The 72,089-nt window shown below is 31.7% G+C and overlaps 6 protein-coding genes across 6 annotated transcripts in view; 5 read left to right on the top strand and 1 right to left on the bottom strand.

Moving 5' to 3' along the window:
- The window catches only part of LOTGIDRAFT_231209 (hypothetical protein), a gene marked incomplete at its 5' end in the record, with an annotated part of 50,937 nt that extends 42,692 nt beyond the window's left edge, over nt 1-8,245 (top strand). Inside the window, 16 exons of the mRNA XM_009052228.1 lie at nt 1,192-1,505; nt 2,070-2,227; nt 2,755-3,001; nt 3,240-3,345; nt 3,540-3,636; nt 3,809-3,904; nt 4,181-4,231; nt 4,333-4,417; nt 4,837-4,896; nt 5,362-5,538; nt 5,772-5,910; nt 6,080-6,188; nt 6,533-6,605; nt 6,894-7,043; nt 7,387-7,526; nt 7,931-8,245. Of these exons, the coding sequence (XP_009050476.1) occupies nt 1,192-1,505; nt 2,070-2,227; nt 2,755-3,001; nt 3,240-3,345; nt 3,540-3,636; nt 3,809-3,904; nt 4,181-4,231; nt 4,333-4,417; nt 4,837-4,896; nt 5,362-5,538; nt 5,772-5,910; nt 6,080-6,188; nt 6,533-6,605; nt 6,894-7,043; nt 7,387-7,526; nt 7,931-8,168 (2,240 nt within the window). The 3' untranslated portion in view covers nt 8,169-8,245. The remainder of the gene's footprint in view (nt 1-1,191; nt 1,506-2,069; nt 2,228-2,754; nt 3,002-3,239; nt 3,346-3,539; nt 3,637-3,808; nt 3,905-4,180; nt 4,232-4,332; nt 4,418-4,836; nt 4,897-5,361; nt 5,539-5,771; nt 5,911-6,079; nt 6,189-6,532; nt 6,606-6,893; nt 7,044-7,386; nt 7,527-7,930) is intronic.
- A 1,228-nt stretch (nt 8,246-9,473) lies between these two features.
- LOTGIDRAFT_231208 (hypothetical protein) lies at nt 9,474-17,952 on the top strand. Its single transcript, XM_009052227.1, has 16 exons — nt 9,474-9,551; nt 9,863-10,164; nt 10,444-10,592; nt 10,787-11,039; nt 11,412-11,514; nt 11,719-11,812; nt 12,052-12,144; nt 12,350-12,391; nt 12,602-12,680; nt 12,896-12,955; nt 13,116-13,292; nt 13,417-13,555; nt 13,806-13,990; nt 14,844-14,984; nt 17,102-17,247; nt 17,584-17,952. Exons 1-16 carry the CDS (start codon nt 9,512-9,514, stop codon nt 17,945-17,947), a joined length of 2,367 nt encoding a protein of 788 aa, XP_009050475.1. The 5' UTR covers nt 9,474-9,511; the 3' UTR covers nt 17,948-17,952.
- Nucleotides 17,953-21,774: 3,822 nt separating this feature from the next.
- Nucleotides 21,775-22,992, top strand: LOTGIDRAFT_158793 (hypothetical protein; the record flags this gene model as incomplete). The annotated part of the gene is made up of 1 exon (XM_009052226.1): nt 21,775-22,992. The coding sequence occupies one exon, from the start codon at nt 21,775-21,777 to the stop codon at nt 22,990-22,992; it is 1,218 nt and encodes a 405-aa protein (XP_009050474.1).
- Nucleotides 22,993-33,480: 10,488 nt separating this feature from the next.
- Nucleotides 33,481-35,874, top strand: LOTGIDRAFT_231207 (hypothetical protein). The gene is made up of 4 exons (XM_009052225.1): nt 33,481-33,673; nt 34,122-34,230; nt 34,592-34,726; nt 35,175-35,874. Exons 1-4 carry the CDS (start codon nt 33,605-33,607, stop codon nt 35,213-35,215), a joined length of 354 nt encoding a protein of 117 aa, XP_009050473.1. The 5' UTR covers nt 33,481-33,604; the 3' UTR covers nt 35,216-35,874.
- Nucleotides 35,875-36,539: 665 nt separating this feature from the next.
- Nucleotides 36,540-42,505, bottom strand: LOTGIDRAFT_92511 (hypothetical protein; the record flags this gene model as incomplete). The annotated part of the gene is made up of 8 exons (XM_009052094.1): nt 36,540-36,705; nt 37,942-38,154; nt 38,557-39,036; nt 39,256-39,383; nt 40,112-40,251; nt 40,771-40,945; nt 41,143-41,328; nt 42,362-42,505. Coding segments are annotated over 8 exons (1,632 nt in total), but the record flags the coding sequence as incomplete, so codon positions are not given.
- Nucleotides 42,506-49,623: 7,118 nt separating this feature from the next.
- Nucleotides 49,624-51,346, top strand: LOTGIDRAFT_113895 (hypothetical protein; the record flags this gene model as incomplete). Its single annotated transcript, XM_009052224.1, has 5 exons — nt 49,624-49,819; nt 49,997-50,141; nt 50,308-50,462; nt 50,622-50,746; nt 51,083-51,346. The coding sequence occupies 5 exons, from the start codon at nt 49,624-49,626 to the stop codon at nt 51,344-51,346; spliced, it is 885 nt and encodes a 294-aa protein (XP_009050472.1).
- Nucleotides 51,347-72,089: the final 20,743 nt, after the last annotated feature.

Raw genomic sequence — 72,089 nt, 5'->3', positions numbered from 1 at the left:
AATGCGATCTTACCCTGACCGCTATTGAGTGCAAAGAAACTGCTTTGCTAGAATATGAACCTCGCCAATATAGAAAAGCCAACTGCCAGCTGAATTGAGACACTAAATACAGCAAGACTCACATGACGTAATATTGAACATAATCCAGGAGTAGCCCATCTAGTATCCCATGCAATACCACCAGCAATCGAGCAATCAAGATAGTCTGTCCCAATTATAATTGTTTACAAGAAAAATTCGTGTAAAGTGTTTGTAAAGATGATAGTCGCATATCAAGAAAGGCAGAAATAAAATTCACAGCATACTTAAACAAATCAGTTCATGACCAAATAACCGCTCGCAAACGTCTAACCTTAACCAGATTCTGTGAAAGCTAACAAAATAAAAACTGTCCAGTAGATGGAGACCACCATGGAGATAAGAATATCTACATGCATTTGTATTTTGGAAAAACATTTGAGATTCTGTAACCCATGGTTTACAGTTCTTATGTCAGTCGACGCTTGAAAGTCCAATGATTTTCAATAAATCGCTCATGATACCCTCCGATAATCTGGTAAAGATCATTGCCAAGGACCGGTTCTCCTTTCTCGAAATCTAACTAGGCCTATAACCTTTTTTTTCAAAGTACTTCAAGGTCTTAATAAAAAAAACGAGTGGAATTACGATTTGTTATAATTGTATTGTTATCTTAAGTTGATTATTATATTGATAAGAACTATATCAAACTGATGTTATGATAAAACTAGCTTTATCACAGGACTATATGTAAGATATAAGATATGTTAATAAAACAGTGATCAAGGAAAGAGTCATCGTTCAGAACTCAAAGATGGAACTGAGGATGGTTCTGGTATTCTTAAGCTTATTTTCAACAGTCCAATTAGGTAAAGTGAAAGTATTTATTTATACCATAAAGGACCTTTGCTTCCTGGATATATATAGACATATATTATTTCAATCCAAATTACTTGAATAATGGCACATACAAATTTCTTTATCTTCCGGTGGCCTATTAACCAAAGTTTCATTTCTAATATATTTTACATATTCTATATTTCAACACTGCTGAGAATCTTCTATTAAGATCATGGTATAATGTAGGATTTTATGCCAGTGTGAAATGGCGGCTTTGTGGGTAGAGATGGCTTCTCGTCTGACTGTAGTGGCATTATATCGTTTATCTTGTAGCACCATGTGAAAAGCCCAAATGGTATGACTCGACTGATGGATTCAATATCAAAATTGTTACTGATGGTAGTTATTCAATCAGTATCAATAATATAACATGGTTTAACAGTGCTCCTACATTCTTCTTTACTGATGGTCATAAATTTGTTAGTGGTAAAGATCTGAAACTAACAACAACTACATCTGATTCTGGTAGCGATAAAATAGGACTATGGACGAGAATTAATTTTTATTATCAAGCTGGTAGTAGTAATATTACAGCTTATATTAAAACTTACAATGACCATCAAATACCGTTTGTTATATTTGGTCAGGTAAGTTACTAAAGATTATGCTTGCTATGCAGATGTAAATAATGCTATTGATTACGTTCTTTCAAGATACTATTGGCTGTTTTTTACGTACCCGTTGGTTCAATAGTAGATTCTTCAAATGAGCAAATTATAGATTAAATCCTTGTTTATTTTGGTCCATATTGTTGATTGGTTTAAATGTAAACTGAACAGTTATTTTATGAACGTCTGCAAATAATCGTTTGGCAAGCTATCATGAAAGTTTTTTTCTTTTTCCCTGCTTTAGCTTTATATCAATGGTGCTAGTAAGACAAGTGTAGGATATACAGATCATACAATATCATCTTTCCCGGGCTTTAAATTTGATGTAGACATGCAGTCGCTGGGCTTTTTATCCTATGGTGGCATGATGTTTGGAAACACGCGAAAGAAAATGGGCAAGTACGTGACACAATCTGGATTTGATTGCACCATACGATTGGATTTTGATTTTATTTACTCACCCCATGGCATGCTATAATCAATATATAGACAAATAAAATTGGTTAAAATCAAATCCAGATTTTGGTATATTGTATATTGTAGAATTATATTAACGGTGCCTCTAAAACATCGACTGGTAACACTGACTATACCATTTCATCTTTTCCCGGGTTTACAGTCTTTGATTATATACCACCTAATCTTGGTTATTTATCATACGGTGGTATCATGTTTGGAGATACTTCAAAGAAAGTTGGAAAGTATGTTACTTTCTTCATTTCTATTTAAATAATGTATATAAATTAACTTGTATATGTTTCTTTTCGTTTGTTTCGGATCTTTGAATTGTTACCTTTTGATGATGAGTATATAGAACAAACATTCTAAGAAATCTGTTAATATTTCTAGAGTTATAATATAACTAGTACAATCCAAGCGATTTGTTGTAATAATTTAAAACCTTAGTGTTACTGACACATTTTGCAGATCCAAATTACAGGGGAAACTCTATTAAAATATTATAAAATTTAAAAGTTTGATAGACCCGTGTCAAGAATTATGAAAAGACTGGAAGAAACACGAAATATTTGTAACGCAGACCTTAATTTCTCTCACCGATCAAAAATTACTTACAAAAGTACCAAGTTTCAGTTCTAAGTAGACATGAATGTACCTTAACAAACTATTGTAATTTCAAGAACAACTTGCTATTGTTATTGCTTAACATAAAATGTTGTCTACGATTTTATAATTTTCTACAATAATGTCATATTTTCTTCTTTTGCAGTTGGACATTTTCAGGAACTAATATCAACTATGGTATCGAAGGAGGTCCATTAGCTGTGTTTGATGAGTCTGGTAATACAGTAATAATATCATCAGCTAATAACTTTATGTCTACATCAGTCTATCATGAATCTGTATTAGATGTTGGTGGGGAAGTTCACTGGGGTACCATGGGTTTAGTGGATGAAGTACCAGCAGGACATATTGTAGAAACAGTCGTATATTATAGTAATAAAGGCATCAATAAGGTAGCATTTCTTTACGATTAATTTTGAAATCAGGAAGTCTTTTATGCCATGAGGAAGAAACAAGTTGGGCATTCCAAGTGTCCTGAACCTATATTTGGTTTCAGATTTCATTAAAGTTCTATTTGACATGTTATTGTTGTGGCCAGCATGGTAAGACATCTGATGGTAATGGAAACATTCCAGATTAATATGTGGCTGAAACTAAAAATGTCAATTTCATGGGATTGTTTCATTATAGGCATTTGAAGGCTGGGGTGAATATTTAAGATACAGATATAATAGACATGACCAATATGTTAAATCTGATTTAACAATAAATTATCTTGGTTATTGGACAGATAATGGTAAGTCTAATTATCTTTGGTAAAACATAAAAGTTGAATAAAACTCGATGTAAAATGTGCACAGTACTTTCAACAGGTTTTAAAATGTGTACAATATTTTATGTTACGAACAGTGCAGTGAAACACAATAAAGAAAATGTACAAAGCAAAGTACATCAATTATTGGTTGATACTTGTTGTAAATCTGTATTTAGGTGCCTATTATTATTATAAAACGGAAGATAATAAGAACTACGAAGATACTATTTTAGATGTGAAAGCATATGCTGATCAGCTTAAAATTCCCTACAGGTAGGAAGTGCTTTTGAAAAGAAGTTTCTTAGTGCTGGATTTGTGGTACTGTAAACGACGTTAGATATTATATTGGTGGCGTTTATTTCGTATACCTATAAACAATTTTCAAATCCTTGTTAAATATGCGCTTTTATTAATCAAAGCTGTTTTGTTCAATCCTTTTCCGTAGATATGTACAATATGATTCCTGGTGGTACTATAAAGGATTATTGAATGGGGTTAAAGAATGGGTTTCTCGACCTGATATCTTTCCTAATGGCATGCAGTAAGTTTCTTGAATATTTCAGAACTTTTTGGTTATATTTGAATATCTATATCAATCTTGTAATCATAATCTGATTGATAAAACCCCTGAAAAATTACATCCGGTAAACGATGTATGCTTAATGTCAGAATAAGTCTGGGTTTTCCATCAAGTATTCATTGCACCAGATGTAATTTAATGCACTTTAAACATTTCAACAACTTTAATTAGCAAGGTCTTCCTGAATTTACGCTTCAAATATACGACATTATAATGTAATTGTTTTCTTCATTTCAGATATGTTTATAATAAAACAGGCCTCCTGGTCAATGCTCACAACAGATTTTGGTAAGAAATATTCGATAATATTTATATTATTATCAATGCTGATATCTATGTCTGTTCATTAAGTTTTATAATCCTTTTTAACCTTTTATTTTTCATACAAGGTCCCCAGATACTGTGTATGCCAAACAGAATGGTGGTAAATATGATTTTGTGAAGGGGCCATTGAGAGCTTTACCAATCGAACAGGTATGGACATAAAAAAATATTAAATATAACGCGGGTCATGCTCAATATATTAAAGTCTTGTTTAAATCTATTACCAATCTGTATATATCACATATAAAATACTGGGTGTTTCGAAATTGGAGTCACCACTTCCACAATATTAACTAAAATACATTCGCTAAAAGTGATTCAGAATATTTATTTATTAAATATTCTCCTTGAGCATTTTTGTGACCTCCATCTGCCTTTACCACAGTCTATATTCTTGACGGGTATGATTTCAGCAAATCACAAAATAATTCAACCCCAATTCCCTGAGCGTAGTTCAATCTATTTCAAGGTATTTTAAGACACCTTGCATATGTTGCAGTGGTGTTTATATCCAATGTGTTCTATTTAACCGCAGAATAAAATTGCGTTAAATTACAATATTGTTTCAGAAATTTTGGGATGATCTGTTTGTTGAAGCTAAGAAATGGGGATTGGTTACATATGAACAGGTACATTTTATTATTTTCTTAATTTGATAGTACAAAAAGTCATAAATCAATTTCTGGTGGCTATCAAAAGTAAAGGCTGTTTTTGACGAGAGGTGTGGTTGTGGATAATTTGTTACCATACTTTAAAGCGCATGACAACAATGTTAATTCCTCATTCGTACGGTTGAAGGGGTATTAAGTGATTTGTATACATGTTGATATATCATAACATAAATCCATATATTTATTAAATTACGAGTAATGGATCAGATACTTAATAATTGGAACATAACATTACTGCGTCTAGACATAATTGCTATTTAAAAAGGTTTCAAGAATTTAATAACTTAGGGTAGTAGAAGGTTCTTTGCTCTGAAAGATTGACCTCTAAATTTTAATATTTCCTGGATCATAGATTACGTTTTCAGAAAGAAAAAGGGGAAACACTTTGGAATATCAATGTCCATGTATATTTTCTTTGTCCAGGACTGGCTGAATGATGAATTTTTAAGATTGAAAGAATTACAAACAGACATAGATTTGGGTACAACATGGTTAAAACAGATGGGTTCAGCAGCAGAGAAGAATGGTATTACTATACAGTATTGTATGTCATTAACACGCGAAGCCATGATCAGTTTAGAAATTCCCGTAGTTACCCAGGTAAATGTAAAAGCTGTGTGGAAATGTTACAAATGTTGTCAATGTGTGTCATGTGCGATACATTGCCCAAAATTGTTGAATGTAATGTTGCAATGTAAACACCAAGTTAGGATAACTATCATTCAGAGCAGTTTTCTGAAATTATATATCAATATAATGTTCTTTACAAGGACCCTTCTATGATATACCTATGGTCTGCAAAAAGTGTATTTATTACTATATAATAATTCCAGGCTCGAGTAAGTACAGATTATTCTCCAGGACAAGAGCAATGGCGTATTGGTATCTCATCAATGTTTGCTTACGCAATGGGAGTTGCCCCTTTCAAAGATAATTTTTGGACGACCACAAACCAAACTGGAAATCCTTATGGTATGTATCGTGAAACATTTGAGATCTTACGTAATGTTGTTATTCAAAGCTACTTACAGTACTTCACTTTTTTCATTTATATCTTTTTAATATCTTATGTTTCTTAGATCCTAGAGCAACCCTTGCTTGGGTAGAGCTATAGTAATTATTACTGTACGTTGTTTTACAGGCAGATCTGAACCATATTACGCCTTGAATGCAGCCGTAGCAACTCTCAGTACTGGACCAGTTGGACCTAGTGATAAAATTGGTCGCAGTAATGCTACATTAATCATGAGGTATGTAAAAATTCCGAGTCAATTGAAATTTTTATGATCAGATTGTCAAAATGTTCAAAAGATCAAACAACACCACATTTAATTTGTTGAAAGTTACAATTGTGTTACCAGTTACTTCCCTTGAAACATGAAATTCGTTCAGATTATAATGCTTGCTTTCACGAATCTTGATCTTTGTTTTACGTGTTGTAATGATATAGCTATTGATGATCAGAATATTCTATAAATAGTTTATGATATATTTTAGATGTTGTAATACTGATGGTTTAATATTAAAACCTTCTAAACCTGCTACAGCTATTGATGATCAGATTATTCTATAAATAGTTTATGATATATTTTAGATGTTGTAATACTGATGGTTTAATATTAAAACCTTCTAAACCTGCTACAGCTATTGATGATCAAATTCTTCAGGTGAGTTACAATGAAATTTCATAGCGATAATCTTACAACTCTAAGACAAACAGAACAAGAAAATATGCCAAGTAACATTATACTGAACAATTGAAGAGACTAGCGATACCCCATGGTTAACACATTCAAACTGATCTATTGTTTGGTTGGTTGTTAGCTGATGAGGTACTCGATGACATTGGGACTGTTGATTTTAGTATAGTTGAGAAATTCTTTTGATCAGACCTAAATTTAACGATATCCACTTTCTTTTGTACGAGACTTATCTAATAGTATTTGTGATTTCAGTCTGCTTTAGGTCAAGGTGGACCTATGGGTGAAGTGTGGACAACCTATACTAAAATTGGTGCTTCATGGAATTTATACTTCGGTATTATATTAGCAGCAGATATTGGTAATATGTACGATTTAACGCCTGCTAAAGCTGGTTTTGTTGCGGTAATTTTTTTATGTATTAAAATCTACAATGAAATATCAGAAAATAGGATCCATCTACCTAGCATCTTTATTGATAAAGATCAAAGGGGAATGCGTTTAGCAGTAGGATAGATTTAACATCTGGAAAATGAGCAATGTAGAAATTAAATGGCGCCTGATTTGGTGAATGCGATAGAGATTTTTTCAAACTGGTTTGATCTTGCCTCTGACTTGGATACAAAGCACAAAAATGTCCTTTTCTTACAAAAGATACGAATTTTTTTTTTATGTATTTTTAACACTTATACACAAACAAGGATGATCTGATTTTACTTCGTTTATTATTGAACCTGTTTTCTTCTAGTACACTAACCTAATGGTATTTTCTGTGAAAAATCTTGATGGTATAACCGAGTTCTCTGAAGAAGCTCCTCTACGCCTTACACCATCTTGTACCAAGGTCGATTTTTGTTTATTTTACATTACACCAATCTTTCATATCAAGTGAGTTAGAAATGTGTTACCTCAATTATTGAGTATATTTCATACATGGAAGTGGAATTATAGATTATAGTTACTTAGGATGTTATTGATAAAGGCAGTCATTGTAACCTGCTGCTAGCCTGGAAGATGTATTGTACATGGCTAAAAGCTTTATAAAAGCTTTATTAATCCATGAAACTTCATTGTAGACGATTATATTCCTTCAATTCTGTATGAAAAAAAACACGATGTTTATGTTATTGTTACTCAAGGCGTTACAGATGAACAAAATTCCATTGCCCCTGGATTCAAACTTTTAACGAACATTATGTGTAGAAAAGATTTGGTCAACGAATCAACAGTAAAATTTAGATACAGGATTTAGTCACTATACGAATAAAATGAAATTTATTTGTCTATTTCAGTAACCACAAGATAGTAATATTAGGAGAGATTTCTAAATGGGTACCAGTATCCCCACAACGAGTAACTCAAATAAATCAAGATTCTAATGAGTTAACAATAGATATAACTGGTCAACCAGGAGAATCAGTTCCATTCTATTTTAATATTGATGGTCAAACCAATACTATTAATTGTGTATTAGGTACCAGTGGTTCAGCCCGAATTATCGTGCTGGGTTCAAAATGTCTTGCGAGTTAAGATGTATGTTTATGTTTATAAATGATATTGGTGTATCTTCTGTAATACTTTTTGAAACTAAACATATCTTATTCTTTATATGGTTGTTGAATTATTTTCTTATTTCAAAGCATTCAATAGCTAGACGAAGCTTGTCTGATATAAGCTGGTGGAAAAAGGTTTGGAGAGGGGGGCGGAGGGAAAAGAGGTTACTAACCGACGGCTTCGACATTTACCGATTTTTACCAAACGATCCCGCGTTTTACCCACAGCCTCAATAAAATCAAGATCTTTTTAGTCATTCGCGGGAAATGTTGCACTCAACTTGTCGACTTCCTGCTTGTTACAACTGAAGCAGTTTTACCGAAAATCATTTTTAATGTAGACGCAAAGTTTATCGGGGACATCATAACCTACACAAGGTACACGATTTTCATGGTTTCGGTTAACCAGGCCAGCCATTACTTTTATCACTCTCCGGATATCATTTCCCATCATTTCGATACCTGCCACAAACTATCGGGATCTTTGAAGGCATTGAGAAATGCTGCACACAACTTGTCGACTGGCTGACACCTTAATTCGAGGATACAGCAAGAATTTCAATGCCAATGTATCATTTTCTACTGTTAAAATGGATAAGTACAAGATTTCTGCCTAGCAATTGGCATGAACATATCACAGCTAATGTTGAATTTGACCAATTTTCTCGTCTGTGCTGATGATCTAAAAGAGGTACATTTGGGTGGTTGTGTGAAAATGTCTTCGAAATTGTTATCTTTTATTGAGACATATAATTAATATCGAAAACAATTTACTTTCTCTTATTCCAACCACTTATTTTCTATGTCTTGTGGTCCATTTGTTTAGGATTGTCTTTCTCTGATATAAAAAGTTCAAATTTCAGATAAATGTTGTCTAAAGATAGCTTTATCTAAAACACACGTGACATGACCAGTGAATTTCAATGACCCAGATACAAAAAAAACCTATTATTTGATATTTATTTGATTTATTACCAATTATTATTGTTGGTGATTGAAATGTCTTTGTGGTGTTCAAGGGGTGTTGTTCCTGACATGCCAAATAAATTGTCCCAAAATTATAATGATCTTTCATCATGATTCATGTAAAATTGACTATGTGAATTGATAATTCCAGATGGTCATATGATTAAATCAATCAATTAATAGACTATGACTATGTACTAATAACGAATGTTATCTTGTATAACTAACCTATAATATCTTAAAATATTTAGATTATGGAGGGAGTACTGAATTGTTATCAGCTACTATTTCAACATTCAATATCTATTTTTCTTTAAATATTAGCTTTCGACACATTCTTAACCATTTATCACAATGGCCTGGCATGTATTTCTTGCTGTTTACTATTTCATTGGTATGTATTGTGTTTATGATGTTTTTAATACTCTTTACCATTCAAGACAACGCTAGTTTCGTATAGAATACAATCTGATCTTTAAGAATCGCGTATTATGTGTATATTTTTCATAGGAATCCCCCTCAATTAAATCAACCGTTTGTTGTCTGAATTAATATTTATAACACCGGCTACCACTATTCAATCGAAAATAAGAAGTACACATAATGCTAATGAATTACTCAGCAACTTATTAATATAATTCTGGACGTTTCGCCTAATATTTTGTTTTACACGAATGATGTATTACTGAGACATTATTATTCCAGGTCTAGCAACAGCAACATTTGAGGTCCGAACATCTCAATCCGGATATTATGATGTTCAGATAAATAATAAGGAAGTACTGAACAGTGCACAAGCCTACCTGTATGTTGGTGATAAATACTACAGCTCAGATGATTTCAACCATCGAAATAATACTTTTATCATCACAGACACCAAACGTGATACTCTAACAGATCATATGGGAACCTGGGATGTTACCAAGTATGTTTATTTCGCTGAAAACACGCCCATTGAATTCAGTATCAGGAAACATCCGTCACTTCCGGTTGCTATATTTTCCCAGGTAAATGGTTTTACTGTTTGCAATGAATGCAGTTCTCTGGTTATGTACGTAAATAGCTGATAGAACTCTCCTTTAAAGGGTATTGTAGTTTAAAGAGAACGGCCGTACAACCACAAGACCTTTTATGTCGTTATTGAGATACACACGATAACCCGAACGTTTGTAATCGTTGCCATCTTTATGGACTTATTGATACATCTAAACGATCAAAATAAAGCATCGCTGTGATTGGTTAAACTTTCAAATGTTAGTCATATGAGGCAGCTATATTTTTTGCAGAAATTTGTCGTTGATATGACTGTAACAGCTGATATAGTTAACAGAACCATCAGTGGATTTCCCAATTTCGATGTTTCATTTTTTTCTAAAAATGGGTATCTTTCGTTTGGAGGTGATTGGAGTGGACACGTTCTCGGTAGAGCTGGAAAGTAAGTTAAGTTTTATTTGAAGTTTAAAGATTTTGATATAAGGTGTCTATGTTTACGATCTTCAACTTGGCAGTAAACCTCACCTTGTTGTACAGATTGAATGTACAAAATTGATATTTTCGTAGATATTCTGTTTAAAATACATTTTGTCCAGAATGAAGGGTTTTATTGTATGAATTATATTTATGTTTCAGATTCGTGGCGAACTCAGCTAATATATTCGATGGATTGACAGGAACTGGTCCAATATCAGTTTTTGATGATTCTGGAAATGCTATAGTTTTTTCACCTTTAAATAACTTCATGACCGCTTCCTCGTATTTCTGGCAACAACGTTATTATATGCAGGGTGCTCTTCATTTTGGTGTTAGCAATGATATTAAGTTTATTCCTGCTGGTTATGAACAACATTTTGTAATGTACTACAGTCCAGATGGCGTGAACCAGGTCAGATCGTAAATTTGTTATATATATACCACCTCACTACCTTAATTTGCTATACCTTTAAAATAATTGCGGTGAATTCAATACCTACTTGATTCCTTCAGAACAGTTAGTTTTATAATCATATTAACAATTTTTGGTGTTCTCTAATTCATAATATGGCTTGAATTGTTATATTTCCGTCTTCATTAGCCCACATGGTGCAGAAAAGTAGGACGTAAAACTCCATTCATTTCAATCATTTGAATTGTTATAGTTGAGTGAGAATAATTGATATATTCCACAGGAGATACAAACTAACAGATGCTCTTGGCTGAGTATTTCTTTATCATTTTCTCGTAAACAATAAGCGGTAACATAAAAAAAATATTTCAGGCGTTTATTGAATGGGGTGAATTTATGAGAAACTGGTATCAGAAACCATTACCAACAACACCGGATATCACCCTGTCATCACTTGGATACTGGACCGATTATGGTAAATATATTTTCGTCGTGTATTGTTTGTTATATTGGGAATGAAGCTATACATCACCAAGATCAGTCGTCAAAGTAAAACATTATGTTACGTGACGTTACATATCTGCAAGTGTTGTTAGTAGGTACAGATTCATTATAAAAACTTAATCCAAACATTTCTGAGTTGTTTTCTATTCCATATTCATATTGATGTAAATTACAGGTTCATATTATTATGATAATATGATGTCAAATCACACTTATGAAGATGTGATATCGGACGTGGTGAAGACTGTTTATCCCGAGATACCTGTTCAGTAAGTAACCTGATTATAGACTACTATAAAGAATACATGTATCTTAGAATTGCTTTGGTGAAAAAATACATATAAGTTTAATGAAAGTTACAAATCTACAGTACCGGTTTGGTTCTGAGTGATAGTCTATGCAAAGCTATGTATACTTGGCTAGGGACTATTACAGAGCATTCTTGCCACAAAACTGTAAAATGTCTAAATCTGAAAGAGGTTGTATCAGTTTTATTTGTATTATTTAGATATATAGAGATAGATGATTGGTGGTATGAAAGAGATGAAAATGGTATGGTTTCTTTTGCTCCAAACTCTACAGCATTACCTAGCGGTTTAGGGTATGTTATATTTCATGATAGTGTTTGGATTAACTGTATCCATTACGAGTTAATTGACTCAGAATGAACTGAAAGTAGAATTTCATCAGTATCTAATAAATTCTCTATCGCTTGACTTGAACAACCACGATATTCGTAATTGGAATTCCATGATCCTAAATCTTAAACATTTAATTGTCATCCATTGATACTATTATATTTTCAGAGCCTTTGATAATCAAACTCTAGCATTGAAAATAGGAAAATGGTAAGTTAAAATTTAGGAATATTTTTTTTATTTCTATATGGTATGCATGCATGATGATTTTCTATTCCTTGTGCAAACCGAAATATGGCCTTATACGGCTGTTACCTAACCTATCAATAATATATAATATCACAGCATTTTCAGTGTGTTTGAGCATTTTCAATCCAAATAAGCAATTGTTTGTTTATATAATATATTCTTTCTTAAAAGGTCGCCAGAAAATCTATACGCTAAAGCTGGAAACATAACATTTATTTCTTCTAATACTACAGCAATTTCAGTACAAAAGGTAGGCTGTTTTTTCAAGATTTGAAAAAAATCCAAAGATGTGGCATGGAAAATATTAACATATAAATGATACTTATTTAGTTAATGTGTTTAAATTTCGAAAATGTAATATTATCTTGGAAGTGCAACATTTATTATGAAAATGATTTATTTTGTTTCAAAATCGGACCATTTTCACTTTTGGAATACAGGCGATATCACAATTATTTTTTTCAGAAATTTTGGGATATGATATTTTCCATGAGTAAAGATATGGGAGCTAAGTTAGTTATAATGGTAAGAATATTTACGTATTTATTGCATGCTAACAATTGCTGAAGTCTTTTCAAGTACGATGGGTATCAGTATTTACATACTAGATTTCCGAATTGTATTGGCATGACTTTGTTAATTTTTTGTATTCATTAATAGAATAATTGTTTATGTCTTTCTACAGGATGATCTTGTGGAACAAATATTAGATGTAGAAGAGTTGAGAAGCAGTGTTACATTAGCTAGAGAATGGTTAGTGAATATGGGAAAATCAGCTGAGAACCTAGGTTTATCTATACAGTACTCCAGTTCCTGGCCTAACCACGCTTTACAATCACTAGAAATACCAGCAGTTACACAGGTAATGCATTAAAGGGGTCATAAAGAAAAATCAGATTCGTATACAGTGTACAGAGCATTGATCGTCTTAGATCAGCCTGAAATGATGATAGTTCTATAAACGTGTGTACATATCTATTCTGCAGGTGAAAGTGAGTGGAAGATATATGGAAGACAAGGGGAATTGGAACATTGGTTCGACGTCCATTTTAGCCCATGCTCTTGGCTTAGCTCCTTTCAAAGATACATACTGGTCACGATCTGTGGAAGATGGTAATATTTACAGTAAGTGAACATTCTGAAACCAGCGTCTCTCTAGCTTTCTATCCACAGTGCTTTGTCGCAGAAAGCGCAGAAAAATAGGAAGAAAAGCACTATTCATGCCTTCTTTATCATTTACTATAATACACAAAGTTTCCTATATTTTCTCGATTCTCTACCATATCATTTTCTCTTCATCTCGCGTTTTATTTATTGGGCCAACGTTTTAGCTGTCATATTACTCTTAGTGCAATTTTTATAAAATCTATTACAGATAAGACTGAAGCAAACCCCGCTCTTCAAAGTTTGATAGCTACATTGAGTACTGGGGTTGTCGGTGATGGTGATAGAGTAGATCTGGTGAACCCACATATTGCTGGTCAGTATTGTTGTCGTGAAGATGGTGTTATCTTGAAGCCAGGAAGACCTTTAACAGCTTCAGATTCACAAATATTGAAGGTACTACACTATTAATAACAAAACACAAGACAATATTATGTAATATATATTCCATATATAATATTGTCTTGTGTTTTGTTATATGTACTCCTCGCTTTAACATGTCGTTCAAATCTTACATTATGATTGGTATTCTTTTTAAGTTCACGTCTTAAGTAAAGATAGCTTGCCAGGCATGGTAATATACGCCCACTGGCAGCTTTGATTTTAGACAAAAATATTTGGCTTTAAGCTTACAGTAACAATTACCTAAACCTTCAGTCTTACACTTCTTTTAAACTGTATAATATTACGAAGTGTCATCAAAATCTGTCAAGAAGTGGGGACTTCTGGAGTGTTTTCGGGCTAAAATAGAACGCGTTTTTAAGAACAAGGGAAAGGACTCTAACACAATATTTTTCAATTCATCTGATTTTCGATAGGGTTCATCCTTGGTTGATAACAAACTCTCACACCAAGTTTCATCTAAATCCGCTAAGAATTGGTCCTTCTGGAGTGTTTATGAGCTAAAAATTAAACACGTTTCCAAGAATAAGGGCAATAAGTCATACTTAATATTTGTCGATTTTTCTGATTTTCAATATTGTTCATCCTTGGGTGATTACAAACAATCATCAGTTTCGTCAAAATCAATCAAGAATTGTGCCTTCTAGAATATTTACGAGCAATTATGGACGGACGGAGGACTGACGGACATAGGTGGGGGTAATGAGTGTAAATGGTAAATGCCTATTTATGTATTTTTCATCCAAAAGTATATCTCTAGGAAAAGTTAACCACACGAGTTACATTTTACTTATATACTCTTTCAATTACTTTCATCGTTATATTTTGATTATACTTTATACTCCAGATGGCGCTGAATTCATCGGACATACCAACAGGTGATTTACTATCAACACAAACAATCATCAGTAATTTTACATTTGGTATCGGTATACTTACTACAACAGAAGATATTGATCTAAAACCATCACTTCTTTTTAATAACAAGGTATGTCAATATTATAACTAGTCTCAATCTGAATCTATCACTTCTCTTTAATAACAAGGTATGTCAATATTATAACTAGTCTAAATCTGACTATCACTGCTCTTTAATAACAAGATATGTCAATATTATAACTAGTCTTAATCTGACTATCACTGCTCTTTAATAACATGGTATGTCAATATTATAACCAGTCTGAATCTGACTATCACTGCTCTTTAATAACAAGGTATGTCAATATTATAACTAGTCTCAATCTGACTATCACTGCTCTTTAATAACAAGGTATGTCAATATTATAACTAGTCTCAATCTGACTATCACTGCTCTTTAATAACAAGGTATGTCAATATTATAACTAGTCTCAATCTGACTATCACTGCTCTTAAATAACAAGGTATGTCAATATTATAACTAGTCTCAATCTGACTATCACTGCTCTTTAATAACAAGGTATGTCAATATTATAACTAGTCTCAATCTGACTATCACTTCTCTTTCATAACAAGGTATGTCAATATTATAACTAGTCTCAATCTGACTATCACTGCTCGTTAATAACAAGGTATGTCAATATTATAACTAGTCTCAATCTGAATCTATCACTGCTCTTTAATAACAAGGTATGTCAATATTATAACTAGTCTGAATCTGAATCTATCACTGCTCTTTAATGACAAGGTATGTCAATATTATAACCAGTCTGAATCTGAATCAATCACTGCTCTTTAATAACAAGGTATGTCAATATTATAACTAGTCTCAATCCGACCCTGTAACTGCTTTTTAATAACAAGGTATGTCAATATTATAACTAGTCTGAATCTGACTATCACTGCTCTTTAATGACAAGGTATGTCAATATTATAACTAGTCTGAATCTGAATCTATCACTGCTCTTTAATGACAAAGTATGTCAATATTATAACTATTCTGAATCTGACTATCACTGCTCTTAATTAACAAGGTGTGTCAATATTATAACCAGTCTGAATCTGACTATCACTGCTCTTAAATAACAAGGTATGTCAATATTATAACTAGTCTGAATCTGACTATCACTGCTCTTAAATAACAAGGTATGTCAATATTATAACTAGTCTGAATCTGAATCTGCCACTTCTCTTTAATGACAAGGAATGTCAATATTATAACCAGTCTGAATCTGAATCTAACACTTCTCTTTAATAACAAGGTATGTCAGTATTATAACTGGTCTGAATCTGACTATCATTTCTCTTTAATGACAAGGTATGTCAATATTATATCTAGTCTCAAATACTGGCTTAATGCCAAATTTCATATTTGGATGTCTTTATTATAGTTCTAAAATGTGCACAGCATCATATTTATTTAAACTTATTCGCTTCTCTACAAACGCCTTCCCATCTGTTTGGTGCACTCTTGGTAAGATATGCGACCATACCAACAATGTATTTAGATACAAATTTTAGTGTGTTGACATAATCTCTGGATTGATCAAGTTTTATGTGTGTTTTATATCTTAACCACCACAATGAATGGTTAAGATAGTTCTTCTTCTATACGGGAAAGCAAGCAAAGTTCAGGTTTTAAATCAAGGAATTTCAGACCTCCATACCCATGCCACGAAATGGATATTTTATGCCGTGTTATTCTGTATCCCCAGGTTAAATCCTCCAGGACGACCCCATACCCATGGATCTAGAAGCACCTAAACGCATAGATCTCACATATTTTAGAAGATCTATACTCATAAAGATTATGAATACGTCTGTCCATCTTTCTACATCAATCTTCTCTCTAGAAATAAGCTCTCTAGTTTAGGCTTTTGGAAAGGAAGTTTTCTGGCTCCTTTGTTTGGCTCCAAGCATGGATGATTTATTAAAGAGGACGTTAAAGGCTCTAAGCTACCCCCTTTAGAACCTTGCGAGGTTTAGGCCCTTAAGGACTGTGCATGTAATCTGCATAATCTGGTCTACATAAAGTGGTGGTGTTTGTTTAAAGAGACTATGATAGGACGATAAAAATGAATTTACTTAATTGTGAAGAGATGATAGAGGTATTTCTCAGCAATAAATTCATCTATTGAATATACAAAAGATGTTAATATATAACTAATTATATGATATTTTTTTAAGTTTCCACAGAATCAAAGTTTCTGGATGTGGAGTAATTCGACAAAAATTCACCCCTTTACAGAAGACATGCCTTATAAATTATCCAACTGTACAGCGACAGAACCGTATTTCTGTTTGATTTACACCACCCCTTCAATCTCTCATAGGTAGGTATAGTCGTGTCAGGCTCATAGCTAGCCCATGGTCTTTTTGACTTTTTGACTAGTCAATCAAGACGTTCATCAAAACTACCGATGTAATGATTTGCAATGTAGAAAAGGGCAATTCATATAACAGCAAAACCACTGATAGCTAGTTCCACCATGAATTAAATATTTTGGAGCGGTAAACCTTGTGGTTATTGAATGCTCCTATTGGATGGTACCAGGTACAAATAAGACTGTATGTATCCTTATAAAGATCTACTACATTGGATCAAAATAAATTTCGTGGTATGAGTTTAATTCTTTTGATAATCAATATTAAATGTTTTTATTATCCAGAGGGTCTGAGGTTCGTCTTATTGGAGATGTTGGTAAATGGGTACCGATGTCAAAACAAAGGGTAGAGAACATAACAATGGTTGCAAATGGAATTGAGCTCACTTTGATGGGAAGTCCCAACCATAAAGGGAAATTTCACTATGTTGTGAATGGTGAAAGTAGAGTTATGGATTATGTGATAAGCTCCAATGGTTTATCTACCGTAACTTTACCTGTAGAACTAACAACTACTACAGCTGTACCACCCAGTAGTACACAGTCTGTACCCAGAACTACACCTAATGATAGTGTTACTATATTTAAACCTGCAATTACCTATTTTATACTCATGACGAGTTTCTTATTAATAAAATTGTTCCAGTAATTTTTTCACTGTAAATTTTGGTATTGTGGACATCGCCTCATGATCCCTTAAAGTAAAAGAGTTGTCTAGGTATTTGATTTACGATCTGATGGAGCTGGCAGTCAGCGAGACCAAAGACTCTATAAAACACCATTCCAGACCAATTTAGTGGCCCAGCTCAGGTGGAGGTAAACATACTAGCAAGATATTTATATTCACATTAAAAAGTGATATGAGTTCATGCTACAGTCGAGGGCTAATATGACCTCGGATATCATGCTTTAGAACATATCATATACATGCATATTAATGACGGTCATGAAAGTGACAATAGTCTAACAATATTCCATTTGTCTTTTTTTTATTTATTTGTGGGTTAGAGCCTTAATTTTCAATTTACTAAACACCTAACACATCTCACTCGGCTAATAAAAGCAAAACGAATTGAAAGTTGCTGTGTATAGTAATGATTTTCGGCACATTTCTATGATAATGAGATATATTGGAGTTTTACGTCCTACTTTTCTTTCTGCAATTGTCAGACAAACGACATCAGGTGTGCAATGAGGGAAATTTGGTCAGGATAGAGGCCCTAGTCACAACAAAGAGAACCCAATATGGAGTGGAACAGAAACATACAAGCCTTCAAGATCGTCATCAATTCGAGTTTTACTGAATATACAGAATATAAAGCTGCTATGTGGATATGGAGGTTGTGTTCGCCAATTTTAATACTTTTTGGAAGTGTGGGGAATATCTTGTCTCTTATTGTGCTAGTAAGAAAACGACTTCGGTCATCACCAACCATGTTCTTTCTGACAGTACTAGCTCTAGTAGATCTGTCTGTTCTATACATTGGATTATTACGACTATGGTTTGAATATTCATATGAAATTAATTTGCGAGAATCATCGGAATTTGCATGTCGTCTCCATACATTTCTCGTATATATTACCTTATCCTTTGATATAATATTGATGTAATATAATATATTCAATTTAATTCATGGGTTATTCTTTCAACATCTGTCACTTGACACATGTCACAATTTATTTACTTGAATTCAATTATATGTTTGTAGTCCCAACAGTAAGTAGCAATATTTCAATGAGGCCTTTCAGTATTGGTGTAACATTTAGCCTACTTTTTTACAATTTTCATAAATTGGTTTATAACGGTTTTGAGCGTTGTGGAGCATTGTAAAACTTATGGAAAAATTGAATTATCTTTATGCCGGAGAATTCAAAAAAATTGCTAGAAACTAAGATTAAACTTGAATTTAAACGAAACGGGATATTATTTGTTACCAATCCGCACTTTATTCAAATAACACAGTGCTTAACACTGGAAATATCATCATTACTCGTAGCATGCATGTAGTTTTCAAACTCCACATCTTTAAGAATATCTAAGGTGCATTTTCTTTGATGTAGACTTTCTTAAAAACCGTGCGAAGCAAGTGGAAAAAGCGATCATCACAATCGTTGCAGTGATAGAGCCTGGAGACCATCGCATCTTCAAAGTGTTCGGTTTTCTTTTAGATATGGAAGAGAAGTCTTCACCTTTTAAAGGCGATTCAAAGTCATTCTTGCCGACATATTATCCAACATTTACTACTACAAGATTACAAATTAAAATCGACAGATTGAAGACAAATTTAAAATTAGTTCGGTTGTGTTTGGTGGTAGCTATTATATTAGTATTGACAAGTACTCTTGTAATCACTTTAAGAATGGAAGCACTGTCGAACGCCATAGAACACGAATTATCGCAACCTCGCAGCCTGCTGGTACAAGTGCGCAGACGAAAGGCAGAAGTAGTGATTAATTCGAACCAGAAAGTCAATGAGATGAGAGAAGAAAAAATAATAATTCCGGGTGACACTGTGATTGGTGATCAAGGTGACTAAATTCACATTATTTCAACTTAGTGATACACAAATTATTTTCAGACGTGGGATATGGTGGATTTTATTGGGAAACATTCTATCGTTTGAATTGCAGACGTCCTATTTTTATTCACTGCTACGTCTAGCTGAATTCAAGCTTTATCAATTGGTAAATCAAAAAAACCGACAATGCATTAATGATTATAATATAACGCTTTTATGTTATATATTTGGTTTAGATAGCACTGCCTGCATTTGTTTTGTATTTATAATACAATATTTATATTTACAGTATTTACATTTTCGTTCAATCTTGTATTATGCAACATGAGGTTTAACTCATTCGCCTGAACAGCTTGAACAAAAGTCTATATTCAATTTTTAAAATGTGACCGCTTATAAATGTGATTATTATTTATAAATATATTGCGTAGGACTGTTCGGTATACCTGGTGTATTTGGTACTTGTTTTATAAGGTACTTGGCATGTCCAAACTCAAGGCCAGACTATAGATAAAGTATTCTATTACTGTTCATATAGATATTAAAATGATAATCGAAATAAAAGTAACATATTCGAATATTCTCCTTATTCTTTTCTTGGAATTAGCATATCGACACATTTTGTTGTGATGTCTTACATAGAAAATCAATCGCCTAGATTATACAGTAATGATAGATTACAATATTCTAACGTATATAATCAATATAACACTTTGGATGACGCTCTAGATGTTCTAACTAAGATGACTAATTTTGTTCTAATTACATCTAGAAAAATGTTTTACACCCCAATTGTACCCCCATTTATTCTTAACAAACATGACTTTTTATACCTTCTGCCCAAAAGTTTGTTTCAGAATGCACCAAATCGATTCAGTTTTCGGATTTTTTTTGTGGGAGAACCCTTTCAGACACTCCATGAGAGGCTTGCGACTATGACGCCTCCACAGGATTGCTTAATTTTGAATTTCAGTCTCTACAGTCGTCCGCCGATTTTGTTAGCCTGTCTCTTGTTTGCACCCACAGTCTGACGAGGCTGGCACCGCCACTGATGTGTGCTTCATGAACTCTCGATAATTGAGAACGAAACAATACTTTACTTGGCGAAACATCCCGATATCATTTTGCCTTCTCGTATAACCACCACAGCATGGAATTTGTTGAAGTCACAATATTTGAATTGTCAAGTAAATAAAGCTTCTAGTGCAATGTCTTGAAAAGCTGAAAGTCAGGTTTATCTTCTGTAAATTGTTTTTAAATCATTTCCGTAAAAGGCAGCTCAACGATGGAGACCCTCAAAACTGATATCGCAACTGATTTAATCCTGCAATTACAGGATTATCATTCCAGAAAATAGACCTATTATAAAGAAAGCCTGTTACCTTGACACGTGAACTAGTTCTGGGATTATTTTATCAGATAACTAGCATATTGGTATTTACACAAATGTCAAGTAAAAATAAAATACTAATAAAACTAAGGTTGATTAAGACTTCAGATTGAATTGTTCTTCAAGTGCCTCTTAACAGACTATTCAAGTTAAGCAATGATTTATACGGTAGTCCTTCAATTTTCTATTATCTTCACTGGAACCTTAAACGTTTTTATAACACTCTCTGATAAGACACAGTTTGTCCATTTTTATCCTTTATTGATCGGAGTAACACATATAGTTATGGATGTCACAGCCTATTTCACGAGTGGTAGATTTAGATTATGTTATGTTTATAGGCTATATAATCTCACTCGACTAATAAAAGCAAAACGAATTGAAAGTTGCTGTCACAGTTGGCTAATGTGTATAGTAATGATTTTCGGAACATTTCTACGATTAATGAAATAAATTGGAGTTACGTCCTACATTTCTTTCTGCAATTGTCAGACAAACGACATCAGGTGTGCAATGAGGGAAATTTGGTCAGGATAGAGGCCCTAGTCACAACAAAGAGAACCCAATATGGAGTGGAACAGAAACATACAAGCCTTCAAGATCGTCATCAATTCGAGTTTTACTGAATATACAGAATATAAAGCTGCTATGTGGATATGGAGGTTGTGTTCGCCAATTTTAATACTTTTTGGAAGTGTGGGGAATATCTTGTCTCTTATTGTGCTAGTAAGAAAACGACTTCGGTCATCACCAACCATGTTCTTTCTGACAGTACTAGCTCTAGTAGATCTGTCTGTTCTATACATTGGATTATTACGACTATGGTTTGAATATTCATATGAAATTAATTTGCGAGAATCATCGGAATTTGCATGTCGTGTCCATACATTTCTCGTATATTTTACCTTATCATATAGTGTTTGGATTATTGTGGCGGTGACAATAGATAGATGTATTATCGTATGTGCTCCATTTAAGGCGAAGACTTTGAGTTCGTTATCCAAAGCCAAAAAGACTGTTCTCATTATAGCAATTATACTAATCTGCTTTAACGCCCACATCTTAGAAACTCAAGCCTTGATTTCAGTGAAATATTTTGAAGGCGGTATCCGTTGTAGCCATGCTAAACATAGTGAATACTTTCGTGATTATGTATGGCCCTGGATAGATTTTGGTTTAAATTGTTTTATTCCATTCACTGTAATGATAGTGTGTAACTTGCTGATTATACGTCGTATATCATTATCTGCTAGAAAACTAACACAACATATTGAAAGGGACCAACCAAAGTCTCCATCACATACACTTAGTATCTCACGGGGTCACAGATTGTCGGTATTACCACTAGCTAATTCAACTGCTACTGTAACATCAAACACTGAATCAACACCAGCTAACAGAGTTCGAGATACTGCATTCTCCTTTCATCCTCAAGTTAGTGTTGATGTGTCTAGAAAAGCTCAGAACAGATCGACAAGTTTAACCATTATGTTATTGGTAGTAAGTTTTGTTTTTATGTTGCTAGTGTTACCAATAACAGTATTTCTAATCGGATTTCAAGTTTGGATTGAAACAGCCGACCCGAGAACAGAGGCTAAACTAGAATTAGGCTGGGCTCTCGTTAATATGTTACAATATACCAACAACTCAATACATTTCTTTTTGTATTCTTTGACTGGACCTAGATTTAGACGCGAGTTTCTATCACTTTTTAAAAAGAAATTTGGACAGAAGAAAATTGAACCGAGTGACACGGTCGATAAGGAAGCTTCGCCTGGAAAATAGATCACATTGATTTCTAAATGATCAGTTCAAGAATTCTTTGTTATACACGAAATGTTCATTACGCACAGAGATTTGGACATTATATTGAACATATTTAAAATACATACACAAATTTTGTGATATGTTCATTATTTATTTTCTATACATTGTATTACGAAGGCACGAATTTGTGATACCAAAACATAATAAAGTTACCTACTGCACTTAAAGTTATCCTTTCCATTCTTACCTTCTTTTGGGACACAATATACTGGAGTTTTGTAAGAAGATGTTAATTGAGCTTTCAATTGTTCATTGGTGCCATGGTTGTATGCATGCATGTTTTTTTTTTACAATATGGCTGTAATTTGTGGCATTCTTAAAATCTTGACCACGTTTATGGATTCTCGAATTAAAAGAAATTTTTATTTTCCAATCCATCTCTTTCTCTTGGACGTTTATCTGCTTCCTTTGGTTATAGGGGTAATAATTGTCTAAAAAAATCCCGGTGGTCGAGACAAGAATCTGCTGTGAGTTCTATATGGAGAGAGTTGACTGCTGTGTTGAAAGTTTTGAAATCTATTTTGAATTCAATTAGAGGTCACAGAATAAAGTGGTTGACTGATAATCAAACAGTTGTTAAGATAATTCAAAAAGGTAGTATGAAAATAATTTTTTTTATTACTTTACAAGAAAATTATATTTCATTGGAATTAGAATTGGATACCTCGACTGAAAAATGATAGAGCTTATAATAGATTATGATGATTGGGGATTACCTAAAAGGAGAAGGAATTTTAGTAACTTCGGCTAGGAAGGACATGCTGTTGATTTATGAATGATGTGTGATGCAAAATAATTTTATTTGTGTGCAGAGTAAGCTTACTCTTAACTCACAACTTGATTTTGATATTCTCCATGTATTTATGACCCTGTACTCACCTTCTTCTTCACACTATTATTATCACGGAAGTATTACAGATGCAATGTATAGAGAACGGATAGTGCACGTGTTGAGGAAACGGAGGTTGTATGCATTGCGGTCATAAAACATGCACACTTGACCGGGATACACTTTCAACTAGCATACAGATTCAAGTCGAATCGTCTCAGCATACACATTCGCGGCAAATCGACCCGATATGACAAATACACATAAAAAATCTTTCAATTTTGCAAACACATAGGTGACTTCGATTGGAGCCTGTGTTAGACTCGAGTCACTCGAGTTACAACCGAACTGTAATATTTTCTAGAGTTGAGGCTCGTGTGACGTATTATTTGACCTAGTTACAAGCTCGGGTCCGACACTCACTATTTGTAGAATCAAACACGTGTTAACGCGGTAGCATATGGAATGTCTATATATAGTCAAAAGTCCATATGGACTCGCTCCACTAATTCATTTGCCATCTCTTCCCATGTTTAAACACGAAATTCAACCTTCTATAACTTTTTCCAGAAATCTCGTTGAAAGCTTTCCAAAATGTTGAATGAAAGCCTGACCAATTCTCAATGTATCCTAAAAAATTCATTATATGATGACCATGAAAATTTTGAGCTACTAAAATTGAAAGTAGACTACTACCGGTTATACTCATCCGCTAGAGTTTGGCACTTCACAAAACGACTACCGGTATTTTTAGAATTCGCCTTCCGCCTTTAGGTCTCTCATCATCGTACCAAATCTGAAAGATAATGCTATTTATCAACTTGGTGATTTGATATTTCGAATGAGGACTAGTGTGAGATACTATGGTATGAATTTCAACAAGGTTTCTAAGACGGCTAAGCCTCGCAAATTGCCCGTAAACTCTGAGTATTATTCTACATAAGCCATATATGTCGATTAGTGTATGTCTTTAATGGGCCTCCGTACAAAAAGTAAGCAAGACAGCAACTTCGTAAAGTTAAGCCTCACAAATTTCCCGTAAACTCTGAGTACTATTCTCATATAGGTTATATATAAATCGATTTGTGAATGTCTTTAACGTGCGAAATAAGACTATTCAAGTTAACAACTTTCATCTCAAATTTCCAATTACAAATAACTATTTGATAATATGGTACAAATACGTGTGTTGGAAAATGTTCTATAGAACAAATTAAAAGAAAACGCATTTTAAGCAAAAGAATGGAAATGATAATGTAAACAATAGCTATTACATTCAATATTCAGAACATGCATTAAATATAATAATTTTACAATAATTTATATCTTACTAATTTACTTAAAAAAAACTGGACACTATGAAATCATATTGTACTTACTTCCAAAAAGGATGTAGGTTATAACATTATAGTTTTATGAGGACCTCCCTCTCCACTCATCAACCTGTTACCTGATAGGTTGAGGATAATGAAAATTATCAAACTATTATAAATTTTAATGTAAAATATAAAATATCACCTACTATATACATAAAATGACAATCTAATTACTAGTTAATTTTAAAAGAATAAATTTGAACTCATTTCCTTGATTAATTAATTAAAGGGAGATAATCATTATGCTATTATGGACAGCTATTAATGCCAATAATTATAAACCTGTAATGATACTACTGACAGCTATTAATGCCAATAATGTTTTATTCTAAATTAACAATCAGTTATATTTACATGTCTTTAATAGGCCTCCGTACAAAAAGTAAGCAAGACAAAAACTTTGATATTTCGAATGAGGACTAGTATGAGATAGTATGGTATGGATTTCAAAATGTTCCTATGACGGCTAAGACTCGCAAATTGTCCTTAAACTCTGGATATATTCTCATATAGGTTATATATATGTTGATTGGTGTATGTATTTAATGATCTTCCGTACTAAAAGTAAGGGAGACAGCAACTTGGTGATTTGATATTTCGAATGAGGACTAGTGTGAGATTGTATAATATGAATTGGAATAAGTTACTATTATGGCCAAGCCTCGAAATTGTCCGTAAACTCTGAGTATTATTCTACATAGGCCATATGTATGTCGATTAGTGTATGTCTTTAATGGGCCTCCATACAAAAAGTATGGGAGTCAGCAACTTAGTGATTTGATATTTAGAATGAGGACTAGTGTGAAATAGTATGGTGAGAAAAAGACTTTGCATTTATTTACAACGTTCGTGGCAAACCTATCATCATAGGCAATTCTTTGAATAAAAATATTGTCATCTATTGCAATTGTTTTTACAACAAAATCAGAATATTGAGTATGTGTAGCATGTATCTGGATTTGTACTTGAGCATAATACTGATGATTCTTGTCGAGACTTGTCCATTATTTGAATATTTCAAATAAGACTGATCTGAGCCTGCAATTTGTTTAATAGTGTCATTTTAAAAATTTTCGGGACATTATGGATCTCAGCACCTGTAAAATTAATTCAGTTTATACATATACATGTATAATACATCTTAGAGTAGTTTATTGAGGAAACAAATCACGAACTTGCATGAGTGTAAACTAGACACACCTGCTTTGTTCTTTATTGATATGTTTGCACACAAGACAAGGCGAGGCGGGACCTATTTATACGAGGTGAATCAATCTACCGAAGTGATTGATTGCTTAATACCCCAGTCATGTTAATCAGGTAGTCAAAACACTGTCAATTACTTTAGGCATCTTGTAACTCACATGAGTGCTCTTTGGAGCAACACACGTTTTGTTAATTGCCAGTTCATACATTTTGTTTTAAACATAAATAATTGTGACTAGAATGAATAGAATCATGATACAAATATAATAATCAAATAATAATACTGGATACAGAAGGAACAGTAGAAGAACACTTTTACCTTTAAATAATAATAAAATCTATCTGTTTAAGGTTGTGAAATTAGGCTCAGTCTCTAGAGTCTGATATCAGTTGGCCTACTATAGTAATAAATACTTACACAGTTTTATATAATCTTCTACATCTGAGAATGATGTATTAGGAAAATGTATGTAGTTTTTCTCCCACCCAGCTAATATTTTTACATGATCAGGAAGCATAATCAAACTATCTTCCAAAATAAATTTACTCTTTCTTTCTTCTATCATCGTCAACAGGAGTTTTAAGCGGAATATTTCTGCTCTTTGCAATAGATGCTAGCACATGTCTATCTTCCTTATTTCTACTGGCGTATGGGGTTCCCCGGTCTTCAAGAAAAACGCCCAATTCATCTCACTTCAACACCGCTCATTATTCTACTCCATTTCTGTTTACATTATGGCGGAACTCTAAGAACGCTTACTATCCCACAATGCAATGCAATTTTATGCGCGAACAACCAGACACGCTCTATCCGTAAGGTGGTCTATAGGAGGTCAAAATATCCTACAGCTTAAGTTCAACTGGTCGCGTTTAGACGACTAAAAGCCCGGGCTCGAAAAACGGTTAATAGTTAAAATGCCTTAACCTAAGTCGTCTGAACCAGTGGCTGAGCTAGGTTTACGTCCGAATCTCTAACCTATTTATGAGATTTTTGCCCGAAAAACTTGCTTTTGGGGCTGCGAGGGGGGCGGCTGTACCCTCTGCCCCCATGCCCCCCTTTGGCTCCGCCACTGGTCTAAACAAAAGACTAAATCAAACCCGCTTCAAATAGCAGTATAGATATGGGTGTTTACGTGGTCATCTTTATTTCATTTATGTACGAATTTGAAAGTTTAAATTAAATCAATAATCTTACGGCATATTCTACAAGCAATAATAACATGACCTCCCATACGAGCTATTTCTCTGGCAGCAATGTATCCAATACCTGCAAAACAAATACATGTATACAAGTATGAAGTACAACAATCTTATCAATTAAATCATCCAAAACCGATCATAACTGTCGCAAGTACAAAGATAGCTTGCCAGGATGGTAACATACGCCAACTACCAGCTGTCAGAAATGTTAACTAAGTCGTTTGTGACTTTATAATGAATTTTCAAATAATCTTTAAAATATTTTAAAGTCAAGGCAAAACTTCAAAAACAGTTCATCTAAATTATAATCAAATTCAATCATGAACAAAGTCCCATCATTGTACACACAACGGCAATGACTCTGAAAACTTTCATCTGATTATCACCGATTTCGAAATTAACTGAGATCTCATCAATATATACATCCATATATCGAGTTTCATCAAGATTGGATAAAAATGCGAACGGACAGACAAGGTTTTCATTATAATATGAGCGTTTTTCCAACCAATGTTTTCAGCCTTATAATCATAATCTTACCGATTGTTTGTAATTTGAGACATGTAAATAATTCAATGATTAGCACAATTTTACTAAATGAATGGGGTTTTACGTCCTACTTTTCTGCACCATCTGGGCTACTTAAGACAGGCAACGCCATGCAGGGTACAATGAGGGAAATTTGTCAGGACAGCGGCTTTAGCCTGCTCTTTTTTCGATAGCACTGAGTATTCAAAACTGCTAGAGGGTGACAGATGATTCGAATAAACCCACCTTTACTTCCATGCATCAAGATTTTGAGGATCTTAAATGAGGGTCATAAACCTTGATGTGCAGCATTACCTAAAATACATGTTAAGGTCAAATTGTCAAATTAGACAAAGAAACTATGATTCTAATGATTTATTATGCAAAACATATAGACAAGTGTGACCCTTGTGTCAGTCTGTACCAATAGGGGTTAACATATTTAACGCCCATCTACACAGTAAAGAAAGTTGTATCAACCATGGTTTATAAAGCAAATTTGCTGTGTAACATGGCTGTGTCGAAAAATGTGTCAGAGTGGCCCTGTCCTTCTATTTCCAATAATGTCCAACAAACATGGTACCCCATGGAATGTAGCTGTGCGACAAATATTCCTATGATTAGCAAAATATGGCATTTCTACAGATGCAGCATATGGCCTACAGATGTCTCGAATTCAGCAACCATGTCATGTTTTCATCAAATTTGAACCCTTTCAAGGTATTGACAAAATGAATAATGTCAAATATATTCCATTTCTAATATTTGCCGTAGGACACATGACACCACCTTCGAGAATCATGCAGCAAAGTGGTCCCCTCACCTACTGCATGACCACTTCCAGAGTGCCACACTGACCGACCATCCAATTTAGCAAATGGCAATACCCAATTTATTCCTACTGTGAAAGGGAGATTTTCTAAAATTAACACTTATGTGAAAAATTCAACAACTGTGGTTTATGCACAACAAAAGTGACTATCCATCAAAAGCCAATCAGGCATGGCTGTGTCGAAAAATGTGTCATACTCCCAGAAAGAGTGGCCCTGTCCTTCTATTTCCACTCATGTCCAACAAACATTTTACCCCTTGGAATGTAGCTGTGCGACAAATGTGTCTATGATTAGCAAAATATGGCATTTCTACACATGCAGCATATGGCCTACAGATGTTGTCTCGAATTCAGCAGTCAAGGGCAATAACTCAAAAACTGTTCATCGAAAGATAGCCAAATTCGAACTTGTCCAAGATCTCATCATTATAAATATTCACACCAAATTTCATTGAAATTGGATAAAAACTGTAGTCTCTATTGTGTTCACCACCAAATTTTGATGCATTTTTTATAAGTCAAGGGCAATAACTCAAAAACCGTTCATCGACAGATCGTGAAATTCGAACTTGTCCAAGATCTTATGAATATAAATGATCACCTCAAATTTCATTCAAATCAGATGTAAACTGTACTCTCTATCGCATTCACAAGCCAATTTTGACGTGTTTTGGCTAAGTCAAGGGCAATAACTGAAAAACCGTTCAACGAAAAATCATGATTATCGAATTTGACCAAGATCTCATTAATATAAATGAAGACACCAAAATTAATTCGAATCAGGTAAAAACTGTAGTCTCTATCGCGTTCACAAGCCAATTGTGGACAGACGGACCGACGGACGAACATAGGTGACGACAATATACAAAAAAAATAAAAATAGTCAATTTCAAACTTGAACAAGACCTCATTAATATATATCACACCAAAATCTGATCAAAACTGTAGTCTCTCTTATGTTTTTCGCAAGTCAAGGGCTGATCGAAAAAATCTTCAAATTCGAACTTGACCAAGATCTCAATATAAATGCTCACACCAAATTTCATTAAAATCATATACTGTAGCCTCTATTGTGTTCACAACAAAATTGTGGGCGGACCATCAGACAGGGGCAATGACAAAATACGACCACATTATGTCTTGGTGATTACTAGGCAAGTTTACCAGGTATATGAGCGGAAGAGAAAATGACACCAACTCCCTTGGTCAAGGGGGTTACCTGCTACATAGGATGATGCACGAGAATAAAATATAACTTACATAACTTTTAAAGCTCTGCCGGTGTTTTCTGGTTGCTCTAACTAGGCCATGAATTGATCTACCTACAATAATAAGTGAAGATAGCTTGCCAGGCAAGGTAATATACGCCCACTGATAGCTTTGTTTGAAATTGAATATTTGTTAGAAAATAGCAAACATAGACACCAGGAAATATTCCACTTGTACCCAAATCCATCACAAACTGTGCCATCACAAGTTAAAAATCAAACACATTTGTAAGAATAACGGCAATAACTTGTATTTTATATTTCAAAAGGTTTAGTTTTGATTGTGATCAATTTCATCAAGTTGTCAAATTTGTTTTAGACTTCTGATTTGTAGAATAAAATTTCGTGTTTTACAAGATTTTTGATCAGATTTATCCTTGGGTGATTTCAATAAGTCTGTCATGAATTGTGTATTTGCAGATTATATTCCTATAGTAGCCTACTTATCCAGCAACTCAATTCAATCTTCCAAGAAACAAAACCTTTCCCCAATGACCCATGTTTGATTTCATTTTTGTATCAGCACAATTAGTGAAAATGAAATGATTAAGCAAACCTTTTCTCTTGAATGACATTTATAAAATTAAATCAGATAAACTGCTGCATCTTGCGATGTCACATGACTAAGCTATGATTGGATATCTGTCTTGGATTTTCCACTTGGTCTATTTATAGTATCTTATGATGCTGTACATGTATGGTGGCTGGTTAGGGACATGTTAAATGATGAAATTATTTCTTATTTGTTAACCAAAATAGTTTCTCAGGAAAATAATGACATCTATTGTAAATTGTGATTATGAGCAAAAAAATTGTGACTTGTAGAGTCTGTCAAGAATTGTGCCTCCTAGAGTGTTTACGAGCTAAAAATTGAACGCGTTTTCAAGAACAAGGGCAATAATTCATACTACATATTTTTCGATTTCCCTGATTTTTCTATAGGGTTTATCCTTGGGTGAATACGAACGCTCATACCAAGTTTCGTCAAAATCTGTCAAGAATTGTGCCTTCTAGAGTGTTTATGAGCTAAAAATTGAACGGTTTGCAAGAACAAGGGCAATAATTCATACTAAATATTTTTCGATTTCGCTGATTTTCAATAGGGTTTATCCTTGGGTGATTACAAACACTCATACGAAGTTTCGTTAAAATCCATCAAGAATTGTGCCCTGTAGAGTGATTACGAGCTAAAAATTGAACGTGTTTTCAAGAACAAGGGCAATAATTCATACTAAATATTTTTTGATTTCGCTGATTTTCAATAGGGTTTATTCTTGGGTGATTACGAACACTCATAACAAGTTCCGTTAAAATCCTTCAAGAATTGTGCCGTCTAGAGAGTTTACGAGCTAAAAATTGAACGCGTTTTCAATGACAAGGGCAATAATTCATACTAAATATTTTTTGATTTCGCTGATTTTCAATAGGGTTTATCCTTGGGTGATTACGAACACTCATACCAAGTTTCGTTAAAATCCTTCAAGAATTGTGCCTTCTAGAGTGTTTATGGGCTAAAAATTGAATGCGTTTTCAAGAACAAGGGCAATAATTCATACTTAATATTTTTCGATTTCGCTGATTTTCAATAGGGTTTATCCTTGGGTGATTACGAACACTCATACCAAGTTTCGTTAAAATCCTTCAAGAATTATGCCTTCTAGAGTGTTTACGAGCTAAAAATTGAACGCGTTTTCAAGAACAAGGGCAATAATTCATACTTAATATTTTTCGATTTCGCTGATTTTCAATAGGGTCTATCCTTGGGTGATAACGAACACTCATACCAAGTTTCGTCAAAATCTGTCAAGAATTGTGCCTTCTAGAGTGTTTACGAGCTAAAAATTGAACGCGTTTTCAAGAACAAGGGCAATAATTCATACTAAATATTTTTCGATTTCGCTGATTTTCAATAGGGTTTATCCTTGGGTGATTACGAACACTCAGTGGGAGACAGCTATTTGGTGATTTGATATTTCGAATAATGACAAGTGTGAGATAGTATGGTATGAATTTCAAAAAGTTCGTATGACGGCTAAGCCTTTTAATTCGTGTTTAACTTTGGTAATTTTCAGCTAGCTTCCATAAAATAAAATTATATTTTAAATGGGCCACAGTACAAAGAATAAGATTTAGACATATAGGTATTTGTGAAATTGGAAGAATTCTTATGTGTATTTGTCATAAATTTGTTTAAGTTATTTTAACAATATTTAAGTTTCAGATTCAGATTCAGATTTCATATGGTGTCGATTTGCCGCGAATGTGTATGCTGAGACGATTCGACCAGATTCGATAGAATCTGTATGCTAGTTGAATGTAAACTAAGTTCAGCCCGGTGCACACTCAGGCCTTTCTTTTCACAGCAACACCACAGCGACATCTCCACCCCACTTCCTTCTGCAACGGATGGGCCCGGTCTCCAACCAGCGCCGTCCCGGGCTGTCGCCATGTCTCTGAGGCCGCTGTCGTAGATGACGTCCTGAAAGTCGTTTTTGGTCCTAGTCATACCGGAGGTCCATATATTAGCTGTCTCTTAATTAGCTTTTAATCATAATTTACAATTAATTTTGGGAAAAAATTACGACCATCGGTACAAAATTCTCAAATATATTTTGAAAGGGCATAGAATACGGTTCCACGATATCTAGATTAAAAGTGCCGCTGTCACTGCTTTGCGCACAGTGCGACACATTCTAAATTCTTAATAATCTAAAGGTAAACTTGGAGCCACCTATAGGCTACTTGTTCCGGGTAGACACGCCAGAGTTTTAGACCTATTTACGTCAGAGTTTTAGACCTTTAGACCAGAGTTTTTGGATCATTATGGACAAATTTTAATAATCCAGAGGTTCGAACTCTCACTTGGGGTTAATGGTGTTTATAACACCAAACTTTGAGATCATCCAAAATTTTTAGATTAAATTTGTATAATAGAAATTAAGCGTGGTCAGACTCAGAACTACTTTAATCGGAGTTAGCTCCCATTTTGTGTATATCGTTTGATGATAAATTGCCAGTGCCACACGACTACATTGACAAGAATTATAATGGTGTAATAATATGCTAGATTGAAGTAAGAGATGTTATTATTAGCATTAATGGAATATGATGTTGATATAATCTATATTAATTTATCCTACAAATGCACGTAATTTTTTTTATTAAAAAGCCTGATGATTGAGTCTACAAATAACTTCGCAGAAAATAGTAAGGAAAGACAACTCTTGATATATTTTCTGGATTAAGAAAACTGATGCCTTTTTATAATCCTATATCTATTTTATACCATTAAGGATTAATATAGATTAATTTGAACGTACTGATTGAAGGAATGGCAAGTGCTAGTGATGCTCAGCAAGAAGGTTCAGTTACAGAAACTGTTGAAAAACAAGAAGAAAGTGTAAGTTTGTAGAAAAGGGTGTCTTATTCTTACTCTTTTGATAGTTTGAGTCTCATGTTGCCTATGATTTATGAATGTACGGTATTAAGTTGATTATTAATAGTTGTTCTTAGAGTTTAATTACATACGAATATTTGGAATGAAAGATAATTATTTTGAAATGTATTTTTTACAAAAGGGAATATGTCTGAAATATTATGTTTGAGACTTGTCAAATACTAGATGGTAGAAGATATAGCCCTAAAAAACCAAAAAACATAGGCCACAGCTGGACTAAATCTGAGACATGTTGAATTTCTTTTAGGTCGGGGAATAAGCTCAGACATTGACTTCTGCAATCTTCTTTTTGATGTGATTTATCAAGACAGAGAAATATGTTTTCAAATATATTTCCAATTCTTTAATATATGCCTACTAATTATATATTTTTTTTTACTTTCAATTTCAGAATCATGAAGTTTTACATTTAAGATTACATAAACCAAAACCTGACAAAAAAGTGAAATGGACAAATAGTACTGTTGATAATGAACACATGAATAAAAAGAAATCAAAATGTAAGTATAGCTATGTTCATCGTGAAAATTCAACAACATGTTACCAAGCCATTGATGACGGATGTATGAATATGGCACAGTTTGTTGACTGAGTTATATTCAATGAAAGACTATTTATCAAAGAGAATTCTTCTTCAATTGAAGACTCAAATTCTTTTTGCAGGAAACATGAGTCAACATGACAGCTGTTGTATCAAGAAAAGCTGGACACATTCTTACAATACAATTATGATAGAATTATAATTTCTATAATCAAAATATCTTCATTTAAATTTAATAAAATATGTTTAAGTTAAGCTGTTGCCTATAAATAAAGGTCAATAAAAGAACAATTAAATCCTTATAATGTTATTAATTACAGGTTGTTGTATCTATGAAAAACCCAAGTTATTTGGTGAATCATCTTCTGAAGATGAAGATGATGATTGTACACACAATTGTCAAGGTCATAAAAAGAAATGTTACCAGAGTCATGATGATCATGATCATGGAGAAGGTAAGTAGAGGAAACTTTTTGAGTTCAAATGATTACTGGAAGATCATTTATAAAATATATAAGTGGCACATCTGATATCAAAATTATGAAAATACAGGTTTATTTTGAAACTTTCAATACATGTAGTACTGGATTTATTTGTGTGCTTAAAGTTAGCTTGTCATTTTAATTGTAACATGTCATAACTTTACTAGCTTTTCCCAAGGCTTATCTGTTCAAAATCTGAAACTATTATCAGACTAATTAATTGAGTTTCAGGAATTGGGCATTGGAAGCTACTTAAAATATAGCGATTCTCATGAGCTCTGAACTTCCAGTGTCCTTGGTGGCTACACTACAACATTTTGACTCCTTTAAATGACATCAGCTGAGGATGTCAGATAAAACAAATACTCAATAAATTATCTATACTATGTATCTTATAATGTTTTAAACTTGTGAATTTTAGGAGCATCAGGAGGCGGTAATGATGGAATGGTAGCAAGCTGATTATTCATTATAATTATAAACTATATTGTGAAATTATTGTCTTTCATATTATTAAATTATAGTGATATTGTACTTATTGATCAGAACATCAGTCCTGATGTCATTATGGTATTATTCCTAATCAGAAAAACTGTATTTAAATGTTATTACAGTTTAGATATTAGACATCATTGTAAAGTTCTGTGCTATTGTTTTTATTACTAGTAATTGTTTTTATTATGTGTAAATAGCTTTCATTATGGTATTTATTTATCTGTACGTAATTTCATAAGGCTTTATAAACAATATTTGTCGCGAAACATTTACTGTAATGATGTTACATTGCTTTTTGAATATTATTGATGTAATAATAATAATAATAATCACTTTATTAGGGTACGAAATTAGGCCAAGATGCCTTTCTAGCATGGATTTATCATTTCCTGAAGATATGCCTACTGTAAAGGGTATATGAATGAAAAATTCGAAGGTTCCACTGATAATGGTCCAGCATTATATATATTTGGTTATCTTTCATGAGAATATCTTGACAAAAATACCTTTGACATTGAGGAGATACAGATTCTTATTTGTGTATTCTCCATTCCTCTACCCTGAATAAGCTTTTCTGTAAAAATATGTTCAAAGAGGACTAAATACATTTTGTCTGTGTTTATTTTATTTACCTTATTGTATTTATTGTATGAAAACTGCGGGTTCTAAGTAAAGCATTGTATAAAAAGATAACCATCGTCCTTCCCAACAAAACTAAGCACATAATATTGATGTACTGTTTGCTGCATGTTTAGGGTTCACTCTATATATGCCACTGAGCCATAGCCATAAACATATCAGTCCATATTATCAGATTGACTCTTTAATATTAACCACTTAAACAAATGCAATTTTACAGCAAAATAATCCTTTTCACTTCAATAGATAACAATAATAATAAAACACCACAGAATTTTTATTTTAAATGTGCAAAAGTTTGTGCCAACTTAGTCAGGACAATGGTTTTCATTTCATTATAAATCCAATGGATATTTGTCTAAAAAGAGCCACTGACTTTTTACATACAGGCAGCGGTTTTAGGTTAAATTTTCATTATAACTTTGTCTAAATGAACATGAGCACAACCTAGACATATTCAATGTAGTCTTTATAAAATCTTCATAATTGCATACATGTATTTTGTCATTCAATTCTACACAACTGGCTTAATATATCATATTACACATTTTCAACAGGTCCTGTCAGCTCTGATCTACCTAACCTACAAATAATTTATCAGCCATCAGTATAATACAGTATTCAAGTCCTAGTCTTCCTCAGTGTTCCATTTCTTAGACCTCCAGACTTTAATAGAATAATCATCACTAACAGTCACTAACATTTCAGAATTTATAGGGTTGAACGCCACAGAATTCACCACATCATTATGCTGAAATTTCTGTAGACACATACCATAATGTCTATCCCACATATAACCATGTTTATCTTCAGCTCCACTGTAATATAACAGAATTATTGAAACTATGATTTCATATATTACAAGTTAAGGTTAAATCTCAAACTTGGAGAACATTGAGGGCACATTGTATATATGATGTCACACTTTTCATATCCAGATAAAAGATAGCTTGCCAGGCAAGGTAATATACACCCATTGGCAGCTTTGATTTTGAATAAAAAGATTTGGCAGTACAGTAACAATTACCAGTATGATATATTCAACCTTCAGACATACACTTCATTTGAACTTTTTGAGGCGATACTGAATAATATTACCCTGTTTCATCAAAATCTGTCAAGAATTGGGCCTTCTGGAGTGTTTAAGTGCTAAAAATAGAACGCATTTTCAAGAACAAGGGCAATAACTCATACTAAATATTTTTCTGATTTTCAATAGAGTTTGTCCTTTGGTGATAACAATCACTCATGCCAAGTTTCGTCAAGAACTGTGCCTTCTGGAGTGTTTACGAGCTATAAATTAAATGCGTTTTCAAGATCAAGGGCAATAACTCTTAGAGAGTTTATGGGCTAAAAATTTAACGTGTTTTCAAGAACAAGGGCAATAACTCATACTAAATATTTTTCGATTTTTCTGATTTTTAATAGGGTTCATCCTTGGATGATTATGAACACTCAAACCAGGTTTGTCAAAATCCATCGAGAATTGTGCCTTATAGAGCGTTTACGAGCTAAAAATGAACCCGTTTTCAAGAACAAGGGCAATAACTCATACTAAATATTTTTTGATTCTTCTGATTTTCAATAGAGTTCATCCCTGGGTGATTACGAACACTCATACCAAGTTTCGTCAAAATCCATCAAGAATTGTGCCTTCTACAGTGTTTACGAGCTAGAAATTGAATGCGTTTTAACGAACAAGGGCAATAACTCATACTAAATATTTTACGATTCTTCTGATTTTCAATAGGGTTCATCCTTGGGTGATTATGAATACTCACACCAAGTTTTGTCAAAATCGGTCAAGAATTGCGTCTTTTAGAGTGTGGATGGACCGACGGACGGATATGGGTGAATCTGTCAAATTTTCTTTAACCTTAATCAAATTTATAAACAGTTCATTTACTAATAGACATAATATGTATAATAATTTGTTTGTATATATATACAAATATCAACTTTCATTACATACCGGTACATATTTATTTTTCAACAAAATTTATCTCAAACAAAGGGAACAGCATATGATTATGAATATAAAAACAGTAACAAACCTTGCCACATATTCTTCACTGACATTAAGAAATATAAAGAAACATTCATCATTAGCTGTATAAGCTTTATGAGATTTTAACATTGTACCAACTTCTTGCATCAAATACAGATCTATGACATGTATATCAATTTCTTGTGCTAATGGTGGTGGTTGAAGTGGGTTGTCTATTTTGTAGTTTTTTGGCCATGGGCGACAATTGACATAGAGGAATCTACAAAAAACGATGACACAAAAGACAAGTTTGTTCATTTTACAAAATGTTGAAAGACCTCATAGCTGCATCACTAACGGGGGAAACAACATTGAAATAAAGGATCCCAATCTATGCTTCAAGCTAACCTCAGACCTGTAGATTAATGTGACAGAGCTGTAACTCTCTCACAAGTAATCTAAAATACTGCCATTTCCAATTGTTTCAACCTATGAAGTTAATTTTTTGTAAATAGATATCTCGTATGTGTATTATTGAGAGGTTAAAATATTATGATTTTAGCTTGATACCTAATGAAAAATCTTGAAATTTGTTTTCATTTTTTCTGGTCCACCCAATATATGTAAATATGAGCTAAACCGAGTACGAAAGAAATAATCTCAGTAAAAAGAGAGTTCTTACCTATTGTCTGGTGATAAACTCATACCAATAATATGTCCATCCATTTCCAGTATTTTGTCCACTTTATCATAGGTTCTATCTCGACCTTGAGTGTTGTTAGCTACATTAGGTAATATATTTCCCCGATTATCACGTTTAGAGTTTGTATTCTCTAGTTCTAGACATTTGATTCGTTTCAACCCTATTTGATGAGGTGTATACGCGGCTGATCCCAGAGTAAAAATTAACAATTTATCACACAAATACTGATCTGAGTCACTTAAAATAGCATCTTCAACATTAAAATTATCACAAGATAGTGTAGCTGTTGTGACAGGGTCATCCAAAGATAAGTCATTGTTTAAATCATCTAGTTCTAAATGTTTTAAACACGATTCAGAGATCTGACTTGTAGAGCTTCCACTTGCACAAGCTGTTGAACCATCATCACCACCTTTATTCTCAAATGTTCTCTCAACACTTCCATTGTGTGAAATTCGACTATGGTCAGACGCCATTGTATTATATAGTGGAACATGTCGAATTTCTTCGTCATCAAAATCTGAATGATTATAACCTTCATTACCAACTATAAAATTGACATTGTCCTCATTATTATGTAAATCTAGATCATCAAAACTTGGTAAAAATTCTTGGTATTTTTCATTACAATTGTAACATTTCTCAATATGTTTTAATGTTTTCATACGACGTCGTAACAAGAAGCGCTGATAATCACTGTAACAATTGGCTATCATTATAGTACGTATAGAACTGGCATTCTCATTGTGAAATTTAAATAATCTCATAACAACTGACTCATTTTCTGTTTCTATTGCTTGAGAAGCCTGAAAGATAAAATATTATGAAGTTATATTCTTGGCATATGGATCTAATTATCTGAAAATTTCAGCTATGATTTTTATCTTATGTTGAATCACTTTTGTCAATTGATCAAACGACTCAAATAGCACCTGACTGTAATAGACTTTCAGATACAAAAATGTTCACTTTTTTCTAGAAGCATGAAATCAATAGTGTTGACAATAAAAAGGAGTAAAGTTAAGGAATGAATGTGGATCTTGTTATCGTTATGGGGAAATAAACGCTGGTTTAGCGAAGCGTGTCATGTACGTCTCGTCACATGATAAACCAGCGTTTATTTTCCCATAACGATAACAAGATCCACATTCATTCCTTATATTTACATTGGTTTCTGTTTACTATGGCTTGATTTAAAATACTTGTTAGAAATCCTTTCAAAATCACTTTCCAACTCTAGGTAAAAAACTTGGATCAATCCTTGTTTTTGTTTTCGATTTATTCATATGCCTTATTGTCATGTGACAAACTACAGTTATTGGAAAATAAACGCGGGTTTGGCTAACTGGTTTATTGAAGGGAGTGATAGTACAAATGTAAATATATAGCCTATCAAGAAAATATGATTTAAGCATTAAATATTATGCAGTTGATATTTATGTGAATACAGCAGTAACCAAAGAGTGTTTTATCCTATCTTACATGACAGTCACAATATTCTTTGAACATCTAGAGAGAAATATCTTACCATTACCATATTAAGCCATAATGCTGAACAAGAATTAAGTTGACCAGTCCAATATAAACTACCAGATAATAAATGTGTATCATTATACCATGTACCAAATATATCATATGGTTTATTTATCATTCGAGATTGTAATTCAAAATTATCTGGAAAAATATAAAAATTACTCAAACTAAAATGACAACAAAAAGAGCAAATTAAACAAACACAAAATTTGTTAAATGAATATTATAAGAAAACATTAATAAGAGACTTATGATTAAGATATAGTTATTACTTTCAGAATAATAGATAACGTAACATATTAATCTGTCACTTCATATTAACTATAGAACAATATAATTTTTTTTTTATATATCTTAATTGCTTAAGTAAAAAAAAATAAACATTAAAACTTCTTAGGTATATTCTATGACATATTAGTGACATGATACTTTAACCTAGGTTACAGGTTATCACTAGTTTGTGTGAGATATAAATTATCAGCTGAATATTAGATCAAATGCATGAGGTGATTAGTTTTTTTAGATAGTGTTCCACAGATAAAATTTGTTGAGGAAATTATGTCGTCCATTGAACAGTAACTTGTTACCTTTCAACCACCCTTATGCTATTGGCTAAAGCAATATACATTTTAGTTACCCTTGACATATAACAATACCTACCTACAATACTAAACACAGCTATTTCACCTGAAGTACTTCCCTCTCCAAAATGAACTCCTGATACCAATAGGAGTGTATCAGATTTGTTGAATTGGGAAAACTGGGTATATTTCCAATGAAACTTTTTCATATCATACTCAAATACTAACTGACAAGGATGACTAGATGTCCAAACCTACAAGTAATTACAATTTCATGAAAGATAGGTAGATGGCAAGTTAACGTTAGCTTCAAGCGGATGCTTATATCGCAAACTAGGTAGTTGTTGGTAGTTATTTTATGAAAGGAAAATGTCAAGCTTTAGAACAACCTTGTTATTAAAAATATACCTAAATGGGCAGTATATTGGTACAATGTATTAAAATACCATACCTTACAAGTTCCATCTTTTGAAGAAGTAGCAAATAGTTCTCCATTATTTGAAAAGCAAACATGTAAAACCTGATCTTTATGATATTTTAATTCTTGACTTTCTATACATGGTGTGTGATATTTTAGTCTTTTATATTCATCTTTCCATTTAGTCTTTCCACCAGCAATACAAGTTCCTTTCTTTAACTATAAACAAAAATATAAGTATACAGTGGTGAAACCTATTTTCGTGGATATAAGGATTCAACACCGAATTACGTCAAAGTTAAAAAAACAAAATTTTCTTTTTATGTCTTAGGTGTTTCCTCAGATATTCTACAAAATAATTAAAATTGGTTTATTTCAATTTTCTTTATGAATCCTTCACTTTGACCCGTATTTCATGAGCAACCAACTCGGCAACTGCGGCAGAATGCGTCACCTATTTTCGTGTACAATGTTTGGTCTATAAATAAGACGAGAAAAACACCTTGTATGGATACCCAGTGGTATAATTAACTTTTCTTAGTATTTATCTTTAATATCAATTCATTATAACTAGTGACAATTCCTTCAAAGAACCACGATTTAAAAAAAAAGAGTGACTGACAAAATAAGATACGTAGCGTGATTTATTGCTAAAAGTCACTGAAACAACATGAGAATATGGTCCACTTTGTGTTCCATAGAAATTTTCTGCTGACACGGAATCCACTAGTTGATCACATGACTTCATTCGTTGGAATATATTCTAGCAGACGACACTTGGAATTTGGATTACCGCTTGGGATTATAAGGAAATTCGGCCAATAAAAAATGGTGACGTTTGGTAATAAGTGAAAACCGCCATTTTGTATTTGTCAAAGTATACATTAATACATTTGACCTTGCTTGAAACTACTGGATTCATTCTACTAGCTGACATTGTAGAGAAAACCCATTTTTATTAAAACAAACTAATGCGGAGGTCGCGCAAGGTCGCTCATGTAAATTATTAATCCACGAATAATAGGTTTCCACGAAATTAGGTTACTTGACTGTATATATATACAACTTGCATATTTGGGATGAAAAGGTAGAGAAATTTTCATGACACACACCAGTAGCCTATCAAGTTTGTTTTTTTGAAGAAATTAGTCCTTTTTTCATACCTAATTAATTGGATGACTTTTGGGACTTATAATTGTATCTAGACCTACTGATACATTTCAATTAGAGATGTCTAAACCTTCATACACACCTGAAAATCGCGTAAAAAGAAGTCTTTCCACAGTAAATCATCTTGAGAAACTCTCCACCATTGTTTACATGTCAAAGAAACATTAACAATATCACTGATTGATAAAGAAGTAAATATTGATAACAATAAATCCTCAGAAAAGTGTTTTATATCAACCCTTTCTTTATTCTCCATCTTATTACCATACTGTCTTCCTACAAATATATATATATTCAAACTATATCATCTATAGTCTAGTCTAGGATACAAGGCCAAGGGTCATGATACACGACTGCTAAAGTTGCAGAAGCCTAGGTCTACTCAATTTTAATTGAAATATGGTATCTGTATCAAAGAAACAATCCTAAACCCATTATGGAAATGAAAAAGTTGCAAAAATGTAACCGGTAGTGGTCAATAAACATATTCAATTGAATTATGCCTATATTAAAGTTGGCATTTTGGAGACACCACTCTTGTAACTCCGGAGCATCAAGTTTAAAACGTTTTATAACTATGCTTTCAAAGAAAATGGAAATGAGCTACTTAGTGACTAAGTCTTAGTCGTACTTACGTATTGGTCTATTTTTCTCTTGAAAGTAGATAGTTTTGACTTGTTTACATTTTTGAGATAATTACATTTTGAGAAAGGGCGATAATTCTTCATCAGACCACAATAACTGTTATGATTTCTAGGGAAGGGCAATAATCCTTTACCAGACCACAGTTAACTGTTCACTGTTCAAATTTTTATTGAAAAATGATTATCCTTGTATCAATATCATCAATTTCTCTCTGATATATTATTCTTTTATCAATATCATTCAATGTATCTCTGATATCATTATATATTATCCTTGTGTCAATATTATTCAATGAAACTTTGATATCATTATATATTATCCTCATGTCAAATTCACACGATGTATCTCTGATATTATTATATATTATCCTTGTGTCAATATTCAATGTATCTCTGATATTATTATATGTTATCTCTGTGTCAATATTCAATGTATCTCTGATATTATTATATGTTATCTCTGTGTCAATATTCAATGTATCTCTGATATTATTATGTATCTCTGATATTATTATATATCATCCTTGTGTCAATATTCAATGTATCTCTGATATCATTATATATTATCCTTGTGTCAATATTCAATGTATCTCTGATATTATTATATGTTATCTCTGTGTCAATATTCAATGTATCTCTGATATTATTATGTATCTCTGATATTATCATATATCATCCTTGTGTCAAAATCATTCGATGTATCTCTGATATTATCATATATTATCCCTGTGTCAATATTCAATGTATCTCTGATATATTATCCTTGTGTCAGCATTATTCAATGCAACTTTGATATTATTATATATTATCCCTGTGTCAAAATCATTCGATGTATCTCTGATATTATCATATATTATCCCTGTGTCAATATTCAATGTATCTCTGATATTATTGTATATTATCCTTGTGTCAGTATTATTCAATGAAACTTTGATATCATTATATATTATCCCTGTGTCAAAATTATTCGATGTATCTCGGATATTATTATATATTATCCTTGCGTCAATATTCAATGTATCTCGGATATATTATCCTTGTGTCAATATTATTCAATGAAGCTTTGATATCATTATATATTATCGCTGTGTCAAAATCATTCGATGTATCTCTGATATCATTATATATTATCCTTGCGTCAATATTCAATGTATCTCTGATATTATTGTATATTATCCTTGTGTCAGATTTATTATGAAACTTTGATATCATTATATATTATTCTTGTGTCATAATCATTCATGTATCTCTAATATTGTTATATATTATCCTTGTGTCAATATTATTCAATGTCCGCTGATATCATTATATATTATCCTTTTGTCAACATTCAATGTATCTCTGATATATTATCCTTGTGTCAATATTATTTAATGTATAGATATCATTATATCTTATTCAATGTATCACTTCGGGAAATGTTACCATTAGTGGTAATAACATGGTTATGTATTGCTGCGGACTAAAATATGTTAAATCCGACCATGTTATATATATTTAAGCTATAGATTATAGAAAATGAAAAAGTACAATATTTCACCATTAGTAAGAATGAAAGACATTTATTCTAGATAACGGTTGTGTATGTGGTACGTTGCTTAAATACAAACCATTTTGACATTTAAATTTTTCTGGTTTATATTTCAATTTTATCAGGTTTTATATGTTCACTATCACCAAAAACTGTCGTTTTATTTATCAAAATGATTATTTAAAATGCGGAGAAAATACAAAATGTGTTGTGGATAAGAAACTTATCCTATTTCAAAAGTTGACCCCCACCCAATTTAAACTTCTTATCTGACCTCAAACGGTGCCTTAGTTTCTAATGGCAATATCAAATTTCGCCTCTGTCGGTCAGCTGATTTTTGTGACTCGCAGTTTCTTTATACCGGTGGTCTTTAACAAAGTTAGATTTGTTAGTCGCCGGGTCTGTATGGGTTATGATGATTAGAATGATAGTGTTATTAGAGTTCGGTGTATTTCATCTGTTCTTGTTGTGTATCAGTGGTATACCAATTAAACATGGTCCATCATGTCACATCGAAAATATTCCAGTCCAAACCAACCTAGATATGTCAAAGGTGAGTGTTTGTATTGATCTAAAACTCTGGTTTTCGTTTCTCGGGCGTGATGGATGGGGTAACGTCACTGTTATCCCACCTGTATATCACGATCGATGAACAGGTAGGATGATATGGCGTTCGAGGAACAAAAGCAATATGTACTGTTTGATATGGTATCCCTGATTTCAAAAACAAAATGTCTATCAAGATTTATATCATTGTCACAGATTTCGTGATAGGTTACGTAAAAATCCTGAATTCCATATAGAAACTCGCAATTTTTTGTTGCAATAATGCATCACAAAAGTCATATATTGAAGAGATAAATTTTGTATTGTTGTCATAATATTTTGTATGTATTTGATAATTATGATTTCTATGAGACAATCTAGTCAGTGAGCAGGTAGAAAACTCACATCTGTAACAGTAATTTAAGATGTTGAATTGTTTGCATGGGTAAAAAGGTAGAGTAAGATGCATTTGGTATATTATGTAATTTTAACTTATTATTATAACATATTGTTTGTCACAGCCTTATTTCAAAATCCTTGAAATTTTATAAACTCGGTCGGTCAACAACCACCAATGTACCGATATCCTTGGTTTATTGTTTTTTTTTATGAAAACCGATACTTAAACGCATTCCTTATGTGTGTTAATGGAATTGGTGCAGATTGTGAACAGTTGTCCTCAAGGTTATCGTCAAGAAATATAATAAATGGCTGCTTTCAGTTTTACCCAGATTTACCAAATTTATCAGTTCCGGAAAGTTCAAATCACAAATGAACTTAAAGGTTAGGAGAAATGGGAGCTGGAATGGGGGTGGCAACTAGATGTCTCATGCACGGTTAATCATATTTTGAAGGTCATAAAATATAAATGAAAATTGGAAAACATCTGTTTAATGCTATTAATTTTGGCTAGATAAAAGCCACTGATGTCAACTGTAGTTTTTCGGTGGTCGTTTAGATTCAATGATAGTCGCAGTGGCTTTGGTCCCTCCACTTTTAAACATCCTATCATTGTACATCGTGCAAAACCCTTAAAAATTATGTGGGTCCTACTTGACCCCCTCACCCAATGAGTCATAAAAAACACCCGTGGGTACTGATGCGATTCGTTGATATATCAGGTGTTCCCCCAAAAACGTCCAAAAGTTAGACGGTTAATACCTCATCTGTTGGTAAATTTATTTCTTTCCAAATGCTCACAGATATACTTCAAGATATCGTTGTCCAACCCTGAAAATATGAAAGTCATCTAATAATGAACAAGTACTGCCCCGAACAAAATAGCATGTCAAAATGTTGAAATAGGTGAGCTACCTTGACATGCTATTTTGTTTTTGTTATCTTATTTTCTATTCCTTCTGTGTCCTCATCAGATTACATTTGACCCAGAGGATTTGGTTGGTTTATTAAGTTCTATGTTCATATTGATGTCTATTGATATATTATGATCTAGTTGTATATTGCATAATCTTTATGTTGATGGTGTTTGAATTTTTGTGAATCAATAGATCCGACTAGCGTTGTTTCCATGGCCGTAGGGTGAGGTAAGGACCCAAATGCCCAGATGTATGTTCAATGTCTGAGATATTATGGTAGATGTCGGAGGTTTTCAGACTACCACATCACATTGCTCACCAACACTGATTCATCCATTGAACATCAATTAATGAGTCAAATACTGGATAAGGATTACACGAGGAGTGACGTCCAACCGATTCAACCAGTCTTGGTGTTACCCGGAGAATTAAGCTGCTCTAGAGGCAGAATAGAAGAGCTTTCAACAGAAACAGGACTTTGGGCAGCAGCAAGAACATGCAGAGAGATACAGACACTTGTAGAAGTCAACTCAACAAGAGTGCAATATGACGACAATAGTATGAAACTATATTCTTTCATCAAGAGTAAGATGTTTGATAGCACTGGTATCGCCTCATGGAGATCACAAATCCAAAGCCTCTCACCTAAACCAACCATTCTCGTCAGTGTTTACCATAGAGGACATATCTGACATCCCAGTCATAGGTGACAGCACCACCCCAACAGCACCAGACGTCAGTCACTGAGAAGGGAGTACTGAAACTCCTGTCAGGCCCTGAAGCCAAGGCAACCGGCCTAGATGAGATCTCCACTAAATTTCTTGCTCACATTCTTACGACAGCACTCACCAGGATTTTCCTGGCGACTACGCTAGAGGAATGGAAGTCAGCCAACGTTTCTCCGATATTTAAGAAGGGCGTCAAGAAGAAGCCCTCAAATTATCAGCCGGCGCCACAGACTTCCCTTGTGAACCTTTTTTAGAAACATGACATCCTGAACGACCCATCATGGGTTAAGGAAGCAGCGATCCTTTGAGTCGCAACTGATAACAGCAATCCAGGACATCGCTGGCATCGACAAAAGCACCCAGATAGACGCAGTGCTGCTTGACGTTTGACAAGGTCCCACATGTGAGAGGTGCGTCAAATTCCCCTCCCGCATACGCTTCTTAAACATAGTGAGAATATACCGTAGAGGCGGTCCGTCACCTTATCTGTAGAAGAAAAGAAGAAGAAATACGTTTAATGTAGGTAACGAAATCCATGGTTGGTCTAAGAATACTCCCAAGGGAGAACATGCACCTAAAACAGTTTTAATTATTAGGAAGAATCAAACTGAAAATACACTTTCCTGGCTTTTTTCGCACCTTTCTTGCCATCTGTATTTTCTGTAATTGGAGAAAAACCTGTGATAATCTTGGTTGATTGTTTTAATGGGTATAAATTCTTGATTGTATCTCAAAGGTGGATTATGATCTCTGCAATATTGATGCACCTTGACCATCTATTTAGTTTTTCATTGACTATTGGATTTTCTAGAATCACAAAGATTGATCATTATATTATTCTAGATGGAAGGATATTGGTATAATGTTCGTGGTACTGAAAATATTGTGTATGGTTGGTCAACATGGAATTCTCATGCATGGAACATTGTAAACGGAGAAGATGGTACATCTCTACTAGTGTTTAGAGCTTATTCGTAAGTATTCACCAATTTAGAAAAAACTTTTGAAGAGATCCCAGTTGTCTCAACAATATATTGCACATTTTTTTTATGTATTTTGCTGGTATATTTAGGAATATAAATATTAAAAATCTTTTTTGAAATTTGTTCATTGGGAATCTGATTTTGTTTTGCAGCAAAGACAAGAATAAGTGTTCAGGAACTATGGTAGAAGAAATTACTAATCTTGATACTTTACAATATGGACATGGAATATGTAAGCTATTGATATATTGGCATATAATATATAATTCAAATTACAGTTTTCTAAAGATATCTAAAGCATGTATGAGGCTAAATATAAGGCTTTAAATGTTATTGGTATTGTAAAATTATTATTTCAGCCAAATTTAAGATTGTATATACCGATTATGATGTAGCTGTTGTATATTATTGTAAAGAATATAATGTTACTATACAATGTCCTGATGACAAGTTACAAGTCTATATCTGGTCTCGTACCAAACAACCAGTATCTGCTGACAAAATAACAGAATTACAGGAATATGTCAGATTAACTTGTGAAGATCCAGATCATTTAGTTGATTCTCAACCAGGTTTGTATCATGTTATCAATAAAATATACACCTTTAGTAACATAAATTCATACAAGACAAATTTGAGGGTCCTCTCTGGTTTAGATAGATTGTTTTCAGTTAGTTGAAATCTAAATAGAGAAAATCTAAATAGAAGAAAATGCTTTAAATTGATTACAATACACAATGTCAGTTAGTATAGACTTGATAGTAGGCCTTAAAGTAGGAAATTTAGTAAATTCACACTGGTAGCCTCAATTGTTTCTTTTTTAGGAAAGTGTGAGGAACCATATTTTGACCACAAATATGGTAAGTTTCTTGTCATTTTCTAATGTTTTGAACTTTTTACTGAATAGCTCTTTTTATCCTTCCAACCTTATATGACTGAAATGATAGAGATTATAAAGGGACAGCATTGCTGTTTTCTGGAGGTAGAAATAGGCATCATTTGGGTGTTTCAGCACTAAATCTAATTTATACTAACTTTCTTATCGTTATATTGAATTATTGAAGTATAGTTAATTCTATTTATGATTATTTCAGCAACCTCTGATCTGATAACATCCACTGATCATAAAGTATTTTCTGTCAATGTATCACCAGGCTCTACTGCTGTTTTAACTTGTTCCTTTAAAGATGACAGTGATTCAAAGGTAATTTATACAACTGAGCCAACAGTTGAGATGTTAGATGTTTTTGCTTCCAGCAACAAATAGAATCTGCTTCAATGTGTTGTCCAATTGAAAAATATCATCAATATCATAAGGTGGTTTCAGTTTTTAGACAAAGCATACACAATTATTTTTTGAATGAATTTAAAATTGAAAAAATTGTGCACACATCTATTTGTATTGGTCATGAATATTGATTCTCCTTTTCTCCACTTCTATCAATATAATTTGCAATGCAAAAGAAATGATATTGTGGGATTTTTTTTTTATTATTCATCAACTATTAAGACCGGATCCTAGAAAACCTAGGTTGTAAATTTCTTTCTTTTTTTTACCCACTTAGTTCACGTGAAATACTATTGATGTTGCAGGTGATGTTTCTGTCACCAGATCAGGTATTGATATCTTACGGTACTAAAATAGTTGAAGATACTAGTAAATACTCTGTAACACAAATATCTACCAATAAATACAAATTACAAGTTAAAAATATACAACCTAGTGATCAGGGAATTTATAGATGCCTTTCTCGCAGACAACCAACACGTAAAATAGTTCTATCTCTTGTTGGTAAGTCAATTTTCTGCCTACTTTTATGCCAAGAATGACATCCATGGCTTTATGTGAAAGTTGGTGGTCTTGTTTTTGTAATTTTTTCGATGGCACATCAATATGAATAGTTCTGCCTAATTGAAATTTATACGCATTACCATTTGCGACAAAATAATCATTGATGATTTATTTTAGAATCTACAAGTATTTTGGAATTCGGTTCAACTGGTGATTTACAAGTTACAGAAGGTGATGATGGTAGATTCTACTGTAATGTTACTGGATATCCGAGACCAAATATTACCTGGTATTATACAAGAGATTCAGATAGTCCTGATCAGTCAGGTACAATATAATTTAGCAGTTCCCTTATAGAATGAAATACCGAAAGGAAAGGTTATGTATGTAAGCTCTGCATATAAAGTTATGAAAAAATGACAAAAGTGATTAACTTGTAGTGGTGTAACTTTTTTTTCTTAATAGGTAATAAATCATAAAGTAGTTAGATTGTCCATGTTTTATATTTCAGTGAAATTAGAAAAAACAGGACCAGAGTTAATATTAAAAGACACTCAGAAATCTATGGCAGGAAAGTACAGTTGTATGGCTGACAATGGTTATCCACCATTCTCATCACTCGACATGTTTCTCAGTGTAGATTGTGAGTTTTATTTTATTGTAGAAATGTTTTATGTATGACATTTTGTGGTTAATAATATAACAATCAGTATTAATGTTTTGTATATATTTTGTAATTATTATAGAATGAATGAATCTTGTATCATTTAAGCTTCAATTTAGCTTTTAATCTTTTCTCTAGTTTCTCCTGTAATATCTCTACCTAATACACATGTTGGTCAGATATTAGAACGTGATGTTATATTAGAATGTACAGTACAAGCTGAACCTTTCCCAGAGGTCTTTTGGTCTCATGAGGGTAAACGGGTAAGTGAAAGTTTCCATAGTTAAAATGTCTGACAAGACTGACCCTGATTCCATCTCCAGCATTTTAAAAATGAATTTGAGTTTTATTGATATTACTACTGTAGGGGAAGGGGATGGGGTCACTAACACTTGGTGCTTCTCTGCAATTGGCAAGAAAGGTTCTGTTATTATTTACTATCATTTTTTTTCAGCAATCTTTCTAAAGGAAATAAGACACCTCATGAATTTGATAGTTGATTTTAGAATTTGGGTAGCATTACGACTATAGTACATTCAGAAAATTCCATATAACATGATATATTGCATTGTTTTCTTTAATTGAATAATGGTTTGTAGATACCATCTGATGGTGAAAGAGTATATATTGATGTTTATCAAGACACTGTAGATACTATGACATTAAGTTTAAATATTCGAGATTTAACAAAAGAAGATCTAGGTATATATACATGCAGTGCCAGTAATGATATTGGTACATCAGTTAAACACTTAAAGTTATATGGTAAGTATGTATATATCATATATCCATACACAATAAATGCTCATTGTCTCTTCCTTATTTTTAAAACTATTAGATATTTCTACCATGTTTCACTTTAGTAGGTAAATTAGGGAGAGAAGTAATATTTTTGACATTGCTTGATTTGGTTTGTTTTGTAAATATGAACAATACACAACACTTGTGAATATTATATGAGTGTAAGAAATCCTCTCATATGAACAACTTTGATTTTGGTTGGGTTGAATAAATTCATTAAAGGGAATCCACCTCCCTTCTATTGATTGCTAAATAACAATAACAATGCTGTATATATTATAATTATATTCATCTGAAAGGTTATAGACGTTTATTAATTAAGTAGTTTGAATGATTATGATTCTGTCTGATTTTGTTTTCAGAGATTAACATTGAGAAAAATCGATGTGCTATAGATAATATTAATACTCAAATTCATACTTCAAATCCTGAACAGGTTGGCTTTATTCTATCTATTAACAAACATTAACAGTACAGTTATCTTTACCAACTTTGTAACATCTCCAGCTCATTGTAGCCCTCCTGATAAAGATTTTATATCCACAACATCCTTTGACAGTATAGAATTAACTTGTAACCTTTAGTGTTAGAATGACATGAGTAAGAAACAAAAACAAATGGTTTGATAATTACAATTTGTAAAAATAAAATAGTTTTGATACCGGTAGTTAGAATTAATAAAACAAAAATCTTGGTTAAGTATTACTTAGGTTCAACATTTTGGAATCAGTGGAGAGTGGCAATCTATTATGTCTCTATAGTCTTAATAGCTTGGTACTATAGAATTGTATGAACTCTGTTTTATTTAGAATGTTGTCTTTTGCAGTGTCTTGGTATTTGGCACCGTATTAAAGTCACAAAAACACTATATGCTGATAATACATATATATCAGAGGTTATAAATATTAACCAACTAGATTCTTCTCATTATGAAATGTCTTATATAGGCTATAGGTAAGTTTCTCAGATAATAGCTGAAAATAACATATTGATCTCTTCTTCACTATCTTAACAACACTTAAGACTTAAAACAAAAGGACTCACACCAAAAACTGAGCTCGCATTTTCATCAGATTTTGATTAAACTTGGTATTTTAATGTAGTATGAAAAAATTCTAGATGAACTGTTATTAAGTTATCTCGAATGTTGCCTAGTAGATATCAATTGATCAAAAGTCTAAGTTTATGCATTTTTGACCATGAAAAACATCTCCTACCTGATGCTTTTGACATATGTTATCTTGCAAGGCAAGTTATTTTCCAATATGACTTTGCCTTGTCATTTATGTAGATCATTGATATTAAATGCAGAAGTAACTTGGATGGCAAAAATACAGTCCTTAGTGATAATTGAAGATTAATCAACAGTTCAAATTGATAACATGAGTAATACTGCTGTCCTGACAAGATTTCATCTCTCTCTGCTCTATTTGATCATCTCAGTGAAATGCAGTTTTAAAGGATGTAAAACCTAATTTCGTGTTACTGTAAGCAATATGTGATATTCATATTTACAGTCCATTAACAGAGAATTGTGTTTCTCCTGGTGCAGTAGACTTATATAAACTTAAACTAGGTGTCTTTTCTATGGGTGATACAACTGAAAAAGGTTTGTATAATTGTGAGCAAATATATAACATTACAATGGTCAGTTATTAACTTTTTGAGGACAGATTCTGAGTATTTGCTCTAGTCTGTATTGTGTGTATTACATTATTAGATCTTTTTATCAAATTTAAGTCTGAGATGGTGTATTTTGAAAAGACTTAGTCAAAGGGAGTAGCAACTTAGTAGCTTTGACCACATGTGAACAATAAAATTTTGTGAATTCATATTACTTACTTATGATTTTGGCCTCATTTTGACAAGTCCTATATTGTGCGCATTATACACACAAATATATGGTATGTGACTCCAGCTTACTCTGTTTATTTTTCAGCAATACATAAAATAGTGTATTCAGATTGTGAATATTCTGTAGTATATCAGTGTACAGATACAACTGGGGATTATGAAGAATGTCCACCCCAATCAACTCATGTAGAAATATTATCTAAATATTTACATGTACCAGAAGAGAAGCTGCAGTATTTAGAATTAATTGTTACTGATATGTGTATTAATGTTAATGATATGATAACAACAGTTCCAGGTGAACAAAAATGCCTAATAATTTCACTTTAGCGATGAATATTTTTGATATCACACAATGTTCAAAATGACTGCTGCAATGGAAATATTTCACTGTATGATGTACACTCTCAAAAATTCCCTATGTTTGCTGGTTTATTGACATGATACGCTCATCTGCACATAACATTAGATATCCAGTGACCGCTAGCTTCATTCTAACATGCCAAGCATTCGATGTGATACATTTATAGAATGATGCTGTATAGAATTTCGAAATAAATTCAAAATGAATTATGAATCGGATTTAATCATGGAACCCTACAAGAATAATGCTTTGTAGATTTACCTGAAGGATGTTTTCATAGTATTTGACATTTCAATTGTATAATGATTTGGTTCCATCAGTCATATTTTGACAATCTTTTGATATATATTACAGGTCTTTGTTATTTCCCAGAAGATTTTGCTGCTGATCATTCTATTACCTACAGTATAGACAGTAAATATTTCTAAATACTATAAATATATGAAATATCTATCATAACAATTAGATTACAAAATATTGAACATTTTGGCTATTTTAAGTCAAATTTTCAATACCATTCAATATTCTAAATTTTACAAATTGTATTATATTAAAGGCTGATGATGAAATGATTTTTATATTATAGAATCCAAGTGTTCAGTAGACAAACTTGTTGGAGTTGACAACTTTGATCTTCAAAAGGTTTGATAAATTTTGTATAATATTACAAACTGAATATCCCAGGCACTACATTTTCTCCACTCAACACACTGTTATAATGTTATTACTGTCATCTGACTAGAGAGTTGAAATGGACTGGTATAGGTAGTTAGATGCACACACCCAACTATGTAACTATCACAGATTTTTGGGTTGTATTTGTACCAAAAACTGTTAGTAGTTCATTTAAAGCGACATATACCCCATTTTTTTAACCTATCATACTCTCAGAAACGGAAATTTTTCAGCTAAGCCAGTCAGTAATAGTGTTTACAGCTCACCATCGAAATTAAAGCCTATAAATCCATGTCTGTCTAGATTTATCTGCGTTTAACAGTTAAAAAGACAAGTCATCTTTTTTTTTGAGACACTGTCGAATATATGAAAGACATCTATAGAAATACTAACAGAAAACCTTGCTTGAGACATTTTTGAAGAAATTATGCCATTTTCATACATTTCTAGTACTTCCGAAGACTATTTACATATATCCAAGACTCCAATAAACACCCCAAAATGGCACATTTGTTTTTTATTATAAGTTGTAATGAGAAGTCTATTTGGAATAAAAGACTGGAATTTGATCATTACAACTAGTTGTTTTTTCACTGAAATGTGCCAGTGAAGAGAGAAAGGAAACATATTTACAAGGCTGTAATGAGAAGTCTATTTGGAATAAAAGACTGGAATTTGATCATTACAACTAGTTGTTTTTTCACTGAAATGTGCCCGTGAAGAGAGAAAGGAAACATATTTACAAGGCTAACAACTAATAAAGCTCTCAAGAATTCTGTCCACCAGTTCGTTCATGTTCAACACAGCTGGTGTTATCTAACTTTCACTTGTGATCATAGAACCCACAACCACCATATTTGTTAGATATAACCAAACAATAAGCAATATTGAATCTTGGTGACATTCTTAATTATTTTGCATTATGTTAACAATCTTAAAACATTTTTGTAGTTTGAAGGTTTATGGTATCCTATAGCTGGAAGTCTGTCTCCATTTCAAATAGAATTTACTCAACCTGCACAATTTATACTGGACAGAACTGGACGTATAAATATAATAAATATACCATACAGGTTTAATATTACATTTTTACAATTAAAATGCCATTGATGGTGGCAGGGCAAGTGGAGTTAAAGGGAGGGGTGGCAAATTGCGATTTCACATCTTCAAGACCACTAAACTTTTGAGATTACTAGAATTGAATCTATTGATAACATACAATGATGTACCAGTAATTTGGATATTTTCAGTAATAAAATAATTATTGTTATTTTGTATCTAGTAAAGAAGATGATGCCTGTTTAACTGTTGTGGGTAATGTTATGATGTGGGATGAGGATCACAGATGGATGACATCAAGTTTTCAAGGTGTACCAAGTAAGCAATTATAATTTTGCTTTAATCTTAGTCAAACTTTTTAACACTGTCAAAAATTTGAGGATGATCTGATGATCTGTTTTATTTTGCCACCTTTATTTGAGACATTTCAAAATGGCAGGTAACCCAGAAAAGATCAAGGACCAGCCAGTGGACAGGATCCTTATTAACCTCAATTGTTGTCAAAAATAGTTTCTTTATCAATTTCAATTGTTTATTACATATATTGATTGAGATCTCCAACCTTATAGTAAACCATTGACAACCCTTTCTTACTCAGAAAAAAAAACATAGGATCTGTTAAATTTTCAGTAAGAAGCAGAATAATCTATACAGATTATACCAATGTTGTGGAGTTAACCTGTAGTGGACTAGATGAGAATGGTGTTTGTTTGCCAGATAAAACAATGATTATGATTTCATCTAAAAATCGTAATATACCATTGGAGGAATTAAGAAGATTAAAGAAATATGTTGTTGCTAGTTGTATGGATGTAAATAAGATAAAACATATCAGTATGCGTAAGTTTTAGAATTCTGAATTAACCATTCAGTAATATTTTAAATCTAATGCATCTTGAAAATGTCTAGATATTACAAATTGTGTCTAATACATTGATTTCATTAGGTTCTTTTCTTGTATCATAGAATGCAATTTTATTGGATTGTAAGATAGTTGATACAGCCATCAAACCTTGACATAAAGACTGTAAAGATAGTTGCTTATGATTTATGACTTTGAAATCACTACATTTACAAACTTTCAAAGGTCTGTGGGTGTATATTGTAGTCAAGGTATTAGACTATGAGGTATTATAATAAGTACCAAAATCTTTGATCTAAGAGAAAATCTACATTTAGAATGGGGATCACATGTTATTAAGTGATACAGGATTATAATGGATTATTTGTTATATTTAGCAAAGACAGTTTGTGAAGCACCTGATCACATTATACAATCTGTACAAGCTGGTGAATTAACAGTATCTGAACAACAGAATGGTTTACCCTTAGGATGTAAGCTTAAACATATACCTGTAGCACCTAATCTTACTCCACAAAGGGTAAGTTGACTAAATATCTTTTCTGAGGAATCATTGCTTACCTGCTTGATATACAAAATCCTTGGAAATTTTCAGCTCAATGAAATTATTTGGCACTATTCATCAGCATGTTCAGTAAAATGTCCCAGTTTTGCTTTCGGAATTATGATTGTATATGATATTTTTATTAATATTTAGGTAACTGGTAAACATTATATTGTCTACACTAGTAGTCATGTACCTTTAGATAACCAACATGGTCCAATTTATATCTCCACTACTACTTCTGGTAGTTTATTTATTATTAATTCTAATTTCAAGTAAGTTTTATCAAATTCTAATTACATGTAAGTTTTGTAAGTTCTAATTATTAGTAAGTTTTACAAATTATAATTAGAAGTAAGTTTTATCAATTATAATTACAAGTAACTTTTATCAATTATAATTACAAGTAACTTTTATCAATTATAATTAGAAGTAAGTTTTATCAATTCCAATTTCAAGTAAGTTTTGTTAATTCTAATTACCAGTATGTTTTTTTAATTTTAATTACAAGTAAGTTTTATTGTTTCTAATTTCGAGTAAATTTCATAAATTCTTATTACAAATAAGTTTCATAAATTCTTATTACAAGTAAGTTTTATAAATTCTAATTCGAAGTAAGATTACAGATTCTAATTAGAAGTAAGTTTTATTGAATTTAATTACAAGTAAGTGTTTCACTACATATTCAAGTATTTCTCTGTTACAGTGATAAAAGTAAAACATGTGAAGCTCCAGTAGCAATGATTGTTTCTCCTAATAATCCTACAGGTGATTATTCTATTGATAGAAGTGGAGCTCATGGTAAGAGCAATATTCTTCATCAACATATCAGTTTCTTATCTGTTAAGGTCTACTGAAACTTTTAAGACTCGAACTCAACAGTTGCAGAATGTTATTGGTGATGAGTGTCTTTGAGCATTATGCCTATATTAGTATTCTTCCTCAAAAGTCAAAGACAAAGAACGTATTAATTAAGTAGATTGAATGCTTTTATAATTGTATTATTTCAAAAAAGATAAATTGGAATAATAAAGTCCATTTGAAACATAGCATTATTTTATGTACAAAAGATTCAATCTGCTTTTTTGAATTTTTTCAGAAGAGACAATATTAAAAAAAAAAAAAGAATCAATTGAGATCGACCCTCAATAGACCTCACTGCATATAAAATTTTCTTTTTTTTTTAGTGATATCTAGATTAGTGTATGTAAGTAATGATAATCACGATGCTGTATTATATAAATGTTATAAAGTCAATCCCGATGGTTATTGTGCTCCATATTATCAATATGCTAGTATATTATCACGTGAAAAAACTATATCCGATGAGAAAAAGAAGGCTATTCTTAAAGTCATCATGAATAAATGTATTGATGTGAAGCAATTGAAACCTGTTGTTGAAAGTAAGTATTGATTGCAATCATACGGATCTCGATTCATTTTACGTTTTTTACTCAGGTGATTTCTACATTTCATCTATGATCATTGATATCATAACAGTCTATTAAGATCTAGGTCTGGTTAATCAAAAAAAATAAATAAAGAAACCAACTACTTTTGAGGAATTTATGGATATTCTTTGTTTAAACATTGACTTCTATCACCAAACTGCTCATATCATTAGCTTTGTTTTAGATTTGTGATAATAAATAGGATCAAAGGCTCTTTGGTCAGAATTTGTGCCTTGGATGTATTTTAGGTTTATCTAGGTACCCAATGAAATGATAATAGTAAATGTATTCTATAGTTTGAATATTGCTTTTCAGAAGAGAAAGAATGTACAGTGAAGGGTGAATTGATAGAAAAGGCTAAAACAGGAAACTTACCTATAGGTAATGTTAGAAATATTAAAACATAACCTAAAAAAACCATGTTGTTACTCAGAATTTTAACAACATGTTTTTTTAGGTTCTGATATATATCTAAATCGCTCTACAATTGATGTATTGAGCACTATTTTAACAGTTAAAATATTTTATTATTATATTATGGGTAACATTAGGCAATCTTATATTATAGACTAGGCCTATATCAACAATTATTTTTTTATCAAGTGCTAGTCATATAGCAGTATGTATATCTACTAGTAATAGCAATAGTCTCCATGTTTCTTTTTTCTTGGAATGGTTATTCAAAGAGTTAAAGTTGTATGTTTTACACAGGTCACCTACATGTGTACACTCCTTTCAAATAATCTGGAAGCAATGACAAAAATATATTAGGCATGCACCATATCTAAGTTATTGTTGTGAATCTTTGAAAAAAATCTATTTTCTAATCAAGGACTAACCAAAATAGGCTGTGCTTATGAAAATATACCTGCTATGGAGGATTTTGATGTGACAAAGGTAAGCCAATTTTTAATAAATAGATTTTTCATGATAAGGTGTTGGGAGTTAATCCCAGACAGAAAAGGTTAAAGTTATGTTTATTACGAATTTGAAATCCTCAGCTTGTCTGAAAAAGGGTTGTTACTTAACTGAAGATGTATGATTTTATAGGTAACTGGAGAATGGAATGTGATATTACAAACTAACTATATAGCTAGATATAAAACAACTACATCAGCAGTGGGCAACCTTATAATTACTGATAATCATGAACTCTTTATGGTTCGTAGACGTTTCAAGTAAGTTCATTTTTATCATATATTATAATGGGTAAATAAGGTGGAATGTCAAAAGATCAAGAAGGTTTTGATATCTATAAAGAATGGTGATCCCAAGTATTCTACAGTTATATCTAGCACAAGCAGGTTACAAATTATTAACTTATGTCACAGTGATAGATCTAACACTGTCTGACTATCTGTAAGCAAAAAATATAGTCATCTGTTCGCATCACATTACAAAATGAAGAATAAATTAAATGAATAATGAAATGGTTTGTTTTTTAGTCGAGCATGGAAGGCCTGTCAACCTACTGTAGTTGTTAGGTTGTACCCTGGTAAAACTAAAGCTACTTTCATTGCCTATGAAAACCACAGAACATGTAAGTATATTTATATATGATATTGAATCACAAAATGAAAACAAATAAATGTAGGCAATGCATGTTCAGATTCCTAGACATTTGAGAATCAAATAAGAAGTAGGCTCATGGCTCTGCCCTGGCAAAGTGGAAAATAAAACAAAATTGAAATGGCATTGGAGGTGTTACTCAAGAATATATAAATGGTTCTTTATGTCTATATTTCAGTACATATAAAACTAATCTATACAGATTATACCAATGCTGTATTTTATATGTGTTATTCTATATATCCTGATGGTACTTGTGATCCTAAAGAGTTAGTAGTATTGATATCAAGTCGGAAAACTGCTCTAGGCTTCTCAGAATTACAGCAGTTCCAGCAATATACCACATCTGCTTGTGTTAAATATGATGATATGATCTTCTCAGCACCAGGTTATTTTTCATTCAACTCATTTCCTCAATAGTCCAATTTAGTTCAGAATAGTATAACATAAAACTTCATTTACTTCATTTCTTTGATTGCATATTAAGAGGTTTTGAGATGGAAAGTGGCATAGGACAACATACATTCAGATTTTCCAACTCAGTTTCCCCATGTGATTGATGAAGGTTGGAGTTGATGCCATTGAAAAATACCATGTCTTTTGGATGTGGAATTATTTACAGTGATGATGCACCATCCTTATCATTTAATCAAGATAACTTTCTCCTTTTCTAATGATCACTCAGATGTTTTGTTTAAATAATAATTAAAAAAATGTATTTTAATAGGTCATTGTCCAATACCTGATAAAATTATTACTGGTGTTCAAAATGGAGAAGTAACCCAAGGTTTGTATTTTAAATATTTGTTTTTTTAATCAGTTGAACATTTGTATTTTTTTAATTCCATAGAGAGAGGTTAGTTTTCTAGAAGTAACAAATTTATTTTTTTACTTCGAGATTTCTATTTCAGTATTGATTGACATTGTAAGGCACAAGAACATCATGCACAAGAATAATTCATATACTGTATAATTGTCAATATAATGCGCACCTTCTTTGCCTCAAGTTATGGAAAATCTGTGTCAAAAATGATGTTGAACTCATCCTGACAAAAAATTAAACAAGTTGGCCAATGTAGGCATATCTTTTACACTTTCCATCTTTCATTTTGGAATCAATTGAAATATGCTATTAATTTATGATTGTCATGGTAATGACATTGTTATCATTTTCTTCTAGATTATTCCTTACCTCTACTGGGTTGTGATGGTCATATCATACCAGTTCAAGAAAACCTCAACACTTCTAGAGTAGTTATCATTTAATTTTTATAAATATTACATTGAGTTCAGAATCACATTGATGCTGTCTGGTGAATTTTGGTGGAACAATAGTGACATTCTAGATCAACCTTTCATAGTACCAATCATGACATGCTGAAATAGTTCAAATTTTTTAAGAAATTCAGACTCACAATAGATCATCACCCATTAGTGGAGCAAGATGTCACATCAAGTACATATTAGCTATGAGATCACTGATCCTTATTCATCTATTAATTTCTATTTCTATTTTAGTTATTGGGTGATTGGAATCATCTATACAGACCAGCTACATTTATGAGACGCCCTACAGCTCAATCTAAAATAAGTCATTTGGTTCCAATAAAAGGTGGTTTATTGAAGTTATGGAGAGGCTATAAGTAGGTCTTAAAAAAATTAATAGAGCAAATCACAGACGTACTCTAAAATGTTTAACAAGCGTTTAGCATGAACCACAGAATTGTCAAAGGAGGCTGATAGCACCAGACATTTGAGAACTCAATAAGAACCTGCCTCACTTTGGGGTGTCTCCTATAGAATCGCCACTGTGCCCAAACAAAAAATTGCACACTTCAATAATTATAAAAAATGCCCTAAAAATATTATAGTAAAACCCCTCAATACGGCACAAGTTACATCAATATTTTCTGATAGGCATGTTGGTTGCAATTAAAAGGGGCTTTGCTGTACTAATTAATTAATTTAATTACTTTTCGATGTTTTTTTATAGTGATACTACTGGTTTATGTCGTCCAACTGAAGCTGGTGCTAAATATGAAGCGTCTGGACCTGGTGATTATTATTATGCTGCTCGCCATTTCCCAGGTAGGTCAAGTTGTCTTTTATCTTTTATTCATGTTGACATGGAAATTGTATACTGTAATAAGTAGGTACCTACCTTTGTATTGAAATGTGTTAATATTGCTGTTATTTTTATTGTCAGACTGTTCAAAATTTCATTGTAAACAAATACGTTTCTTATAGAATTTGATAATAGGATAATATGTCATAATATAATATATCAATATATTGATGATATTGTAGTTATGTATAAAATATTCACAAATTATACTATGTTGATGTGTTGTGTATAATTGTAGTTTTGTATGAATGAATATAGACAGGTTATATTGATGTTGTATACAATATAAGATAATATGAACTGATTATATTGATGTTCTGTATAATTGTAGATATGTATAAGATAATATGAACTGATTATATTGATGTTATATATAATTGTAGTTATGTATAAGATAATATAGACAGGTTATATTTATGTTGTATACAATATAAGATAATATGAACTGATTATATTGATGTTCTGTATAATTGTAGTTATGTATAAGATAATATGAACTGATTATATTGATGTTATATATAATTGTAGATATGTATAAGATAATATGAACTGATTATATTAGATGTTCTGTATAATTGTAGATATATATAAGATAATATTTATATTGATGTTCTGTATAATTGTAGATATGTATAAGATAATATGAACTGATTATATTGATGTTCTGTATAATTGTAGATATGTATAAGATAATATGAACTGATTATATTGATGTTATATATAATTGTAGTTATGTATAAGATAATATAGACAGGTTATATTGATGTTGTATACAATATAAGATAATATGAACTGATTATATTGATGTTCTGTATAATTGTAGTTATGTATAAGATAATATGAACTGATTATATTGATGTTCTATATAATTGTAGTTATGTATAAGATAATATAGACAGGTTATATTGATGTTGTATACAATATAAGATAATATGAACTGATTATATTGATGTTCTGTATAATTGTAGTTATGTATAAGATAATATGAACTGATTATATTGATGTTCTATATAATTGTTGTTATGTATAAGATAATATGGACTGATAATATGAACTGATTATATTGATGTTCTGTATAATTGTAGATATGTATAAGATAATATGAACTGATTATATTGATGTTCTGTATAATTGTAGTTATGATATAAGATAATATGAACTGATTATATTGATGTTCTGTATAATTGTAGATATGTATAAGATAATATGAACTGATTATATTGATGTTCTGTATAATTGTAGATATGTATAAGATAATATGAACTGATTATATTGATGTTATATATAATTGTAGTTATGTATAAGATAATATAGACAGGTTATATTGATGTTGTATACAATATAAGATAATATGAACTGATTATATTGATGTTCTGTATAATTGTAGATATGTATAAGATAATATGGACTGATTATATTGATGTTCTGTATAATTGTAGATATGTATAAGATAATATGAACTGATTATATTGATGTTCTGTATAATTGTAGTTATGTATAAGATAATATGAACTGATTATATTGATGTTCTATATAATTGTAGATATGTATAAGATAATATGAACTGATTATATTGATGTTCTGTATAATTGTAGTTATGTATAAGATAACATGGACTGATTATATTGATGTTCTGTATAATTATAGATATGTATAAGATAATATAGACAGGTTATAGTGATATTCTGTATAATTGTAGATATGTATAAGATAATATGAACTGATTATATTGATGTTCTATATAATTGTTGTTATGTATAAGATAATATGGACTGATAATATGAACTGATTATATTGATGTTCTGTATAATTGTAGATATGTATAAGATAATATGAACTGATTATATTGATGTTCTGTATAATTGTAGATATGTATAAGATAATATGAACTGATTATATTGATGTTCTATATAATTGTAGATATGTATAAGATAATATGAACTGATTATATTGATGTTCTATATAATTGTAGTTATGTATAAGATAATATAGACAGGTTATATTGATGTTGTATACAATATAAGATAATATGAACTGATTATATTGATGTTCTGTATAATTGTAGATATGTATAAGATAATATGGACTGATTATATTGATGTTCTGTATAATTGTAGATATATATAAGATAATATGAACTGATTATATTGATGTTCTATGTAATTGTAGTTATGTATAAGATAATATGGACTGATTATATTGATGTTCTGTATAATTGTAGTTATGTATAAGATAATATGGACTGATTATATTGATGTTCTGTATAATTGTAGATATGTATAAGATAATATGAACTGATTATATTGATGTTATATATAATTGTAGTTATGTATAAGATAATATGGACTGATAATATGGACTGATTATATTGATGTTCTGTATAATTGTAGATATGTATAAGATAATATGGACTGATAATATTGATGTTCTATATAATTGTAGTTATGTATAAGATAATATAGACAGGTTATATTGATGTTGTATACAATATAAGATAATATGAACTGATTATATTGATGTTCTGTATAATTGTAGTTATGTGTAAGATAATATGAACTGATTATATTGATGTTCTGTATAATTGTAGATATGTATAAGATAATATGAACTGATTATATTGATGTTCTGTATAATTGTAGATATATATAAGATAATATGAACTGATTATATTGATGTTCTATGTAATTGTAGTTATGTATAAGATAATATGAACTGATTATATTGATGTTCTGTATAATTTTAGATATGTATAAGATAATATGAACTGATTATATTGATGTTCTATATAATTGTAGATATGTATAAGATAATATGGACTGATTATATTGATGTTCTGTATAATTGTAGATATGTATAAGATAATATGAACTGATTATATTGATGTTCTGTATAATTGTAGATATATATAAGATAATATGAACTGATTATATTGATGTTCTATGTAATTGTAGTTATGTATAAGATAATATGAACTGATTATATTGATGTTCTGTATAATTTTAGATATGTATAAGATAATATGAACTGATTATATTGATGTTCTATATAATTGTAGATATGTATAAGATAATATGGACTGATTATATTGATGTTCTGTATAATTGTAGATATGTATAAGATAATATGAACTGATTATATTGATGTTCTATATAATTGTAGTTATGTATAAGATAATATGGACTGATTATATTGATGTTCTATATAATTGTAGTTATGTATAAGATAATATGAACTGATTATATTGATGTTCTGTATAATTGTAGATATGTATAAGATAATATGAACTGATTATATTGATGTTCTATGTAATTGTAGTTATGTATAAGATAATATGGACTGATTATGTCGATGCTGTTACTCTGTCATGTTATGGTGTGGGATTAGATGGTAAATGTTCACCAGGACGTTCTCTGATAGAAATAATGTCCAGAAATTCTCATGAAGTGTCTAGTCTTGATGTAGCCTTTGACAAAGTTACCCAAGCTTGTGGACAGATTTCAGCTCTTAATAAAAAATCATCAGGTAAATAGTCTTAGTTTAGTGGACAATAGCTCATCCTGTACTGCCTATGTCTGTTATATTTAGATACTCATTTACAGCAACTAGTTTGAAATGTGCAAGCAATTCACTAGGGTGATCTGCACCTGAAGACAGTCTTTCCAATCACCATATACTTAACAGGATAACCCTAGACTTTAAAGTAGAAAATTGCTTCTAAACAACAAAATGCTTTTTCCCAATGTCAATTGCAAACATGAGGTATAATCCAAGACCAAGCCATCAAGTGAGATGCGCCTCTCAGGGTTTTTTTTAACCATCAGTAACTACAGAAAGATTAAAGAAGGCCTTCATGTAGCATGAAACTTGATTATTAGTTATAGTAAAATAATTTTCAGGACTGTGTACGATACCAACATCTTTAATAGATTCAGCTATGTCAGGAGAAGTTACTGAAGGTATGTTAACCTATATATTATATTTCAATTTTCAAATATTCTATTACATTTAGGCTACATATTCCATGACAGAAATGATATAAAAAAAAATTCATGAAATTAAGATTCAATCCAATTTGCAATATTACAGTTAGAAACTGTTAATTTTAGAAATTGATACTCCTTGTATTGTTTGTGAAAATGTACATCAGGGTATCTCATAGATAAATCATTCTTTTTTAGATTATACAGTGGTCCAGTGTAAGGAACATCTTATTCCTGTACAAGATGAATTTGAATTTGATAAGGTGAGACTATAAATTTTTATGTCAGAAAAGCATTTTGCTATCAGCTTTTTGTCATCTTTTTGTTATCTTTTTATACTTATTTGTGATGAAAGACAGCCTTGGATCTGAGGACCCTTGCTACCTGATCTTTTGGTTAACCATTTTGGTTTACCCAATATACCTATATCATCTTTTAAATTGAGACAAAAAAAATTTGATGATTAATTCCAAACCTAAAACACGGCCATTGATGTCATTACACTCCAAGTGCCTTTACTAAATTGAGCTTCAAACGTCCATCAATGACTTGCGTCTGATGACTATATTCAGTAGAATAAATATATTATTGTTTATATAGTTTCTGATGACTATATTCAGTAGAATAAATATATTATTGTTTATATAGTTTCTGATGACTATATTCAGTAGAATAAATATATTATTGTTTATATAGTTTCTGATGACTATATTCAGTAGAATAAATATATTATTGTTTATATAGTTTCTGATGACTATATTCAGTAGAATAAATATATTATTGTTTATATAGTTTTTGATGACTATATTCAGTAGAATAAATATATTATTGTTTATATAGTTTTTGATGACTATATTCAGTAGAATAAATATATTATTGTTTATATAGTTTCTGATGACTATATTCAGTAGAATAAATATATTATTGTTTATATAGTTTCTGATGACTATATTCAGTAGAATAAATATATTATTGTTTATATAGTTCTGAATTAATATATTATTGTTTATATAGTTTCTGATGACTATATTCAGTAGAATTAATATATTATTGTTGATATAGTTCTGAATTAATATATTGTTTATATAGTTCTGAATTAATATATTATTGTTTATATAGTTTCTGATGACTATATTCAGTAGAATTAATATATCATTGTTTATATAGTTCTGAATTAATATATTGTTTATATAGTTCTGAATTAATATATTATTGTTTATATAGTTCTGAATTAATATATTATTGTTCATATAGTTTGTTGGTAATTGGAATGTTTTAAAGAAAACTGTATATATATCAGGAGATAAGAGTACAATATCTCAACAGAGATACATTATTCATACCAATAATGGTGAACTATTGAGTGTAGAAAAAGGTTTCAGGTAATGTATCTATTGAAATAACGTTTTGAATTTGCACAATGATGTTTATAATGGCAATGAAAATATAGGTCTGGAGACATTAAAACATTTTGAAAAGTAAATTATCCAATTGATATATTCTATAGCAGTAACAATTTTGCTTGTTGTCTGACGGGACTTTCAGGAAGATTTTTCTCATAAAAAATGCTTTAATTTGAATTTTAGTCCTGTTAATAGCTGTCAACCAACAGCAATTCGTGAATTAAACCTAGCTGATAGAGCTGGACATTATACAACAGTATATAATAATAGAACAGGTTGGTGAACTTCTTTCAATACGGTAGTTTGATTTTATGAAATTTTATATGCTTTTGAAACAAATATGTAAACTAGAATCTATATTTTGTGTTTTTGCCACATGGCTGCAAGACATGTCAAGCAAAACATAATATGAATTTTCTTTATCAACTTATAAAAGTATATAATATCTATATATATACAAAGGTTAATTTGATAGGTATTCAATGTATAACAATAATATTATTTATAATATAGTGCTTTGATATTTCAGTAACATTTAAAGTAATATATACTGACTATACAGAAGCTGTTGTATATTTATGTATGGGCGTAGGAAAAGATAAAACATGTCTTCATCAAGCTTTACAAATAGAAATCTGGTCAAGACATGACAGCATATCAGCAGAAAAATTTGACTTTTTACGTCATTATGTAGCTGATGCTTGTGCTGATATTAGTGATTTGACTGATATTACACCAAGTAAGCAGTCATGGTTTTTGTGAATTTTTTTCCCAAATTAAGATATACATTGGTAGACCTACAATAATACTGATGATAATTTGGTAGACCTACAATAATACTGCTGATAATTTTAGTAGACCTAAAATAATTCTGATGATAATTTTGGTACACCTACAATAATAATGACTGTTATTCTTATTAACAACCATATGCAACTGGTAATCGCTATGTGAGGGCCCCTTTATGAAATGAGCAGAAAAGAAAATACACAGATAACAATGCCATTTACTCATTTTCTTTATGATAATTTCAAGGTTTATGTAAGGTTCCAGAAGATATTTTACAAGCTGCTCAAATGGATGAAATTCATGTACATGGAGGTAAATTAAAGATTTATAACCTACTGAATTTTCTTACTTATTGATGGCAGGGAATTTAGAAAAAAAGAAACAACTATATTTTACAAGGTTAACAACTTATGTTCACTTTGGATACTTTTACCAGCTGGTCTTTGATCAAACTTCTAGGCATTGATCTTTCCCAGATTAACCATTCCAATTTAAGCTAGGTCAGTTGGAATAATTATTGAAGCTGACTTATTCAAGGTCATCAGACTTTCACACTCGAACCAAGGTTAGAACCCAGGTTAGAACCCAGGTTAGAGCCCAGCTAATTACTTCATGTAAAGAACCAACACTCTAACTCACTGTCCTATAGAACCTCATAAAATTTATCTCCTGTTTTAATTGTAATATTTCAGAAGACCATGATGTTGAATGTAAAGTACGATTTGTTCATTCCCAGAAAAACTTTGATGAAATTCAGGTTAGTAAAATACTCTAAGCAGCACAAAAATAATTTATTTTAACAATAATCTCAAAACCATGTCCAAAATCTTTTAACTTATCTGGTTGTTATGGGATTATATCGATGTTTTTAAGTAGGCCTAGTTTTACCAATATTTAGTTTGATGCATTAGTGCTGGTTTGTGTAAATTAATTGTTTATTTTGTTTATTTATTTTGATAGTTTGAAGGTGTGTGGCATACACTAGCAGCTACTAATTATCTATTTAAAAATAACTCCTGGACGTCTGCTATCACTAGTTATGTTCATGATGAAAATGGACATTTTTTTGTAGCTTACAGAGGTTTTGCGTAAGTATTCATTATTTAACTTTCTGATACTAAACTGATATAAAAAATTATAAAATCCTTGACCTTTTAGAATCTAACTTTTTAGTTACTACTGACTTTATTATAAAATTTTATTTTCAGACCTTATTTAAATAAATGTACAAGAACATCTGCATTAGAATTAGTAGAATGGGGTAAATCAGGGAATTATAGTGCTAACAGTGCTGGTGGTGTAAAAGGTAGGGAAGGGATATATTTCTACTTTTTTTTATATTTATAGTACTATGGCCGGATGTAGTATCATCCCTTTAAAATACTCAATAACAGGCCTCAGCTATCCTCGTCTGGGGTCCATGATGCTATAATTGGTTTTGATCCACATTTGGAAGCGGGAAGCAATTAAAATAAAAAATCTGAACCGAAATATATTTTGGTCAAACATAGTTCTTTAATGACAAAGTAAATACGTTTCATTTCATCTGATGATAAATTGTGTTGAAACGTTATGTACCTTGTTATTAATGAAGTATGTTATACCATAATATATTCCCTTGTGTTTTTGTTATAGTTGATGTTCTTCAAACAAAAGGTAAATGCTATCCTCTGAAACTACAGAAAAGAAATTGGAACTATAATATATAAAAACTACAATATTTCTTCTACTCTTTAGTAATGATAAAAGTGGTGGCTACAGACTACATTAATACAGCTTTAATATATACATGTGTACATTTTAATCAACATGGTGACTGTACTCCTGATAAAAATAATATAGAATTAGCAGCTCGAGATCCAAATACAGACTGGAAAACAGTTCTACAGAAATATCATCAAGAAATTCAGAATTTATGTATTGAAGAAAGTGACATTATTCCAAAAGAAACCAGTAAGTATTGAGTTCACATATTTTCATATTTAAATTCATGTTAACTTGTTTGCTGCTTGCAATGGTGCACAGCTATATTTTAGAGATCGTCAAATTTTTGGTTTCCAATCATTTTTCAGCTGGATTTCAATCCCCAAAAACTAAGCTATAGAATTATGTCAACTCCAATGTAAAAACAATCCTTAAGCAGTTAACTCCAATAAAAACATCCAACCACTCCAATCCTTAAGCAGATAACACCAATAAAAACATCCAACCACTTTAATCCTTAAGCAGTTAACACCAATAAAAACATCCAACCACTCCAATCCTTAAGCAGCTTACACCAATGTAAAAACATCCAACCACTCTAATCCTTAAGCAGCTAACACCAATGTAAAAACATCCAACCACTCAAATCCTCAAGCAGCTTACACCAATGTAAAAACATCCAAACACTCCAATCCTTAAACAGATAACACCAATAAAAACATCCAACCACTCTAATCCTTAAGCAGATAACACCAATAAAAACATCCAACCACTCTAAGCCTTAAGCAGTTAACACCAATAAAAACATCCAACCACTCAAATCCTTAACCAGATATGACCAATGTAAAAACATCCAAAACCACTCCAATCCTTAAGCAGATAACTCCAATGTAAAAACATCCAACCACTCTAATCCTTAAGCAGATAACTCCAGTAAAAACATCCAACCACTCCAATCCTTAAGCAGATAACTCCAATAAAAACATCCAACCACTCCAATCCTTAAGCAGATAACACCAATAAAAACATCCAACCACTCTAAGCCTTAAGCAGTTAACACCAATAAAAACATCCAACCACTCAAATCCTTAACCAGATATGACCAATGTAAAAACATCCAAAACCACTCTAATCCTTAAACAGATAACTCCAGTAAAAACATCCAACCACTCTAATCCTGAAACAGATAACTCCAGTAAAAACATCCAACCACTCCAATCCTTAAGCAGATAACACCAATGTAAAAACATCCAAGTCAATTTCTCTGCAGAATGTAATGATTTGCACATATAGAAGACTTTTTTGTAATTTGAAAGTTATATAACTATTAAATATGAATTGTTTGTATTATTTCAGATGTGTGTGAAACTCCATTTTATGGTAAGTTTGTATTTCCTCTGACAATTTATGTATATATATTTCAAATCTTTTTTGTCTGACAAAATAATGACTCTATTGTATTTCCTTTTTCAGTTGGAAACAGATGTCTTTTGTCTGAAATTAAAATAGAAGAAAATTTCATCATTTTGCAGGTAAGTTAGCTGGTTCATTCTGATTTGTTTACATGATCTTTTTAAAAAAATGAAGGAGGCTTCAGAACATAGTTTTATCTAATGAGCTCAATCAGTGTCAGTGTGGCCTCCCAAAAGAATGAATTATCAAAATTCCTCAATTGGCAAAATTTATTATAAGTTTTATAAATTGATAAATGCTTCATGAAATAAACCAACAGAAATACCAAGTTTACAGAAATATATTGTGGAATGAACTGTGGAAGTTCACTTGTTAGTTTGAAATATTTTTGATATTGTTAGTTGATTGGTTTATGGTTTCAACAATCAAGAACACGGTTTACCCAGTTCAATAAGTTTGAATCCAGCACATTTTTCTATAGTTATGATAAAGAAAATAATCTGATTAGGGGGAAATTTACTGGCACCATGTAAGTAATTATTGTAGAATATCCACTTAGTGATACTAGTTGGGAGTTTAATTGTAGGGCATCAGACAGTTGAGATCATGCTACAAAAGATATAAGGGTTTTTAGCATTGAAGATGACCTTTGTAATTGGGCATAGATTCCGTGATATTTGAAAACCATATGTCTTATTTTACTGATTGACTGTTTTCAAGTATAATAAATTTTTTGTATGAGATTTAGATTGGTCTACAGCCCAAATATGGCTGACTTACTATTATCAAAAATTTAGTTCATTATTCTATACTTTAGAAATGGTGTTTGTCAGTCTCCAGTATCTAGTGTCACAAAACCACCAAAAGATGGTCCACCTGGTAATATGTTGGGTAAAATGGGAGGTCCTGATAGTATTTATCCATGGATTAAATTCCGTGTGGTATATTTTGATGGATTTAATATTGTGTTCTATGCTTGTTATCATGAAAATCAAGATGGTACATGTATGAAT

The sequence above is a fragment of the Lottia gigantea genome, assembly GCF_000327385.1.
Source record: "Lottia gigantea unplaced genomic scaffold LOTGIsca_18, whole genome shotgun sequence".
NCBI classification, from domain to species: Eukaryota; Metazoa; Mollusca; class Gastropoda; family Lottiidae; genus Lottia; species Lottia gigantea.
The sequence above is the reverse complement of the archived record's forward strand: the minus strand, read 5'-3'. Positions and strand labels throughout refer to the sequence as shown.

Coding starts and splice junctions, on each gene's coding strand:
- LOTGIDRAFT_231208 (XM_009052227.1), top strand. CDS start 9,512: ATGGCCTGGCATGTATTTCTTGCTGTTTACTATTTCATTG. Junction 9,552..9,862: donor TGCTGTTTACTATTTCATTG/GTATGTATTGTG, acceptor TTATTATTCCAG/GTCTAGCAACAGCAACATTT. Junction 17,248..17,583: donor ACCCCTTCAATCTCTCATAG/GTAGGTATAGTC, acceptor TTTATTATCCAG/AGGGTCTGAGGTTCGTCTTA.
- LOTGIDRAFT_231207 (XM_009052225.1), top strand. CDS start 33,605: ATGGCAAGTGCTAGTGATGCTCAGCAAGAAGGTTCAGTTACAGAAACT. Junction 33,674..34,121: donor TTGAAAAACAAGAAGAAAGT/GTAAGTTTGTAG, acceptor TTTCAATTTCAG/AATCATGAAGTTTTACATTT. Junction 34,231..34,591: donor GAATAAAAAGAAATCAAAAT/GTAAGTATAGCT, acceptor TATTAATTACAG/GTTGTTGTATCTATGAAAAA.